Genomic DNA, 61,963 nt, shown 5'->3' with positions numbered 1-61,963 from the left:
ATAAATGGAAGCACACACCCCCCCCCCAACCAAATATATATATATATGTTTCAGTTTTTCTTGGTTTTCATATTTTTTTTGTGGTTTGGTTTTTGGTTGTTTCTATTGGTTCCGAAAACGGAAGCCGAACAGTAACATTCGGTTTGGTTCAGACTGAACTGTCATTTTCATCAGTTCGACTGGTTCAGTCTGGAATTTGATGCCCCCAGGTCCTGGTCTTCCATTTCTCAGGCAGACATTCTTGTACCATTGCCATTAGAAGGATCCATCCAGGGCAATACATGTGCCATGTTTCTATTTTCTGTATGATCCAGAATGAGAAGCACATGCAGCATGCAATCATTGGAGAAATGGGGTTACTAAGACTTAATGATAATGATCTCTCACAAGGACTCTTTATTCACAAAAGCCCTTTGATAACAAGATGCCAACTTTTAGAGGTACCAGACAGGCCCAACATACTCATTACTCAATTACTTTGCCTCGAGGAGAAGATTTTGATGCCTGAGTATCTTATGACTTCCTCCGCTGTGAACTAAATAGTTAAGCACTGGATTTTGGGTGGGAAATTGTAATCACAGACTTACAACTGGATGGGAATAAAGAATGGCAAGCGCACGTGCTTGAGAACGATCATCACCTTCCACTTTGGGCAGAGGAAGAAAATTCTTGTCCTGAATCAAAAGATATTGAAAAGGCTAAGCCAATGAAACCCAGTTACAATAACCACTTGATTAAGCAAAGCATGTCTTGCAGAAAATAACAAACCTTGAGCAAGGCTAACTTCCGCAAAATCCCGTTCACCATGTTACCTGCACCAGGCCTGAGAGCAACCTTTGCAATCCTAACGCACTGAAATGTTATCATATGTACCAAACAAAAATCATAAATAGATGGACAATCAAAGGCACAACCAAAGCAGAACATCTGAAAGAAGATTCTAGCTATAGCTTATGACCAGAAGACCTGAGCGTGTACAAGAAAGTACAACAAATATTGGATTCAAGATGTCTGACCTCACCAAAGGTCAGCTTGTGATGTACAGATGTCCCTTCTGGCCCTGCCGAAGGGATCTCCGGTGCCAAAATGGGCAAGTCTGAATATTCCACTAACCAATTTCTTCTAATTTTCCTGACGGATCTTGCATTTTTGTTTGCTCAGTAGAAAATGACAGAAAGGGATTATTATGATACGCAGATTGGGTTGATTAGTGGTGAAGCAGAAAACGTTTCAGCAAGTGAACATGCAATGATCATCTGTAAAGCCTCAACAACGGAGACAAATGTACAAAGCAGATAAACTTCATTGTTCGTACATGGCAATATGCCATAGAAAGTCATATGTGGCCTTTAAAGCAAGAATTATACACTGTGGTCTATTAGAATAGTAACCATATAATCTCGGGGAAACGAACAACTTTACCTCATCCACAGCAGCATATGGCGGTATACCTAACTTGTCAATCTCATAGCAACCAATTCGTAGGATCTAAACACAGAAAGACAAACATTTAAGTTTAAGAAATTGAATTATATAACAATTAAAGTTTACCTAAGTTATCCTAAAACCAGGAAGAACATTTTTAAATAGTTCAGGTTCTTCCATTTACACTCAACAGGAACTAAATTATCCAACCAATGATAAGGGAAAAGATTTAACCCTCAAAAATAAACAAACTAAATGTTTGATTTGTAAATATAATATTTACATATATCAAGTGGTTTCAGTGCCTTTAAATGTGAATTTTGTCACCTTATAACAACTTTAGTTAATAGAGCAAGTTGACCTGCACGAGAAGAGGTTCCATGCTTCTAAATGCTCTCTCGCCATGGCATAGTGATGTTATCAGATGATCCAGATACCGTTTCCAACGAATAGTACCTCCTACAATCTCTGTCACCTATAATAGAGAGGAGTAAGAATTCAGAGCTATAAAAGAATAATAGGTTTTCATGAATACTAACCTTCAACCTCCCTAAGCAGTGGAAGGAACTCAAAAAAAATCATCCATATAAAAATTTTGACAAGATAAATATTCAGACCGCCAACCTTTAGTAATTTTTCTTTGTCCAACTTAGTGCATATTTGGGTAAGCTTATTGGGCTTCTGTTTTTGAACTACCAGAGACCACCTTCTCGACTTTAAAACGAGCTGCCAATTCTCTGGCTTCTCAGGTTTATGCAGTAAAGATCCCAAACCAAGATGCTATATTTTGGTTGGCCACAAGTTTTTTAGTCCGCACAAGCTCTAGAAGCTGCAGGAGAAGCTTACCCAAACATGCAATTACTGCCTCTGAGGGGGGGGGGGGGGAGAGAGAGAGAGAGAGAGAGAGAGAGAGTAATACCAGCCTGAGATCTCTATCATCCAAGTCCCGGGTGCGAAATCCAAGGGTCCTTTCAATGTATGCCATCTCATTTTTCCCAGATCCCTTTCCTTTCTCATTCAGAAGGTCAGCAAAAGCACCCCCTAACTCTATCCTCATCAATCTCACTGCAGACACTATAGTGCAGATAGGGAAAGAAGAAAAAAATTGGGGGAGGGGGTAGGGAGAAGAAAAAGAATAAAACATCAGGACAATAGGAAATATCAAATCAGTGTTAAAGTCCTATATCTGTTCGTGACGAAATATTGGATCAGCCAGCGACAAGCTTAGCCTGTTAGTTAGAAACAGAAGGCTTATTCAAGCCACCCCCAATTACCCATATGGCTGAATACTAATGCAAATTAATGAACCAATTCATCAAATAAAAGCCCCCCGCATGTAGGAGAAACCAACTAAAAGAAGAAAGAATTGAACTTACCAGCTCTATGTGGTGAAACCTCCAAATTCAACTTCTGGGTCTTATCATCTGCATTCAGAACTACATTAAATTAAAATCTTTATGAGCAGAGAGTTCATGTTCGTAATACTTATCTTTCTGTTTATATGACAATTTTTCTGGACTTTATCACAATCATATTAACATGAAGTCATGAACTAATGCCGACAAGAAAACAAACTGAATCAAAAGAGAATAAGAAGGGCTCTACTGAAAAATGGAATTGCTACTAGTTTCAACAGAACCGAAACTAGTTGGGCCGTATCTGAACTAAAAAATGAGACTGAAGAGAAAGTGATGGAATAGGATTTACGCGCTCGATGACGAGAACTGTCGAAATCGTAGTCCTTGGTCCTTTTAGCTAAACTAAAAGTTTTTAAAGAAACGTTACACCTCTTTCCAGAATCAATCAGTCGATATGAAAGTAAACCATTCGACAGTGGCGATTTCGCAGGTTGCGACTGTGACCTCTCGCATGGAGAGAAATTTGAATAAGAAATGGAAAAGCGGGAGAGAGTACTTCCCTCCATTTTCCGGGGAGGAAGAAAATCCCCAGAGAGATGATAGAATTCGTCGACACCGTGGAAGTTCTATTGTATGTTATCTCTTTCCTTTTTTCTTTACCACAGTTTTCTTTGCTGTCATTTTCTCCTTCCTTTCTCTCCAGCCAAACAGAAGGTGGGGAGGGAGATACGAAAATAAGAGGGTGAAAATCAATTAAGTTAGGGGTAAATGTGTTAATTTAGAATTGTAACTGAAAACCGCGGTTTAAAACTGAACTGAACCAACAAGATTTGCTTCTTTTTGTTTTCTGAGCAATGAACTTGCAATCTGTTCTATTTTGAATCGAACCGAATAAAGTGTAACCCATATAAACCAAATCAAACCTAAACCTTTAATCATGTGTCTTTGCCTAGTTGTGTGAAATTATATATTATGATCAGTTCATTCCTTATTTACAATGGAAAAGTACTCAATTAGCTCCACCTAAATTCGAATTTGAACTGAATTGCGAATACCATATGTAAATCAAATACAAAAATTGAACAACACTAAACTGAATCAATTTTGGTTTCAATTGCTCGAGCTTGGTCAATTTTGGTTTGGCTCGATGGGTCATCAAAGATTTATGCTCCACACGGTTATCGACCGTTTAGGTAATTAAGCCTCATATGCTAGGGCAGACTAGGGTAGGGGTGTAAGTGGCTTTATTGGCCCAAACCCACCTTGACTCGCCCTGCGCCTGAACAAAATTGAGGTTGAGATACCTTGACCCTGAGGGTGATTCAGGGTTGCAATTTTTGTCCTTGAGCCAGAACCATGTTGGGTAGGGTTGAGGTCTCAGGCTGAACTTGGCTCGGACCTATTTTAAGTTATATGTATATATATATATCAATATATATCATAAACTTTAAACATTATACTCAATTTGTTATGTAATATATTATATATATGAATACGATAAATGATAAAATATATTCTATTATATATATGAATATTGTTTTATGTTTTACCAAAAGAAAAAAAGGTATTATTTTATATAAAATTAATGGTTTTCTCATTGGCTTGATCCTTACCATGCATCTCACATCCCCATCCCCATCCCCATGGTTAGGGCCAATTAGAGCCAGCCCAGCCCCCCCCCTAACTTAGGGCCAAGGTTGGATTTTCAGGCCCTAAGTCACGACCATGTTAGACATAGGACCAACTAAGGGTATTGAAGGTTGGGCCGAGGTTTTAAAAGCCAACCTAACCCTATTTCAACACTAGGTTATGATATGAACATGCTTTTATTTGGCCGGTATAAATAATTGGGCTCATACTGTTTGATCTTTAAATGGACTAATTGGTTATTCATGCTCCAAGGGGACAATGATAAGTATGAATTGGCTTAAACGAGATAATCACGCTCTAAACGGTCAATTAGGGGCCATGTGGTAATTTTTCTATTCCAAATTATTATTATTATTATTATCTTTAGTCTGCGACCTTGCATACATATGCTATCTCATTGGCTATCATGCTAGTGCAAGGGCCACGCGATTAGGCAATGATCTCTTTGCCTTATATATAAAGAAAAAAGAATGCTACGTGATCATATTCCCCTACGCATTCTCATAGTGTCTTATGAAATGATGCCCTTACCCGTGGATGTATAACTTATGCATGCGCCCTATTAGAGTCCTACCAAAAAGAAAAAGGTCAATTAGAGGCAACTTGGGTCAATCAAGATTGAATCGGGCAGGTTGGGCATAAGCTGAGTGAAGACCTAAAACAACCTAACTCAGTCTGGTTCACTTACTTTTACTGAAAGAAAGAAAAAAAAGTCTGCTCCACTTACACCCCTAGTTTAGTAATTTTTCACATCGATTACGTTTCTCTCTCTCCAGGTTATAGAAATTGGTCGGATCAAACACTCTGAACCGATTGGGATGAGATCCCCGCTTCATGGGGTTGGAGAATCCGTATGAATTAGAATGGGTGATACCGAATGGAGCGATTCATTCAATCCGATTCCAAGTCCGAAAACTACTTGAATCCGACCCATTTGACAATGTGGATCTGCCACGAACTGCGCATGGAAAGACGTGTTAGCCAAGTAATTGGATGGACCGGTTTGGTTCACAAACTTTTGTTAAAAGAAATCCGTAGAGCGATTTTGGCGGGTTGCAAGGGCATTTCAAGAGCAAATATATTTATTTGATTTAATTAATACTGAGAGAGAGTTAGGTATGCTGCCGGTATATGATAAGCTTGAAAACAACACCAATAGAAGCATTGGATGAAGTACCATACAAGAGGGATGGGGGAAGGAATGAAAGTTTGGCCCTGACAACCCTCCTGAGCCCAAATAGGGCTTGGACTAAGTTTTTTTGACCTTGAGGGCGGGTTAGAGTTGAAAAACCTAAACCCTAGGTCAGGGTTGGGTCGGGCTCGAGTTGAGGCCTCAGTCTAATCCAAAATTTAACCCTTAAGTTTTATATTAGAAATTTAGGACTTCTATTGGTATTTAATTTTTTTGTAATCTTTTAATATATAAGATGTGAATGACAAAAGTAGGTCAATCAATGTTAATCCAACCATTGCAGAAGTTAGGGCCAACCCAACCTGGCCTTGACAGGGTCAATTAAGGCCGAGTTAGGTTGGTATGAATACGATAGGATTGAACCTAAATATAAACCCGAAGGGTTGGGTTAGGCCTGAATTAAATATTGAGGACTAAGGTTGAATTAGGGTTTTAAGAAATTTGCCTTATTTTACCATAGGTTGGGTCATTTCATAGAGGGGAAGAGAGTGGGACGATAGGTGCAAGCTTACCATACCAAACCTTTTTCCTTAATTTATTTAATATGTTTTTTCATGCATATAATTCTATTTTTAAAACCATTTTTCTTTATCGATATATATTTTTCTCTCTCCTCCTTGTTCCGTGCTTTTCTTCATCTCTTCCTCTATAAACAGGTTATTCCTTAGCTTCTTCCTAGTTAGAATTTCTCTTTCTTTCTGATCGGATCAAAAATCGAAAACCCTAGCTTAATTCTCTGTGAGAGAGTTCATACAATTCGTCCTACATATCAGTCTTCTTTGTTACTCCCCTCTACTCGACGATCCGATCTTTCAGAGAGGAAGAAATATAGAAGATAAAAGCCGTCCTTCAAAATTTCGTATTCTTTTGCGCGACTTTCCTGTGTTGTCTACGGTTCAATTGGAGTTTTGATTCTAAACGATTGTTGCAGAGGAATGATCGTTTTTCTACCTTGCCCCTGATTGTAGCAATGCTTTCCTCTGATTAATTCAAGATGAAGTTAAAGAGGAGAAGGGTCTTGGAAGTGGTACGGTTGCATTCCCTAACCTTTTTGTGTTCCCGCTTCATTGATTTCATATGGTGAAATCACTTTTAAATTACAGTGATTCTTAGGGTTTATTTATTTATTTATTTATTTTTTATTAAAGTCCTGTTATTTTGTGTAGCATCAGAGAGCATTTTAGAGGTTTTATTGTTTTGGAATAGGTGGGTTGTCATTTTTAAATCTATCATTTGTAAAAATTCGTCATATAAGTACTTAATTTGTTATTCACAGACAAACATACATGTATCTATCAATTGTTTGCTAATAACATCTGCTTAGTTCAGATAGTGGGTTTGGGAATTGGACTTGAGGCTTTATTTAATTTCCTTAGAATAGTTTTGCAGTATTCAATGTTATTTTTGAAAGCTCTTGGTATTACATGGTCAGATACAGTTTAGTTTAAAGGCTTATTGACGGTTTGGTGGGAGATGCTTGTGTCTTGTTTGAGTTTACTACATCTAAATTTATGCAGTTATGTTACTCAAGGAAATAAATTAATGCACTATGTGTTTATTAACTTGTTCTGTAAACACGAAGTTAATAGGTCATTGGTGTTCTAGAGGAATTTTGTTGATTTATCTATGTTTGATAATAAATTGGCTATTAGAATAGCTCAAGACTGCAGCTTGTGTACAGCTTGTGTATTCTGTTATCGTCTTTTGCCTTGTTGAATCTTCATTTCTGTTTTTCATCTTCTTTAATCACTGGTTGCTGATCCTCATATCCCAAGAAGATGTTAAAAAAAAAAAAAAAAAAAAAAAAAAAAAACTGATTTTGTTGTGGACCTGCTTCATTGCTCATCTTGGATATCAGAGACTTTTTATGTTTTATCTGATTCCCATCGGAACTGGTTTTTGAATTTACATGGCGAAAGGTTTGGAGTTCTCTTCAAATTCAGGTGATGTCCTTCCCCAATTGGGGAAAGACCCTCTTGGAATCTGGAGGGAGGTCCCCCCTCTGAACCCAAAAGTTATGAAGAGTTTGTGCCATTCTTGAAAGAGAGTTAGTAATCTTAGTAAGCTGTGGTCTTAGTGGATGATACACCACAAATTTGTGGTCCCTTGACCTCTCAGAAGTGTATCTGTACTCTGTGAGCGCAGATTGATTATATGTGCTCAGAGAGAATTGCAGCTTTAAATATGAGCTCATTAATTTGGTATAGATTAAGTGTGGGAGCCGTGCCGCAATGTTGCAACATGTTGGTCACAGGTTCGAAACTTGGAAACCGCCTCTCCTATGGAGCCAGGGGGTAAGGCTGCATTGTCCCTCCCAGACCCTACAGTAACAGGAGCCTCGTGCACTAGGTTGCTCTTTAATTTTTTTTTTTTTTCTGTACTCAATTGACCATGTGAACTAGGTGATTTGATTAGAAACTGACCTCTCATCCCCGTTAAAGAGCAAAAAAAAAAATGGAGAAGAAGAAAGGTGTTGTGAAACGGGCTTAGTTGTAGTGAAATGATGTGATGACCCAGGTTGATGGATCCTGAAGTTATGTTTTGTATTACCATTGCTTAGAGATTTATGCACTTCAATGTTTTGTTGTTGGAAATTAGGGAACCTATCATGAACCATAATTTTAAATATAACATAGAAGCACTATAGAGATGAAGATGATTACAGCTAAAAGTTGATATGAAGTTAGTACTCCATAGAAGGTTCAGTGGGCCCTCTCATTATTAATGGATATTACAAGTTTAAGACTTGCAAGCTTGTCCAGTACTTGGGCTTTGGGCATGGCTGCATATTCTTTTTTGTGGTTCCAACTTGTCTAAAGCTATAAAATAAATTACAACATTCAAGTGCCAGTATAAAGCTTTCACTTGAGGCATTTGGATGGTGGTTGCGACATGATGCATCCAACTTCCTTTTTCCAATGCTTGAAACTGGATGTAATGGTGGTTCCAGCAGAATGCCATAACATCTAATACCTTCTAACTATGTTTTTTATTCTTTTAATAATATTCTGTTGCTGCTGTCCTGCCTTTGTAAATTTTTTTGTAATAATATTATAATGCCATTTCTATTGATAATGTTTATATGTTTGCATTTGCAGTGCTATTTTCTCTATCTGGTTAGGTTTATTGTATTCTTTATAATACATACATACAATTAGGGTTTTGGGGGTGTCTAAGTGTCAAGAGGTTCATTTATGTAATACAGCTTCAATTTCAACCAAATAAATCAACATGGCAGACTTGAGTCAGATACTGAATCATAATAATGGATAATTTAATATGAAAGGGGCACTGTCTTCGTAGTGTGTGACATTCATACCTTGTTGCTATTCTGTCGTTTCGCCATGTATGTATGGATGATATTATGGTAACTGTTATATTGACAGGCGGAATCCTAGGAGTCTCTGTTCCTGGTTTGTTTAACTTTAGCTATATGAATCAGGCAAACCCTAGATGGCTGGACTTGTTGGTTATGGGCCAATATGTGTTAAGTCAAAGAACAGTCACTTCAGACGAATACCGGAACCCTACAATGGAACTATATAGCAATATAGAGTGATTCACAGTTTTAGCAAGACTACCTTTTTGAAATTAAAAGAAGCACTAGGCCATTTCAGCCTCTTCTAACAAAAATTTACCATAACATAATAGATACAAATTTACAATTAGCTGTCAAACCATTAAATATGAGATCAAACATCACATGATGTGATCGTCAACTATCCTAATTGACCTGGGTGGATCACAGCTCCAAAATTTAGAATTTTCTATACCCATTGATAACAGGTTTGTAAATTCTTAATTGAATATGTAGACTAGACAATATCTGATATACGAATAGAACTTCCAATCTAGACATTTAATATCTACTGTATAATATGTGATATGAGTGTTATTAGAGAGGGAAGTACTGTTTTTTCTTCCCCAACACTGGTGGTCTTGCTTGCCGTTGAGTGGGCCGGGGGGCTTCGACCTGATTTTCTTTCGTAACGTATATTAGGGGCATTTTCGTATTTTATTTTGTATTCATAGTTGTCAAGGTGTCGCCTTGGCGTCCAGGCGGTTTGCCTGGGACCTAGGTGACTGTCGCTTTATTGCATCGCATGTTACCTTATGTTTTAGTACTTATTTATGCCAAATATCATTTAAGTCATTTACTTAAGTATTCATAAATAAGCAAATACCCCCTATTTGAATCAAATAAAAATAGTTTAAAAATCAATTCCGAAAGGATAAAAAGTCAACCCCCCTAGTCCAAGAACAAAAATTAAATTTTTGGTTGTAGGGGAGATTTTCAACTTTCGAATGCTAGGTTTTTTTTTTCAATTCTGAAAATTTATAAATATTATCATAGTAAATTATTGCTAAAAATCAAAAGTCCGGTAAAATAGTATTTTTCTATTTTTTATGCCTATAGAATTATTTTCATTCAGGCAATTTTAACAGTATTTTTGCATTTGAAAATAAGTTTTTCCGGAACATTACTTTATCATTACAACTTAGATTTAAGCAATCTTAGACATGTTGGAAAGCTGGTTTTGTGTTATACTAATGCAAAAAGTTTCATGTAAATAAAATCATTTGACTAGTCAAACTTATTTTAGAACAAGAGCATTTATCTAAATATTGATTTTTGGGTAAACTTCACTCCCCTCCCCTGAACTAAGGCGAAATATCAACTGGACCCACCACCTTTGCGAAATATCTTCCCTACAAGAAAAAGATGCTATCTAACAGCCCCAACCATTAGTTTTGGTTGTTAAGTCAAGTTAATTTTTTCCATAATCCCCAAAATACCCCCTATTTGTCTAATACCTAAGCTACCCTCATCTTAAGTGAAAACTCCTTTCTTTCCCTCTTTCTCCACAAGTACGAGCTTTGATCCGTCTTTCACTCCCACAATATCGAGATAGGCATTAGATTGTCTCTCCTTGTCTTTGAACATCAGCTTCTGGACTTCATGATGCAACCCTGTCGGCGCCATCAATAACTTCTTTAACTCCCCTGCCAACAACCAAAGCTACTACCATCACTACTATATTTTTGAAGAAAAGATTGGGGAATGAAAATCTGTAATACTAACCAAAAGAGGCTTGAGAACTGATGTAGATTTCATGATAAGAGGAGCCGTATTTTGTTGGTGTATGATGTCTTGTATTCCGTCGCAGTTTAATCCAGGGAGTACTGATGCAACACCTAGACAGCCAGGACGACGGTCCCGCTAGCTGGTTAGCGGGCCATGGGGGTTGCAAGGGGGGCAGGAGGCCCCCTGCATAGCAGGGGGTGTAGGGGGCGCAACCCCCCGCTCGAATTTTTTTATTTGAGGGCAATTGTAGTTTAATCTGGATTAATGTGGCAATTGTAGTTTAATCCGGATTAAGGTGGCAATTGTAGTTTAATCCGGATTAGGGTGGCAATTGTAGTTTAATCCGGATTAGGGTTTTTTTTTTTCGCTATATATTTATAGCGAGGGTTTCTTTCTCTGTAATGCAAGCAATACTGAGAGGTGTGAGGACGAGCGCTGTAACCCTATTCTCCATTGATAGTGAAGCAGGATCTCATCTCACCGGGGACGTAGGCAACCTTGCCGAACCTCGTAAAATCCGTGTGCATTGTTTGTGTTTGTTTTTCCATTATCTTCTGCATCATTTTAGGGTTGCGTTTCTACAAATTGGTATCAGAGCTCTAGGTTTCCGTTTTCTAGGGTTTACTATCATGATGGCAGGGAAGGGATCGAATGTCAAGTATGACATCGAGAGGTTTAATGGGAAGAACAATTTCACCCTCTGGTGTCAAAGGATGAAGGATCTTCTGATACAACAGGGCTTGACAAAAACGTTGTTGGGGAAGTCGAAGAAACCTGCAAAAATTACTGACGAAGATTGGGAAGAGATGGAGGAAAAGGCGGTAAGTGCTATCCAATTAAATATTTCTGATGATGCCCTACAATATGTTGTGGGTATCGAATCTGCACCGCAGTTATGGGCGAAACTTGAAAGCATCTACATGACGAAGTCCTTAACGAACAAGTTGTTCGTGAAGAAGCAATTGTATTCTCTACAGATGGAGGAAGGTACGGATCTATTAGAGCATCTTAACATGTTCAATCAGATCGTAAGTAAACTTGCAAACCTGGAGGTTAAGATTGAGGATGAAGACAAGGCGTTACTGTTGCTGTCGTCGCTCCCAGAATCATATGATCACCTAGTAACGACTTTCTTGTACGGGAAGGAGACCCTTGAGATGGATGAAGTCGCAGCTGCCCTCATGTCCAATGATACAAGGAAGAATGCCAGTAGTACGAAATCTCAAGGAGAAGGTCTTTTCGGAGGTGACAAGGAGAGGAAAGAGGGAGATCAAATCAGAAGGGATCTGGGAAGAGTCGATCGAAATCAAAAGGGGCAAAGACAAAGGTCTCTTGTTACTATTACAAGATGGAAGGTCATCTGAAGAGAGAGTGCTTGAAGAAGAAGGCGGACTTAAAGAAGAAAGGTATAGATAAGGCATCTGAGGAAGCTAGCGTGGCTGACAGTTCAGATGGAGACGATGGAGATGTACTCTCTATATCATCAGGTAAGAATCAACCTTCTGATTCTTGGATTTTAGATTCTGGATGTTCATATCACATGTGTCCACATAAGGATTGGTTTGATACATATCAACCATATAATGGTGGGTCTGTCCGAATGGGGAATGATGCCGTATGCAAGACCATTGGGATAGGCACTATCAAAATCAAGATGTTTGATGGGATAGTAAGAACCTTAGCAGATGTAAGACATGTACCAGAATTAAGGAAAAACTTAATATCTTTGGGGGCACTTGACTCAAATGGCTGCAAGTACATAACAAAAGGTGGAGTTCTCAAAGTTATTAAGGGTGTAATGGTTGTCATGAAGGGACAGCTAGCAAGAAACCTATACAGACTCATAGGGAGCACAGTTATAGGTGGAGCATCTGTGACTACAGATGCAGTATTTGATACAGATGATACCTATCTGTGGCACATGCGGTTGGGGCATATGGGAGAAAGAGGATTGATGGAGCTTTATAAAAGAAAAATGTTGAAGGGAGTAAAAACTTGTAAACTGAACTTCTGCAAGTATTGTGTGTTCGGAAAACAGTACAAGGTTAGTTTCAAAACTGTAAAACATAAGAGTAAAGGGGTGCTTGATTATGTACACAGAGATGTATGGGGTCCTTCAACAACAAAATCTAAAGGTGGGGCAGAGTACTTCGTGATCTTTGTTGATGATTACTCAAGGAAAGTCTGGATCTACTTCATGAAGTATAAAAGTGAGATGTTCACTAAATTTAAGGAATGGAAGGTTGAGGTAGAAAGGAAGACAGGAAAGAAAATTAAATACTTGAGAACAGATAATGGAGGTGAGTACACATACAAGCCATTTCTAGAATTGTGCAAAACTGAAGGGATTACACGTCACTTCACGGTTCCAAAGACACCACAGCAAAATGGTGTAGCTGAAAGGATGAACAGAACACTTCTAGAAAGAGCTCGGAGTATGAGGCTAAATGCAGGGTTAAGCAAGAGATTTTGGGTAGAAGCAGTGAACATGGCATGTTTCTTCATCAATAGGTCTCCATCAAAGGCGATTGATTGTAAAATTCCTGAAGAGGTATAGATAGGAAAACCAGTAGATTATTCTATTCTAAAAATATTTGATTGTCCAGCCTATGCGCATGTTGAGAGTGAGCAGCGTTCCAAGTTAGACTCAAAATCTAAGCAATGTATCTTTCTTGGTTTTAAGAAAGGTGTAAAGGGATTCAAGTTGTGGGATCCAAGTTCACAGAAAGTTGTGGTTAGCAGAGACTTCGTGTTTGATGAGTCTCATATAGTGAATTCAAATTACAATTCACAAGCAGTTGATGAAAATAAAGAAGGTTCTATTGTGCAGGTGGAGTTAGGTGAGTTAAAAACAATAAGAGAGAATGAGTCATCAAGTGACTTACCAGGACAACAGGAAGCAGTAGAAGTTCCCTATACTGTAGCAAAGGGTAAAGGGAAGCGTACTTACAAAGCACCTACGATATACGGGTTTGAGGACATGGTTGCCTATGCCCTCACTGTAGGTACAGGTGATCCATCTTCCTACCATGATGCTTTGAGTGATGCACATCATGATAAATGGATGATAGCTATGATGGAGGAAATGGAATCTCTACAGAAGAACAAGACTTGGGAGATTGTGGAAAAACCCAAGGGAAGAAAGATCATTGGTTGTAAATGGGTCTTTCGTAAGAAAGAGGCAGCATTTGAGAAGGAGCGTGAAAGATATAAGGCCAGACTTGTAGCCAAGGGCTATGCACAGAAGGAGGGGATAGACTACAATGAAATATTTTCTCCGGTGGTGAAACACACTTCGATCAGAGTACTACTTGCTTTGGTGGCCATGTATGATTTAGAGCTTGAACAACTTGATGTGAAAACTGTATTTCTTCATGGTGACTTGGAGGAACAGATTTACATGGAGCAGCCTGAAGGTTTCAAGGTGCAGGGAAAGGAAGACTATGTTTGTTTGCTTAAGAGGTCGCTTTATGACCTTAAGCAATCTCCTAGGCAGTAGTACAAGCGCTTTGATTATCACATGATGAAGATTGACTACACAAGAAGTGAGTATGATAGTTGTGTTTATTATAAAGTGTCAAGTGATAATTCCATTATTTTGTTGATGCTTTATGTTGATGACATGCTCATTGCTGCAAAGAACAAACATGATGTAGTCTCTTTGAAGTCTTTGTTGAGTGCTGAATTTGAAATGAAGGATCTTGTTGTCGCTAAGAAGATCCTTGGCATAGAAATCCTTAGAGATAGAAATGCAAGTAAACTTTGGGTAACTCAGAAGAGGTATATTGAAAAGGTGCTAGAGCGTTTCAATATGGAAAAGGCCAAGCCGGTTAGCACTCCGTTAGCTGGCCACTTCAAGTTATCTGAAAGGGAATGCCCTACAACACATGAGAAAGTGGAGCAGATGTCTCAAGTCCCTTATGCTAGTTCAGTTGGGAGTCTCATGTATGCTATGGTTTGTACTAGGCCGGATTTGTCTCATGCAATCAGTGTTGTTAGCAGATACATGAGTAATCCAGGGAAGGAGCATTGGAATGCAATTAAGTGGATCTTCAGATATTTGAACAAGACTAAAGATATAGGTGTTATGTTCAGTGGCAAGGGAAGTTCTACAGAATTAGCAGGTTATGTTGATTCTGACTATGCTGGTGATTTAGACAAGAGGAGGTCTACTACAGGGTATGTGTTTACATTGGCTGGTGGACTTATATCATGGAGGGCGATGCTTCAGTCTACGATTGCATTATCCACTACAGAGGCAGAGTACATGACAGCAGTTGAAGCTGCCAAGGAAGGAGTCTAGTTGGCTGGACTAGTTCATGAGTTGGGGTTAGAGCAAGGAGGTACAGTGTTACATTGTGACAGTCAGAGTGCCATACATCTTGCAAAGAATTAGGTGTTTCATGCAAGGACAAAGCATATTGATGTGAGATTTCACAAGATCAGGGAGCTTGTGTCAGAAGGCAGTATTCACTTGAAAAAAATTCATACAGATCTCAATCCTGCAGACATGTTTACAAAGCAAGTTACCACAGAGAAGTTCGAGTCCTGTTTGGACTTGATTAATATTACTCATTGTTATCTTTACAGGAGGCTCGACAGAATTCAAGCCAAGGTGAAGATTGTTGGTGTATGATGTCTTGTATTCCGTCGCAGTTTAATCCAGGGAGTACTGGTGCAACACCTAGACAGGCAAGGGGTGTAGGGGGCGCAGCCCCCCGCTCGAATTTTTTATTTGAGGGCAATTGTAGTTTAATCCAGATTAGGGTGGCAATTGTAGTTTAATCCGGATTAGGGTTTTTTCGCTATATATTTGTAGCGAGGGTTTCTTTCTCTGTAATGCAAGCAATACTGAGAGGTGTGAGGACGAGCGCTGTAACCCTATTTTCCATTGATAGTGAAGCAGGATCTCATCTCACCGGAGACGTAGGCAACCTTGCCGAACCTCGTAAAATCCGTGTGCATTGTTTGTTTTGTTTTTCCATTATCTTCTGCATCGTTTTATGGTTGCGTTTCTACAACAACACTATACACAACCTGGTACCCAATAACAAGTACTTCTGGATATTCAATAGCAGCGTTACTCTTTCTATATGTAGCATACCAACTGGTAGCGAATTCCTTTTCAAATTCAACAAGCCATTTGGTCAATTCCCAAATTCTTTCCACCAAAGTCTTTATAGATTCAAGGCCAGACTTCATGGAATCAGTTACTTGCATCAGACAATGAGGTCGCTTAAGTAGACATATTGATCGTGATTGATGATCTTCTTCTGTAGTCGAGGGTGGTTCCACGGTTTGCCAAAACTCGCCAAAGCTGATTGCAAATGCAGCCACCAGCAACACTACTTGAGCTGCCCAAGAGTAATCATGTAGTGAATCAAGCAAGGCTACTGTCACTTCATGTGCATCATCCACACCACATGCACATCCTGATATCATCTGCCAAAACAAGTAATAGTACATAATGCATATAAATATTGGGAGGAGGAATTCTGCTGGTCTAATGTTTTCCCTCTTTTTAGAGGGTGTGCACGTTTTTTCACAGCCCCCCTAAAAAGTCGGGTGTGGGAAATGCTAGACCAGCATGATTCTTTCTCCTATGTATAAATATTATTTGATATTTGAATGCATGTGTATAATTATTTGAGTTTCATCCCAAACGTCTTTAATAGACTCATTCATTATTATTGTTGGTAAACAACTCATTCATTATTAATGTGTTTTTTTTTTTTTTTCTCATAAGCATTCATCATTAATGTGAAGAAAAATGTTCATTTACTTATAAATGAGTCATGTACAATAAGATGATTGGTAACTCAGGTCCTCATTAACTTCCCGTAAATCCAGTAGAATAGTAAATATCCATGCTAAATGCTGCACTAACGTCTTGGTATTTTTTCTAACATTAAAAAGAAAAAAAAAAGTCTTTGTATTTTTGCTTTATTTTGATATATACCTTCCAATAAAGCTCATATATAGTTCGTTGGATGTTACTATCAATTTGAAGTCCTTCAATTGATCTTAGGTCCTGATTAATTTTCTCATTTGACACTCGCAAATTTTCTTGAGAAGCCTGCAAAAGAAAACAATTCATAAATAAATACCAAGAAATATTTAGTCCTTCTGCTTGTGATACCATAGTATAGTAACACGTATATAGTCTTAATGAAAAAATAAATGTATAGATGATCTCAATTAAAACCATGAAAGTAGTAGAACCCATGATTAGAACTTCATTAGTAAAGAAATCATAAGCTCAATCTAATAAGATAATAAAAATTTACCTCAAAGATCAATCAATAAGTCCGTCCATTTATATTGATCATCATCATTGCCTTAGAAGATCCCACCAGTAGAGTAGACCAATTAAGATATATAAAGATGCAAGGCTTCACCAAAATTATAGTGACACATATAGTGACCAACATGATACATCAGATTAATTCAATCCAAACTGAGCATGGAGAAACTCAAGATGACCAAGATGCAACAGACTACGAGAAGAAAGGGAGAGTGAGAGGGGGTGGGAAAAATCAGGTCCTTGTATGAAAACGTTCTCGTACGAGCCTATGATAAAAACATAAGAAGGTATATGACTTGAGGGACAATTACTATCACTTAATGGCAGAAGAAACTGGGTTCCAACCAAAGTCTTAAAACTCAAGATTGGTCTTGCAATCGATACTTATATCTAGGTAGCAGATCAATCACATCGATCCAAATTTTTTGAACTATGGTCCCAACAAAAAATGATGGCTACTATATGACCTCTAAGGATCAACATTAGATCAGTTATAAAAGCTAAGTTGACTCACTCAGTATCAATTTTTTTTTTGGTAAATTATTACATTCTAAGGAACTACCTAAGGGAACTTTACTCAAGTATACTAGAGGGGAAAGAGCAGAGAGATATACGTGACAGGAGTCACATTAGACCATCCACACTCTTTGCACCTGCTCTTCATGTAGATGCTACAAAGAGTGTGCTATACACATTCTAAGGAACTGTCCAAGAAAACTTCACTCACCCATATTCGAGGGGAAGGGGTGGGGCAACACGTGTGAGAGAAGTCTATCGGTAGACCATTCAGTCTTTTTACGTATATTCTTCAAGCCGAGGCTGCAACCAGTGTACTCTGGACTGAATCCACAAGTTCACTCAGTTTCAGTCTGAACCGATTCCACCCCCTTAAGAACTCTGCTGAAATAGAATAGGTCTCTTCAGCTTTGAAGAGATAATTGTCCAGTGCAAAAAGTGATTGTTAGAAGCTCCACGAGGGAAAAGCATCATCTTCCCTATGGACTATCTAGCTTCTAACTTAGCGTGACCATGAGATTGAATTCTTTCCCTCTCACAGCCACAGTTGCTAAGAAATTACATGAAAGAAGTGGGAGGGTTAATAACTAATAAGAGGAGATCAGAGATCAGAGATCAGAGCTCAGAACTCACCGATTTGTCGTTGAAGTGTGCATGGTGGAAGATATTCTCTATGAATCCCAACAAGTCTTCATACTTATACTCTCGAGACAATCGATCTCCTTCAACATCGATTATGCTGGGGATGTCCGAAAAAAACTGCATCAATGAAAATGGTAAATTCTTGTCATCGCCATTATAAAATATCCTCGTCACACCAAAATTTCGTCTTAGGATTTGGAAATCCTCAGGGGAGATGATATGCTTTATGATTCCAAAATCCTCAGATGACAAAGATTTTCCACCATTTTCTGCGATGGAATAAATTACTTTCCCCAAAACGATTTGCTCTTGGGAGAGAGAGAACCAGAACGGGTGTGCTTCGGCCATTCTTACTTCACACCAAAGGAATAGGGATTGAGGGTCGGGGCCTCCAATGTTCGTCTCAAGGCTTTACACCATTCAACAAAGCCCTGATGAGGTTGTTTGAAAAACAAAGGAAAAAGAGAAATTTCTTAGCTGCTTCGATGTCACAGTACCGCACTTTGACCGCTGCTTCAACAACATTTTTATTTTCTATAGCTTTGGAAGCGGAAAATAATCCTCTGTTTTTCTCATCCCTGTTTTTCCTTGTTTTGCTACCTGCAGAACACGACACGTGGACAATTTTAAGACCAACGCATCGGATGTAATAATCCTCACCCAACCTTGACCGTTGGATCCTCTGTTGTCCACGTGTCGTGTTCTGCAGGTAGCAAAACAAGGAAAGACAGGGATGAGAAAAACAGAGGATTATTTTCCCGAAGCTCTATTCCTATCTGCCAAATAGATTATTGTGAAAAGAGACGTGCTGGGTTGGTTCACTGATAAAGTCCAAGTCCCTCCCGAGATGGCTACTCGTCTATGGTTACGCCAAGAGAAACCGGTTAAATCTGTAGGTACTCTGCGTTTATGGCAACTATACTCTGTAGTCCTTGCTGATCTCTCTTTCTCTCTTTCTCTCTTTCTCTCTTTCTCTCTTTCTGATTCGAGAGTAGAGTTTGCGATCCTCTCTGTTGTTGTGAGACTATTCATTTTATTGTTGGTTTTGATTACAAGATATCCAAATTGAAAATGGTGGAGTAAAGGTGCTGCTACTCCTTGGTTTCATTTTCTTTCCTATAATTCAAGGTACTTCACTACTTCTGATGCTGTTGCTCTTTTCTGGTTTGTTGGGTTATTTATACATTCCAAAATGCCACTTTCCTATGTTTTGTGATTAACAATAGCTGCTAATTACATGATAGATTGTTAGAATTCCATTTAGGTGAAAGTTTTCCATCACTGTGGATGAAGAGAATCCCACCATTCATATGCCATAATGAACTTCCCTGTGTAAACTATACTTCAACCCATGAATGAATTACTAAATTGTTTAATTTCCTGATAATTTTATACTTTAAGGGCTTATCCTTGGCAGGGGAGGGGGGGAGGGGAGGGGGAGGGGGGGGGGGGGGGGTGGAGGACAAGAAAAAATCCAATGAGTTGTTATTTCTTACACAAAAATCAGGTGATCCCCTAGGGAAGGCTTCTCGAGTGTTGTTTTGCTTTGTGTGTGTGGGTGGGTGGCAAAAAAATGCAGGGGGTATCTCTCTAATAGTGGGGTGTCGCTGTAAATTTCCCTTATATGTATGGGGATTTTTTATTTGGGCAATTTACAACTACCTCACCTACCCTGTCGTTTTCCGAAATTACATAATCCCCCCTCGAATTTGAAAAATTACATTTAAACCCAAAAAATTCACACCGTTAGAGAAGTGTTTGTTTTGAAATTTTACTGACGAAATTGCCCCTAACCCTTTTATAGACTCTCCACTCTTCTCTTTTATACCCAAAATCCATAAGGTGGAGAGAGTGCGACGGTGAAAGAGGAGAGGAAGAAATTCACTGTTCCCATCCTGAAACAAGTATCCCCATTCTGGTATTTAGCTCGATGAAGTTCAATGGATGAAACCCAGAAAAAGATAAAGAACCAGTTTAAGTTCTAACTATCTCCCAGTTTGACTTTGAACTTCCATCCATGTTTCTTTACAAATGCTTTCCAATAACAATTGTTCACTGACAATGCATGGGCTTGCCAAGCATTTGACTGGTCCAGATTGATGACCATGTCTAAGGATGGTAAGGATCTTGCATCAGGAAATGGGTCATATCATCATATTCCGCCAGGGTGATCCAGGTAGTACACACTATGCGATGCATGCTGATAGCGTGACTGGGAAGACACTTTTTAAGTATGTTTTTCATACGAGTAGGAATATGCAAGAGGTTTTTCAAATAATCTGTATGTTACGTGGAAGTTTAAACAAGATCCATAATCTAAGCATGCTAACACATAATTTATGGCAAATATACAGAGATTCCTCAAAGGTGGAAGTTTAAATTCAAGAAAACATGCAGCAGAGGAAATTTGTTATCATTACCATGTAGTGCATATCAGGGCCATCATCGTCTATTACCATGAGAGCACCACCAGCCGGTGCTACCATAGATACAATCTGAACTTTGCCACCAACATGAGTACGTAATAGTGCACCCTCGATCAGGTTGCTCAGTGCTTGGCGCAAATCAGATTCTTCAACAGCAACTTGTAAGGATTGTGGGAATTCACTTAGTTCCACTGTGCTTTTCTGCTTATGAGCTAAAGGCCTAGCTGCCGCAACCAGATCTTCCAGCATATCAGACACATTGCAAGGTCTGCCTGACAGAAAGAAAAATCATAAGCAATGGGGAACTTTCATGGTAACAAGCAAAGTGAATGCAACAGCTTTCAAAGCAGGAAAACAACAATTGGGGAAGCCAAGTAGCCATCGTTCATTGCCCGTCAGATTGCTCAATACCTAGTCGCCCATCGCCGGTCGCCTGAGAGGATAAGGGCAACTTCCATCTCAGAATAAGGAGAAGCCAAGTAACCGTCAACCGTCATCCTTCTGGCTTTCCAAGTAACCATTGTCGGAGAGGAGGACCTTCGTCGTTGCTCGCGGCTTGCTTGGAGACCCAAAACGAAAAGGATTGAAAAAATAAGATAGGGTTTTTTGGAATAAAAGGTATGAGGCTTTTTGGGGTTTTCAATTTGTTTCAATGAAACTAACGGCTTAAGCCAAATAAGATGCTAATAGTGTGAACTTTTTGGGTTTAAATGTAATTTTTTGATTTTCAAGAGGATTATGTAATTATGGCAAATGATAGGGGAGGTAGATGTAAAAAATCCTTTTTATTTTAATTGTTTCAAAGGACCCTCTCTTGATACAACATGAAGAGAGAATCTCATCCACAAGGCCTAACGGTGACTGACCCTAATATATCATGTATCAAATGACTTTCCGTTCTATTACATGACTTTCCATGAAATTTATAGAACATAGATTTTTTTTTTTTTTTTTTTTTGGGGGTAAAGCTATAGAGCATGGATGAAATGCACCTATTTATGCAACATGAGGGGCTGACCCATAAATTTTACCTAGTTAACATGCAAATTTAGAATTCAAATGATAATCACAAAATCTCTAAACTAAGTTTTTTTTTTTATTTTTTTGGGGGGGGGGGGAGGTGTTTCATTTCCTGCTAGTGGATGGCAGCCGAAGAAAGCGGCAAAAACTAGTGTCGGGTGTCCCAACTCTAGGGAACGGCAACTAGGAGTTGCACATGGAAAAATGGAGAGTTATTATTGAAAATTATCCTTAGAGGATGATATTCCCCCTTTTGTTACCAAACACAACCTAAAGAAGAAAAGAAAAGAAAAAAGGATGCAAAAAATAGAAATAAATAAATGAAATGTTAAGAAAATAAAAAAATTATGTCTATTTAGCTATTAATAGAAGAAAAGAAAAGTTTATATTTTCTTGTGTTTTAGGTAAGATTTTTTTTTTTCTTCTGGCAACAGTTAAAAAACATCACCATTCCCAAGATAAGTTTTGAAATTCAAAAAAAGAATCTTCGCTTGGTTCACGACGTATGGAATACAATGAGAATTTCTTAAACCAACAAGATACTACAACTTTTCTACTTTCTTCGTTTCTTCTCTAGATTGATAAATACAGCCTAAGTATGGCCTAGTGATATTCTATGAGAAAGAAAACCCTAGAAGAAGATGTGACATTGTATTAACGAGATTGGACATGGAAACAAATTGTAAGAGGCGAACCAGATGGCGGTTATTTGTGATACCCTATATATGCAGTATGTCGACCTAGCCACAGCATGGATGCCCAACCTGATTAATAAAAATATAAAGGAAGTTTAACCATAGTCTCAAGGTTGCAACTTTGCCCAACCCTTAAAGCTTATGGGCTGCCACTTTAGACTAAAAAATAAAAAAAGTAGTTATACATGTATTCTAGAAAATTTTGGGTATTGCCCTCGTAGACGTTTGATCATTTGTCATCTTGAATATATGAATAATAATGATAAATGGCTGGCATAGGATAGGTACAAGTCAAATTTGTAGGTTTGGAAGTCTTTTCCAAGAATAGGATCCTTCGTCACGTGACATAGCATGTAGCGCACGCTACAGAGAAACCCGATCAGTCTTTTCCAACCCCTAACTAATGTTTTGAGAATCCCAAGAAGACTAAGGAAAGTGATAAAAAATTATCAAAATATCATTTAGGGTCATTGTTAGGTTCAAAGTTGATCAAACAACTTTGAAATTAGACCAAATTTTTTGTTTAATATCAATGCTGTCCAGCTATGAAGAAAGCCCACAGAGTTTCTTATTTAGAGTGTAGTAGGTTTGATTGAAGGGCTTGGAACATTAGCAAAGTTTGGAGTAATTTTAAGGACTTAAAACTCTTATTTCTTTTTACCAAACAACCACATCATGGCCTTGGAATGTGATTCCTCTCTTCTTGGATGTCTATAACCTTCTCTCTACCTTCTCTTTTTGACTTAGACCCACTAATGACAGGGTTATTCTTTTGGCTAATTCAGCCCACAAGGGTACAAAAAAACAAAAAAAAATGTGTCAATATGTAATGCTGACATTAATGTTCTCAATGCTTTATCTTAATGAAATTTTCTTCCATTTGATAAAAAAATTGAAGAAAATTTAATGATTAGATATGTTCTATCACACAAACCCTTGTATTTGAAAATAGTTTATAAATAAATTGATTTAGTCATTATTTTATGCATGATTCTATTTTGATCTAGTGGGTTCGCCTAAATTGGTAACAATGGTATAAAATTCGAATTGGGTACCCAATTCAAATTTTATTTTAATATTTAATAATTAAATCTTTCACATTTTGATGATGTATACTTTGGAGTTTTCACAGATTTTTTCTCATTTTATTGGTTAATTTAATTTCGGCTTTATTTCTTTATTCTCCACTTGTGTTCTTTAATTTCTTCTTTTTTTAATCTAATTTTCGGTATGTCTAAATCCTTTGTATTTATTTATCTATATTTGCTTCATTTTATAGGGTTTCCCAATTTGAATTTTATTTTAATATTTAATAATTAAATCTCTCACATTTTGATGATGTATACTTTGGAGTTTTCACAGATTTTTTCGCATTTTATTGGTTAATTTAATTTCAGATTTATTTTTTTATTCTCCACTTGTGTTCTTTAATTTCTTCTTTTTTTAATCTAATTTTCGGTATGTCTAAATCATTTGTATTTATTTAGCTATATTTGCTTCATTTTATCGGGTTTCTGGAATAATTTTCTGCCAGGCCCTTGGTGACCTTTCAATCAATACATGGGTACTACTAAAATCTAAAATATTTATGGAAATAAAAAATTTTACTTCTTCAAAAAATAAAAATAAAATAAAAAACCTTTACTATAGCACACGCAACAAATCCAGCCACAACGAAAACATTAAAACTTCTTTCAGCCACAAACTATATCCTTTATGGGGAAGGACAAATCCAAAAAATTGCACAAATATAAGTTTGGATATTAGGGCCATCATAGTGATCTTCTAATTCCTCGGTCTCCATTCGAAATACTCCTATGTCTTTACCAGCTCCTCTTTTAATAGAACTATCTTTCATAAGACTATATGTGTCGTCATCAGTGTAGTAGCTATAATTAGATTCGCACCCTGAATGGTTAGTAGGGAAGATGGCGAAAGACGGATTAGTACCAACAAAGAACGCACGGTTGCCCAAGCTCTTCACCTTTGTCCACTTTTTGTCATCAAAATTGAATTTGTAAACATTAAATCCATCTGTTTCTCTTTTTTTCTTTTAGTGGCTGTACATCACCCAAATATAAAATCCGTGCTAGCAAAAACAACTCTCCTTCTAACTCCACAAGATAAGACATTGCACAAATATCATTATCCTCTGGTGGTTCAGAAATCTCAATAGTCTTTGGATCAGGACATGAAATATCAACAATTACCAATTTTCCTTCGTCAGATAGCATAATACAGATGTCCAAACTTCATCTCCCAATCTCTAGAAGGCTAACTTCCTCCATTGGGAAAATATCCCCATAACCAAGCATTTTCCCTAATCTTCACAATGGGTGGTTCTTTTAGATGGTCTTGAGGATAATATCACTTTACTTATAACACCTGACGGATATATTCTCGTCTCCAGGGTTGTATTGATTGGGGAGGGTTGATTGAGGTGGAAGCCGAATTGAAACCCGAGATCCAGAAAAGGGGGTTTAATAGACAAATCTCCAAATCAAGCCCTAAAGTTATCAACCAACCGTAGGAGGACCAACACTTCCTACCGTGGGTCTCTGGCAAGTTCAAGTGGTAAACCTTTTTGGTGGAGAGACTGTAGAAGCCACGGTTATCATCGTCTTCCTTCTTTGTAAGCATTAGCCAGGGATCAACAATAGAGAAGTGCCATTTGACGATTGAAACTGATCGCCATGACCGGCAAACATTACCAAAATGAGAAATATCTTCGATTGCGAAAAACTGATCCACAATCACTCCTAGAATGTCACTACAAAGTTCAGCCCAATTCCCCATTCCCCATACCATTCCTTGTCTCAAGCAAATGGGGTTGTGACATATTGACGGTTGAAATGATAGAACTGAAAAAAAAAAAATAATAATAATAATAATAATAATACAATAAGAACACAGTTAATATCAGAAGATAAAAGAAATCTTACATTACAGAAAACAAAACAAAATGGAGTAAAACAAACATAAATTTGTCAACCAAATATCACTTTGGAAAAAAATGGTATGAAAAATACAGCAATATCGTTTAGATTTGGAAAAAAACTTGGTATGAAAAGTACAACAATATACACACATAAATTCACCATTGTGTGTAAGCTCTCAAGTGTCAACTACCAACATGGTACAATCAAACCACCATCCAATCCAGTCTCCTAATCATTTTATAAGACCAAAGTTTGTTTAAATCAAAATATCCAGCAACAATCAATTATTTTTTAATTTAAACACTTATAAATCAACAATGAAGAAGCCATGAGAATGTAAAAGACATAAAGAGATAAATGTGACGCAGCATACAGATTGCAGATCTTCTAAAATTCTAGTACTTTTTACAAAGGAATCCCAAAGGATCGATCCTACATGGTTTGATCATTAAATGAAGTTCAAAGCTAACACAATAATATTTGTTGAAACAAAACCCACTCTAGCAATAATGGTTATCACAATTGGAGGTAGCATAAAAACAAAAAAGAAGCCCAATATTGCTAACAGTAGGAAAAGAAAATATAAGAATCACTAAATCAATCCAATCCTGCTTGGATTTTTAATGAAGTTTGAATATATCCATACCTGTCTAACCCACGATTAAAAGCAAGGGAGTAGTGAGAAATTACTGAAGATTGAAGAACTATTGAATGTAAATTTCCTAGTTTTGTTCTGAACTGATAAGACTCAAATTCTATTTGACTTTGCAGGTAGGGTGAAGAAGAACGAAGAAGAAAAGAAGAGAGAGAAGTGTTCAGACTTCAGAGGGAAAAAACAGTTGAGCACTAAAGCTGTCACATAGAATCAAATAAACAACTTTTAGTCCTATCTTGAAACTGAAGTCGAAACTTTACTCATCACTTTAAAACTAAGTGAACTTGCTAATTTAAAAAGAGAGGATTTTGAGATGTAGAAAGAAAAACAGAAAAAAAAAAAGAGGATTTTCCTATCCTCTTTTCCGCAGCGCAGTTGTCTAAGTTGCTGAATCTCCACCGTCGGTGTCGCTCATGCTGAGGGGTTGGAACGGCCTGCTGGCGAAAGGAAACAAGCACATGGGGATGGGTAGGACCGTAGGAGTGTAGGACTGGGGTGTTAATACCAAGCCTGCATTGATAGGCCTGATAACCCGATGCATATGTGGTTTGATTTGAACAAACTCGATTAATATATATGTAGGGCTTGAGTCCAACACATTTACAAATAGGTAGTACACGGTGCAACACCTAGCCCAATAGCCATCTGACCGGCCTCACACATTTATAAGTCTGACCTTAACCATAATCTTTTAAACCCGACCTAACCCAACCCTTTTAATATTGCTTGAAATCCTCATTTCTACACCAATAAAATTGAAGAGTAAAAGAAAAGTCTAACTGGGTTTGCTCCAATTTTCAAGATGAAAGAGAGATTGATCGATGAGCAAGCGTCTTTAGCAATAGAAATTAAATTTAAAAATAAAATTTATGTGATTATGGTGGTAAATTAATGGTGGGTTTGCAAGATATCTTGAGGAAAAATTGTGGTTTTAGTGGAATAAACTTGAGTATTTCGACCACTGCATTGGGGTTGAGAAGGCCCATTTAACGATAAACAAGTTCAATCCCTGCAAAGGCCTGATTAATGCTCGAGATCAACAGGTCCGATTATAAATAGTATCATGTCCGCCATAGCTAAGCCCGTTTAGCTAAACAGATGTTCTTTGTGCAACCCTAAAATTTGGTCTAGCCCAACTAGGCCCAATTAGGACTGGCCCATCCTAATTGATTGACACCCTTGGTAAGACTGGATAGTGGGAGTATATAATATAGGAAAAGGAAAAATTTGAATACACTAGCGGTTACTTAAGGGAAAAGGTATGCTAGAGTTTATCTTTTTCGATCTATGAAATTGATAAGTTATATGAAATAGGTTAGGCATGCCGTCAATTTTTCCAGAACTAATGACTCAACCAATGAGAGTGCTTGAATAAGAAGGGCATAGGGGGTTTTATCTTTCTTCCCCCTCATGTGTATCACATGTAATTGATATGATACAATATAAATTTATACTCCAATTTTTATTTTTTATATTTATGCAAACCCATGGTGTGGGAACAATTTATATTAACCATATAGAATCACAACATATCATTTAAAGAGTTTGATTTTTATATCCCGTAGTTTAGATAGTTTTCAATTCCCGTGATTCCATATTATGTGTTCAAATTTCAAATAGGACAATGTCTGCTTTCTGAGTTCATGTTCCAGTACAGTTAAAAAAGATTAACAAAAAACTTAAGCTAATTAATTATGTTGGCACAAACTTGGTTTACACAAAGAAAGCTTATCGAAAAAATGGATCCACCCCTACCCCCTACCCCCTACCCCCCACCCCCCCCCCCAACACAAAAAAAAAAAACCTAAACTATGCATATCTTTTCCAATTAATTTTTTTATTATTAACATATAATAAGGGCATTGTCAACCATATCACACATTTATGTGTCTCTTGCTTATTAATGCTTGCAAGTGGAAAATTATATTTATATTTCTCCTTATATGGATGGGTTTCTAGATAGATTTTGGATTTTGGGCTCTGATCCATGATCATATGAACTTTGGCCTATAATTAACCCACAAACTAGGGTTCATTCACGAGCTTTTTGGCTTTTGAACTTTGGGCCCGGCCCAGAGTATCAGACTCACATTGAGGCCTCAGTTAAATGTGAGTCTGATTAATCCATAAAGCGACCACATTCCATACAGTGAACCTGTACAGAACCATCACTAGTTGGGACCTTCATGCCACTGCAGCAATGTTCTGTATCATACTTCACCCGTAGTTCTTCATTTAGCTCTTTTAGAAAATTCTTAGGTTCTTCAATTCTTGATCCACGTGTCACAAAGCTGTCCAAACATTCGATCAATTTGGTCCCACTGGATTTGACAACTTCTTGTTTGGAGTCTTGGAAAATTAGAGCCCACCCATCCTCATACTCATCATAACTTAATATGTTAATGATCTCTTTCCACATTGAAAAATAGATCTTCTTGGGGCCTCTTATCTTCTTCCAAGTGTGCCAAAATGATAGGATTCTTTCCTCAGGCCAAACCCTACTCTTGTTCATGTCCTTGATGATGGCCAAGATCCTTGACAATTCTTCTTCCTTCTTGTTTGTGCCAACATATGTAATCTCCATTTTCAAATTTGTTTGCGTAGTAATATTTTCTAGCTTATGGAGAAATTTTCTTATCCATTCTTCGTTATGGCTTCCATAGAAGCATATGATCTTCCCTTCCTCAACCTATAAAAATGAAACTAAAGTGAATTGGAAATGATCCTTGCAGATTTTGGTTTTAAGACACATAAGAAAATAAATTTAATGAAACATATTTCTATATGTGGGCTAGCATCCAGTCATTGTATATGTATGAACTAGTTGGATGGGTGTTGACTGAATGATATGGTTGAGTGGAGTCCTATGTGGGAGATGTTTTACTTAATGGATAGTGGCTTTGGTATACCATTCTATATTGTGTAAAGTCTGTATTGTTATGTGTGGACCTATTAATAACTGAACCCATTATGAGAGAGACATTAAGACTAAAGATAAGGAGTTAAGACGATGCTTGTATATCCTAACATTTAAGAGATGAGATTCATTACCCATTTGTCCATGTTTGGCTCGTTGGTGGAAAACATTAAGTCAATCGCACGGCTAAGTCCTTCTTGGAGCCTTTCTTCATCTTTTATTGAGAAAGGGTAGGCTGAAGGACCCCAAAACTCCATCATGGGAAGAGCATTGGTGTGTTTGATCTGGCCAGCTCCCATGTCAAGGATCACCAATATGGGCTTCCCCTGGAAATGCCATTCTTCTTTCACATGTTGCAGGAATGAAATTTTAATGGTGGAAGGATCTGATACCCAATACCAAGGCATGGAAGTGCCCATGTTAGAAACTGTTCTTTTGTTGTCTTCAGTCCAAGTAGTAGATTGATCCACCATCGGCACCCAAACAACTTCAAAACATGTGTTTGGGTTGTTCGAAGCAGCTTTGTAAGTTTTTATGAGTGATGGAAATTCTTCCTTTTGGACTTTGAAATCTGAGATGAACAAGGCAATGCACTTGCCTGTGAGCTTTTCCAATGTTACCTGTAACTTTTTTATTTTGGTAAAGAATGTTTCCTGTATAACACCACAGCCATAGAACATTAGTTCAAGCAGTAATTTATCTGCAACTTAGATCCTCAGTAAATTCTCATCTACTGAGAATGTGGCAGAGGAATGCTGGCAACATATACATTAAAGTCAGATATGAACTTTGCATCAATCTAACCTTTCCTTTGGTAGCATGACTTAGAACCAATTCTCCTGTTTGAGAGATCAACCCAGACATGAACTTTAGAATGTTTAGATAACTAGGTCCAGTATCGATCACTGTCACAAGAAAGAATATCAGAATATATATAGGAAAAAGCTTAACCTATTTCTAATTGCCCAGAATATCCTCAATCATAAAGACATGATTAGTTAAGAGTAAAAACTATAGAGTAATTTCAACTGTCAATTAGTGGGTACGAACTCACTGTATTGAGCATGGAGACCAATGGCGTACATTCTTCTTCTTGCATAGATATAAGATTGAAGAAAAGCTAGTGTCTCTGAAGACTTTCTCATTTGTTGGAACTCAGTGGCTAAAGTTGTGTACCTGAAAAACAACAATGATAATATTGAGGGGGTCTTTTACTGGGTACCAAAAAATCTCATTCATTTTGGACTGTAAGGGTAGGGGTCATCAGTCCACAACCTCTGAAGCCACTGCAATGTTGCAGTGAGCATTCGAACACACACCCTAAGGGGCTCCCAGCCACCGGATGCTCACTGCACCTTTGTGGTGGCTGCAGAGGATGTGGACGTAGGTAGAGATAGGGGTATGGGTAGGATATGATATTCTTACTCTTTGTTCATTCTCACCAATGCAATGTCATGAAAGAGGCAGGTGACAACACTATACACAACCTGGTACCCAATAACAAGTACTTCTGGATATTCAATAGCAGCGTTACTCTTTTTATATGTAGCATACCAACTGGTAGCGAATTCCTTTTCAAATTCAACAAGCCATTTGGTCAACTCCCAAATTCTTTCCACCAAAGTCCTCATAGATTCAAGGCCAGACTTCACGGAATCAGTTGCTTGGATCAAACAATGAGGTCGCTTAAGTAGACATATTGATCGTGATAGATGATCTTCTTCTGCAGTCAAGGGTGGTTCCACGGTTTGCCAAAACTCGCCAAAGCTGATTGCAAATGCAGCCACTAGCAACACTATTTGAGCCGCCCAAGAGTAATCATGTAGTGAATCAAGCAAGGCTACTGTCACTTCATGTGCATCATCCACACCACATGCACATCTTGATATCATCTGCCAAAAACAAGTTATAGTACATAATGCATATAAATATTGGGAGGAGGAATCTTGCTGATCTAGTGTTTTTCCTGTTTTTAGAGGGTGTGCATGTCTTTTCAAAGCCCCCCTAAAAAGTCGGGCGTGGGAAATGCTAGACCAGCATAATTCTTTCTCCTATGCATAAATATTATTTGATATTTGAATGCATGTGTATAATTATTTGAGTTTCATCCTAAATGTCTTTAATCGACTCATCCATTATTATTATTATTTTTGGTAAACAAATCATTCATTCATTATTATTATTATTATTATTATTATTATTATTTTTTTGATAAGCATTCATTCTTAATGTGAAGAAAAATGTTCATATACTTATAAATGAGTCATGTACAATAAGATGATTGGTAACTCAGGTCCTCATTAACTTCCTGTAAATCCAGTAGAATAATAAATATCCATGCTAAATGCTGCACTAATGTCTTGGTATTTTTTCTAACCNTTTTTGCTAGAAGATTATTTCATTAAAGGGGAAGAGAAAAAAAAATCAAAATTGCATAAAGACAGGCCGAGACCACTAGAACAACTTAAATCCTCCACCTTCGGCATGACCATCAGCAGAGGGAGCAAGCAGCACCCTAACAAAGCCGATATCTATGCCTATCCAAAACATCATTTTCCAAGTCCTCAACAATGTGTCTTGGGAAGGACACCAAAGATTTATAGAGCTCAGATTTTGACGCCTTTTTAGCTAGAAAACCTGCTACCGGGTTAGCTTCACGAAAACAGTGAGAAATCTTCCAGGGGATAGACTTTAAGAAGAGGGAAGCATGGAGCCATCTTTGGAGAATGAACCATAGGAATGAACAGCAGCTACCACCGCAGACGAGTCCTATTCAATCCACGGACCACTAACTCCTAGTGACCTAGCCATCAAGATCCCTTCCATGACCACCTCCTATAGTAAAAAACATCGTTGGGCATTTTAACCTTCCCCTTTGACCACCCTAGGCAAAGAACAAGCTTTTGGTGGCTAAAGTAAAAAATCTGCCCTACACTTCTGGATGAGTTCTCGTGGTTTCTTCTATTCCTCTCCCACCAAATGTTTGCCGCCAAAATAGAAAAACTTATAAGCCACAGACTTTTTAGATTTATTACATGGGCCTTGTCTTTCCTCCATGAAAACAAATCATCCATCACCTGATGCTGCTGCTAGCCTACATAAAAAAATTCAACAAATTTTTTCCATACCGAACAAGAGAAAGCACAACTAAGAAAGATGTGACCAGTGCTCTCTTCAGCCTGCTTGCAGAGCACACACTTGGAGGCAAGGGAGGTCCCCTGCCTTTGATCTGCTCGTCTGTAGGAAGCTTCCTATGGGCCAATCGCCACCTTAGGGCAAAGTACCTACGGGTAAGACTTTTTGGCCACACTAGCAAGCACCATTGAATTTTTGACCCCTTTTTTCTGATGTCTTCCCATGCCGAGGCAGTAGAGAAAGAACCCAAAAGTGCCAATTTCCAAATACACTTATCTTCAATTATATCTACAGGGAGCGTCACCTTCTGGATTTTCTTAAAGATATTTCTCAGCTCTTCCGAATTCACCTGAGGGAGGGCCCATTCCCCATTTCTAATGAACTCCCCCACCTTGGCGTTAAAGCTGAGAGGAGGAACAACCAATGTCTAAATTTCATCTATCACAGAAATTGGGCCCCACCACTCCATAACGTCTCTTGTCCAAATAAAGTACTGCATCCACCTCTCCATCACTGCGAGAAGCGAGGAAGGCCACCAATATATAGCGAAGCTATGATTCGAAATGCTAGAAATAACTAAACGAACTAGCTTCGTTCTCCCTGCCATCAATAGAAGGATGCCTTTCCAACCAGCCAGCTGCCCTTTCACCTTATCCATCACAGGTAAGAGTGCCTCCTTCTTCACTTTGCCATTAAAAATCTTGATCCCCTGATATTGAGTAGGGAAGGAGCATATCTGAATTCCCAGAGTGTCTGCTATGATCTGCTTTGGAGCATGAGAAATCTTGCTAAGGAAGAGCTTTTTTTTTTTTTCTAAACTGATGCACTGCCTCGAGAAGTCCTAATACTGAATCAAGTTTTTTCTAAATTTCTAACATACCTTAGAGAGGCGTTGGTGAAGATGAATATGTCATCAGCGAAGAGGATATGACTAGGCGTAGGAGCTCCTCTAGGCCCATTAATCGCCTTCAACCCTTTGCTTTGAACCAACTGCGACAATCCCCTAGAAAGCACTTCCTCCGCTATAATAAGTATCATTGGGGATATGGGGTCACCTTGACGAAGACCACGTTCCGCCCCAAAAAATCCCTGAGGACCTCCATTCACCAGGATTGATATTTTAGTTGAAATTAGAAGCTAGTGAAGCCAACGAATCCACTACTCAGAGAATCCAAACCTCCGCAAAACCTAGAAGATGAAGTTCCAAGCAATTGTGTCATAAGCTTTTCTGATATCTATTTTCAAACCAAGGCCGCCCCCTCTAGTCACTTAGAACACTAAATTGGCCAACTCAAAGGCCACACTGATATTATCGTGGATCAATTTTCCTTTTTGGAAAGCTCCTTGCTTTTCTGATATCAGTCTAGGGAGGAGAGACTCCAAGTGTAAAGCCATCAATTTATAAATTATTTTGCAGAAAAAATTTCCCATACAGAGGGGGTGATATTTATCCAAAGTATCTGCACTGTCCAATGTGGGAATTAAGACCAGAAAATTATTGTTCACCCTGTTAGACATAGAATTCATGCTAAAGAACCATCTAACAGCATTACACACCTCGTTTTTAACCTAATCCCAACATTTTTTGAAAAAATGCTCCGGAGAACCCATCGGGGCTGGGAGAACTGTCTGGGTCAAGCTCCCACGCCTCCTTGCTAATTTCCACATTCCCTAGGAGCAAGTCCAAGCTATAGTAGTTAGCCTGGTTTAGGATCCTTGGAATACAGTCCAATAATTGCTGGGAGCGAGTCCAAGCTAATTGCACATATTCCACCATAGGGGCAGCCCTGTGGAATCTCTCATAAAAGTCAACAATAAATTCTCCCAGCTGATTTTACCCTTCCACAATTTCCTCGTCTAGCTTTTTGAGATATCTAATCATATTTTTATTTCTTCGCATCTTAGTAGAAAGATGGAAAAAATTGGAATTTCTGTCCCCAAATTTTAGCCATCTATTTTTTGCTTTTTCAGCCATATACACTCATGATTCTCCAGGGTCTTGATCAAGGTCATCTTTGCATCAGCTTCCAGAGAAAAAAGATGCTCATTCATACCATCTCTCTCAATCTAGCCCTGAATCAGAGAAAAGGAATTCTTCGCATCATCCAACACCCTGTCAAGATGGGGAAAGGAAGACCTCGCCTAGGTCTTCAGGACCTCTTTCAAATACTTAAGTATGGATGTTAGGACAAAAATGGGAGACCCCAAAATCCATTCAGACCAAGAAGTCATCACCACCCTATTGAAATCTTCGTGCTCCATCCAAAACTGATGGAAACGGAGAGGGTAGTTGTAAGGGTGTAGGCTTACCTCAGAAGATAATACCAGAGGGGTATGGTCAGAACCAATTCTAGGCAGAACCTTCTGCTAGTAGTTTTAAAATTTAGCCAGCCATTCCTCATTGCAAAAGCTCCTGTCAAGCACAGCGCTAACATTTCCTGCTCTCCTGCTGTTGCTCCATGTATATTTCCTTCCAATTGAGGGAACTTGAGCCATGAAGCAAGCATCCACCATAGCACTAAATTCTGTGGTAAATCTCAGAATGAATACGCCAGGCCCACTTTTTTCATGGGAGTACAAAGTAGGGTTAAAATCACCGATCAAAACCCACAACGTAGGGGAGTGAGGGGAGTCCATGACCAAGTTCATCCATAGAGATCTTCTCTCTGCTCTGATGCAGCTAGCATGGACAAATGTAACTTGCATAGGGCTGAGATCCCATTTCAGAGATATCAAAATATCTAGAATTAGAAACCACCACAGGAACATCTATATTTCTTTTCCAAATAATCCAAAGATTAGAGACTCTATCGGGTCTAATATTGTAAATGAAATCATTAAAGAAGCCCAACCTATTGAAAGATAAATTCGAGAAGTTACTCACAGGCACCATCGGTTCTGCAATGCACTAAAGATCAAGATTCTTCTTCTTGATTAAATCGCTCAAGGCGCGCCTACCAACCGCTTTCTTAATTCCTCTGATATTCCAGAAGAGAATCTGCATAAGATCACTTTTTTAGGCAGCCTGGTGGTCAGACTGGTAGTCAGACTTACCAGTCTGACCATTCTCTGCTACATCCTTTCCCTTGAGAACTTTTTCATCGGTGGTTGGAAGTGCTATTCTTAATGTAGATTTGCTTCCAGAACCAATCACTACTGGGTCGAGAACAAAGATTGTCATTCCTCAGGAGGCATATGAGGAGAGGTTGGTTAGGTTTAAATTTGCCTTGATAGGTAGGACCAATTTTAGATTTCTATCAATGGATGATATTCAAAAGGTTGCTACTAAAGGATGGCATCTGAAGGGAAGATTAGCCTTATCTCCAATGAGGAAAGGATTTATCCTCTTTCAATTTGAGTTGGAAGGTGACATGGCTAACATCTGGAGAAGGAATCTGATAAAAGTTCGTGGTCACTTCATTCGTTTTCAATGATGGAAACCAGATTTTGATGTCATTTCAGTGCACAAACCTACCAAGCTTATTTGGATCAGATTTCCGGACCTCCCTTTGGAATATTGGCATGAGAAGATACTTCTTTCAATGGCCAAGGGGGTGGAGAGGCCAGTGGCTTTGGATAAACGTACAAGGTTGGTTGCAATGGGAAACTTTGCGCGAGTCCAAGTGGAGGTGGTGATAGGGGCTAGAAGGGTGGAGGAACTTCATGTAGAAAGTAAACAACTTGGTTCAGATGAGATATTCTGGTTCAAACAGATAATAATACATGAATATGATCTGTACAAATGCAGCTTCTACAAAAGGTTGGTCATGCCTTTGCTGAGTGTAGGGAGAGGAAAATTCCCTCTGATCATACTAGAGAGAAGGAAGACTTAGTGGCGGCGGCCATGGAGGAGAGTGGTGGTGCTAAGCGGACAAAGGCTGATCATGGTGGTGAATTTTTAGAAAATTTAGTTTCCAATTTGGGAAAATCTCCTTCCCACATTAGGGGAGATTCTTCCTTATCTCACTCTCATTCAAGGGAGAATATTCCATCCCAAATGGAAGGAGTCCAAACATAGGGAGAGTTTGAAATTGTCATTCCTTTTGAGAAGAGTCCTAATTTGGAAACTAATAAGGAGAATATTGAGGTGAATAAAGTCTCAAATGACCCTGATTCGGCTCAAGATAGTGGATCCACAGCTGGAGCAGATGATGAAGCGATTCTTGGACCAGGGTTCGACCCTAATGAACTCTACAATGAGGACGTTTAGGAGTCTTCTCATAATTGGGAAGATGCTCAGCCTTAGACTGAAGCCGCTAGAGAGGGTCTAACACATATGCTTTTAGAGGTAGGGGTGGCGGTAGATGGGGTGGAAGGAGTTTCATTCATAGGGTGACTCGCTCAGATGTTGTTACGTAGTAGGAATACTCATATGGAGCCATGGTTGTTCATCATTCTGATGTGGGGGCAGTGGGCCATCAAGCTCTGGAGATGGAGGGCAGCATGGAGGAAAGAAGGAAATAGAAAGGTAAGAACATGGCTTCCCAAGAGTAGACTTTTCATAAGTCTGATTGGCTGGCACTCCAAAAAAAGTGATTATGATAGTGTTGTTTTGGAATATCAGTGGCATCAAGAAGAAGGCTGGTGGCTTGGCCTTAGGGAATTTGGTTAGGATGGAGGCTCCTAATATTATATGTTTAGCAGAACCTATGGTGGAGATTCAAAAATTTCTTCAATAGTATTGGATTTGATACGGATTTTATTTATAATGAGAGGACCGATAAGGTCTCGAACCTGTGGGTTTTATGGAGAAGAGGCTTGAGAAAGCCAGATGTAATCCCCTTTTCTGATCAGCATGTATCGTTAAGGTGTTGGTGGTAGCAGAGGCCTTTTGCCTAGTCAGTGGCGCATGCAAACTATTTCAGGGCTGCGAGAAGGGATCTATGGACTAACTTAGCTATGTCTGCTCCAGGCGAAGGCACTCCTTGGTTGGTCCTTGGTGACTTCAACGCGACTCTTCAGGTTCATGAAAAATGAGGTCTAGGATCATTTAACTTGGGGTCTGCAGCTGACTTTGGAGCAATGGTTGATGGGTGCTCCCTTATCCAAATTCCTTCTCAGGGGCGTAAGTTTACCTGGACTAATAACCGGCGTGGGGGGAATGTAGTTGCAGTGCTGGACAGGAGCTTTTGCTTAGATTATTGGTTCATGGTTTTTAAGGATTGCCATCAGAGAGTGCTGCACTGTGGTGCGTCTGATCACTCCCCACTATTGGTGGTGTCTGAGGCTTTTGTAAAACCTCTTAATTGCCCGTTTCGATTTCAAAGATTTTGGGCAGAGCACAAGAATTTTTTGGCTATTGTGAAAGGATCCTGGGACGTCTGGATTAGTGGATCTGCCATATATGTCTTTAGTCAAAAAATTAAATGGCTCAAGGGAGATATAAGAGAGTGGGCAAGAGGTGCTTTTCCTAATGTTAATTTGGAAGTGCAGGAACCGTTCAAGGGGCTAGAAGAGATCCAGATGGAGATTGAGGAGAAACGCATGGATGATCAATTGTTTGCTCAGGAAGCTAATGCAAAATCGAGACATTTGAAGGCAATGGAGGGGTACGAGAAGCTTTGGGCTGAGAAGGCTCGATCTAGATGGAGATTACAGGGTGATAGAAGTTCCAAATTTTTTCATATATCAGCAAAAATTAGGAGAATGAAAAATACAATCACAAGCTTAAAGGTTGGTGCTGGTCAGGTAATTTCTGAGAAGCCTCAGTTGGAGACTTATATAAGAAATTATTATGAGAATTTTTTTAAAGAGTTCCCCCACTATGGATTATCTGGGCATGCTGGATTGCATCCCCCAAGTCTTGGAAGATGTGGATAGATGGAGGTTGGATAGGATGCCTTCCAATGATGAAATCAACGGGGTGATCTAGGAGCTTGATCTTGAGAGTTCTCCAGGTCCGGACGGCTTCCCAGGTATGTTTTACAGAGTATGCTAGGAAATTATTTATGTTGATGTCTGTAACACTATTAGAGGTTTTTTTAGTAGGGGAATTATACCATATGGGATTAATAGTAATTTTTTGGTGTTAATTCCTAAGACTGCGGGGGCTTGCTCTCTATATAAATTTAGACCATTATGTTTGGGAATTTTTTTTTATGTAAAATTATCTCAAAAATTATGGCGATAAGACTTTCAGGGATGCTGCCTCGTATGATATCTAAAGAGCAAGGGGATTTTCAAAAAGGCAAAATCATTCACTCTAATATTTCCTTGGCATCAGAGCTATCAAACATGTTGTTTTCTACTTCCAGAGGGGGTGGAATGGGGTTGAAGATTGACATCCACAAAGCTTACAACACAATCTCTTGGGATTTTATGTTCCAAGTGCTGAGGAAGTTTGGGTTTTCTAAAAACTGGATATCTTGGGTTCATCAGTTGTTGGCCTTTGCAAAAGTGTCGGTTCTCCTTAATGGTGGTCCGATTGGGTACTTTGGAGTGGAGAGAGGTCTAAGACAAGGGGATCCCCTATCGCTAATGTTGTTCATCCTTGCAGAGGATGTGTTATGTAGAGGTCTTCATTGCTTGTGGGTGAGAAGATGATTCAACCACTCAAAGGCCCTCGTGGGGTGATCACTCCTACTCATAGTCTTTTTGCGGATGATATATTCATCTTCGCAAATGCTTCGATCAAGTATGTTAAAAATTTAAAGAGCTTCCTTAGTAAGTATCAGGAGTTTGGGTAGAAAATCAATCTAGAGAAGAGTAAAATTTTTTGCGGGGATATATCTTCTTAGAGGTAGCATTCTATTGCGGAGGAGTTAGGGATTCCCCTTTGTATGTTCCCTACAAGGTACTTGGGGGTGGAAATTTTCAAAGGAAGAGTTAAAAAGGAGTCAATGATGCCAATCATGGACAGAGTGAAAGATTGGTTATCAAGATGGAAAGGTAAACTATTGTCCCTGGCTAGTAGGGTGGAGCTGGTTAGATCAATGATCATAGGCATGTCGTCGCATAGTTTCGTTGTCTATTGGTAGCCTGCGCCTATAATTGAGACTCTAGAAAAGTGGATGCGTAAATTTGTTTGGTCGAGGGAGATAGACTCGACGAAAAGAATTGTGGTCAACTGGGATTAGTGTTGCAAACCTAAGGAGGAAGGGGGCCTTGGGTTGAGGAGATTAAGAGATGTCAACAAAGCCATGCTATGTAAAATTGCATGGCGAATAAAGCATGAAGACCTAATGGCTAGTAGGTTCCTGAGGGCCAGATTTCTTGATAAAAAAGGGAGACCTAAGAAAGGGTATGGTAGATTGTCCATATGGCCTGGTGGAAGGACATTTGGGTGGGTGAGGCGGGTCTACAAGATGGTGTGGATGGTGAGGATCAGTTGGACCTGGAAGGGAAGGTGCATCATTTCATTCAGGATTTCAAATGGTGTTTACCTGAGGTGAATTCCAATTTCATGAGAGGTATTTTTGATTCTATATCAACTATAAATATTCTAGATTTTCAATGTGTTGATAGGTGTATGTGGAGCTTGACTATTGATGGGAAATTCAGCTCCAAATCTGCTTGGGAGTATATCTGAAAGAAGAATCAAATAGTGCCTTGGGCTTCCTTAATTTGGTGTAAAAAGCAACTGCCTCGGGTTTCATCCCTGGTGTGGATAGTTTTTCTTGGAAAGGTCCCAACGGATGATATGGTTAAAAAGAGAGCAGTTCCTTTGGTGTCCAAATGTAAGCTGTGTAAAGTGGAGGAGGAATCCTTGGATCACCTATTAATCTCATGCTCTTTCTCTAGAGAAATCTAGTGCTACGTTTGTGATTGCTTTAACTTCATAGGGGCAATCAGTCATCTCTCCTAGAGCTTGCTCAATGGTGGAAAAGAAAGCTTAAAATAGTTTGTTGTAAGGAGGCTTGGTCAATGAGTTTTGGAATAGTTCTAGACCACTTATGGAGGGAAAGAAACGGTAGGAAATATGATAGCAAAGAAAGATTGGCAAAATATGTTTCTATTATGGTTGTGAAAGACATTAGAAGAAATGAGCTTTCGACAAAGGGAGAAGTGAAAACATCAAATGATGTTTTATGTTGCAGACGCCTTGGTGTTCCTATTCAGGATGGATCTTACAGGGAAACGTTGGAGGTTTTTTGGTGTAAGGCTTTCGTCAACTGGATTAAACTTAACTTTGATGGAAACTCTTTGGGGAATCCAGGGCAGGCTAGTGCAGGAGGAATATTTGGAGATTAGCGGGGAAGGGTGCTAAGCTCATATAAAACATTTCTAGGTGTGGTTGGTGCCTTTGAAGCAGAAATGGAGGGTTTGATGGAAGGGTTGATAAGAGCGAGAGATATGAGATTTAAAATGCTGTGGGTGGAATCAGACTCGAGTGCGGTGGTGACTTTGCTTCAACAAAAAAAAGTGTCGTGGTTTGCTTTGCAAAGATGGATGTCTCTTCAGACTTATCTGAATAGTATTAGATGGAAAATTTCTCATAATTATAGAGAAGGGAATTCGATTGCTGACTACTTGGCCAGAGATGCAGCAAAGTATGGGATTACAGCTAAAAATGTGGTGTTTCCGTCTCATATAGTGGACATTCTTGCTAGGGATGCCGATAGAAGACCGCACTTCAGATTTATTTAGTTTGAGTCTTTCCCTCTCCTGTTGATGGCAATGCCGAAGGTGGGAGTTGGGATGACTAGTGGAGTTTGTTTTGAGTTTTGTTCTTTTGAAGTCTTTTTCTTCTTTTAATGAAATAATCCTCAAGCAAAAAAAAAAAAAAAAAATAATATCACCCTCTGCCCTGACAATTGCATTGTCAAGTTCGGCAACTTCTTTGTGCTTAGTTATCACTCTTCCACCCTCAATGTGGGAAGATTGCATTCCCGAGATCACATGGTCTTCACTACCCCATTCCTAACCACGGCCATTGATACCACCTCTAGCATGATGTTGACCCCTGCGAGTACCAGCATACATCACTCTATACTTTCAAGGGCGCAGGGTGCGGGATATCTAGGCCAATTCTTCGGTCTCATTCACCCCTAGGTTCATCACCTTACTACACTTCAGCATTTCTTCCCTCTCCTACACAGAGAACTGTGATTCTCTCTCTAAGGAGAAATATTCAGAATCACCTGGATCGGATCTAGACCTATACCCGCTGCCAACTGGGTTATCCACCATAAGAGAGTCAAGATGGTTACCATCTTGACTGAGGGGCATAAGAATAATAATTTCCAAATGTTTGAAAGGGAATTTTAATTAATTCAACTGTTACACATCGAATCTTCCCCTACCCATTTCTGTATTAAATTGAAGAAATCACATCTAGTTCCTTTATGCCCCGACGAGTGAGGCAATAGAATTTGTAATTCTTCTCATTCAATCCTTTAATACAAAAGTCTTCCTTTCCATATTTGTCCCAAAATCTTTGTCAATTCTCAAGCAGCAGAAGCTTGAGATCAGAAGGGTATTTATATGAACAAAAATAAGAACAGTAGAATATTCAGTTTCTGCGAAGTTGTTGTCCCTTGATACATTTATATTCATTTCTAATCCTTAGATTTAAACTTAATTACTGATGATTTGATACTATTAGTACCATTTTATATATGTAAGCTGAAAACATGATTGTTTTTTTTGTAAAAGGGTAATTTTATTAAGAAGGAAAAATACATCCAAAGAGGAGAAAAAAAAAATATGGCTGAAGCCACTAGGCCAACTTGTTGTCTCCACCTTCGGCAAAGCCATCAGCAGAGAAAGCAAGTGAGCGACCTAGCAGAATCTAAATCTATGCCTATTCGCACCATCATTCTCAAGCTCTGCTACAATGCGATTAGGAAATACCACCGAAATCTCAGACAATCCAGCCTTAGAGGCCTTTTTAGCTAAAAAATCTACAATGGGGTTAGCTTCCCTAAAGCAGTGAGTTATTTTCCAAGAAATGGATTCCAAATAATGAAGAGAAGAAATCCATTTTTGGAGAGAAAACCAGGGGATCTGCTTTCATTGAATCGCAGACACCACAGACGCCGAGTCTGATTCTATCCACACTCGTGTAGCATTATGAGCGTGTGCCATTGAAATCCCTTCCAAGACTGCTTCAAACTCAGCCTCGTATATCTTCTTAATACCCAGGAAAATGCTAAAGGAGTCACAAACCTGGCCTTCACTAGTTCGCAACACACCACCTGCTCCAGCTTTACCAGGGTTACCCAAGGAACTGCCATCCACATTGATCTTTATCCAGCCAGGGGGGGTCTACACCAGTGCACCTCAAGAGGTGGAGAAGAATTTGAGGGACTAATTGATAAACCCAATTTCCTGCAGCACATAACATTCGAAACTGCCTTAACCTCTTTGCATGAACCGCCATGACAGAGAATCAGCTCCTGTCTGATGGATTCAAAAATAAATTTAGCCTGTCTTGCCTTAGCCTCACGCCTTCTTTTATTTCTCTCCCACCATAGATGATAAGTAATTATCAGAACTCCCATCTTCCATGGCTTTTTAACGTTGAGGCCAGTAGCTCTTCTCTTCCACCATAGCAGGAAGCTAGCAATGGACACCTGGTTTTTCCACTGAATCCCAAAACAATTAAAAAAAATTTTCCCATATAGAAATAAAGAAGGGGCACTAAAGAAAAATATGATCGATATTTTCTTCAGCCATCCCACAGAGATGACAGCAAGACGTCAAGTATACACCTTTGCTTTTAATGATCTCGTCTGTAGGAAGCTTACAGTGAACCAGACGCCATCCAAAAATAGAGTATCTAGGGGGTAAGTCCTTTTGCCAAATTAACGAGGCCCAGGGCACCTTAGGCGACTCCTTTCTGATGTCCTCCCAAGCTGACGCCGTGGAGAAATTCCCCATAGGCATTAAAGACCAAACACTTACATCTTCCATCTGCACATAGGGAATTTTAATCTCTTTTATCTGATTAAAAATCTGCTTAAGCAAAGGAGCGTTTACCTCTGGAAGATGCCATTGTCCCTCTCTAATAAAATCTCCCACTATAGCAGAAGTGATTAGAGAACTGGAATTATCTAAGTTGATCTCCTCCATTATAGATCTTTGTCCCCACCATTTATCCTTCCAAAAATTAGCAAGTTGACCATTACCAATAATCCATCTTTCCTTGTCATCCACAAAGCTCCACATTTTTTTGATTCCTGAGGCAGTTGAGGAGGGGCGACAGCCTCTAAGAGTTCTTCCATCTTTCTTGACAAACCTACCTCTGAGAAAAGAAGCAGCATCAATTTCTCCTTTCTCATTCTCTAGACAAGTTTGCAGAGTATGGCCTTGTTAGAATCTCTTAGCCTCCTTATTCCCAGACCCCCTTCCACCTTTGGCTTGCACAAGGTGTCCCACTTGACAGTGATCGACCTCACCGTGTCAATCTTCCCTGTCCATATAAAATTTCTCATCCATCTCTCCATCAGAGAAATGAGGGATGTGGGCCACCAGTATACTGAGAAACTATGGGTAGGCATTCCAGAGATAACCGTTTTTACTAATTCCACCCTCCCCGCCATTGACAAGAGTTTACCTTTCCAACCTGTCAGTCTACTCTTAACCTTGTCCATGATCGAAAACAAGGCCTCCTTCTTTATTCTTCCCTTAAAAATTTCCACTCCAAGATATTTTGTAGGGAAATTACACACCGGTATACCCAGAATGTCAGAGATGCACTGCTTTCTGGGAAGAGGGATTTTCCCCAAGAAGAGTTTGCTTTTTTCTAAACTCATACATTGGCCTGAAAATTCCTGATATTTAAGCAAAAATTCTTTTAAATTTTTAACATACCTCATGGTGGCATTGGTGAAGATAAATATGTCATCTACGAAGAGGATATGACTAGGGGTAGGGACGCCTCTTGGACCCTGAAGCGGCTTCAATTTATTCATGTGAATCAAGGACTTAAGCCCTCTGCACAAAACTTCTTCCACAATAATAAAGAGTAAAGGAGAGATAGGGTCCCCTTGTCTTAAGCCTCTCTCCACATCAAAGTACCCCTGTGGGCCCCCATTGACTATAATTGATATCTTAGTTGATATCAATATCTGATGCAGCCACGTAACCCATTTCTCAGAGAAGCCAAACTTATAAAGCACTAGAAACAGGAAATGCCACGAAATAGTGTCATAAGATTTTTTAATGTCAATTTTAAAGCCAAGACCACCCCCTCTTGTAGAAGCAAACATCATATTAGCAAGCTCTGATGCCAGACTGATGTTCGAGTGAATTAACTTCCCTTTTTGAAAAGCCCACTGTTCTTCTGAAATCAGACGAGGAAGGAATTTTTCAAGTCTCATAGCCATCACTTTTGATATGATCTTGCAAAAAAAATTCCCCATGCATAAAGGGCAGAATTTGTCCAGAGAGGAAGCACCTTCCACTTTAGGTATCAGCACCAAGAAATTGTTGTTTATCTCTCTAGGCATATGACTAGAGCTAAAGAAATGGCGAGTTATAGAACATACCTCCCTTTCAACAATATTCTAGCATCTCCTAAAAAAAACTCCTGTAAAGCCATATGGTCCTAGAGAGCTGTCCAGGTCGAGCTCCCATATTGCCTTCTTTATCTCTTCATCACCCAGGATAGAATCCAGGAAAAAAATGTCGTTTTGTTGAAGAACCGTGGGAATGGAGTCAAGAAGGTCCACATGATCTACAGTTGGGGTGGCTTTGTGGAAATCCTCATAAAATTGCACAATGTAGTCTCCCAGCTGGTCGCGGCCTTCCAAAATGGTCCCATCTTGTTTCTTGAGGGATCTAATGGTATTTAAATTCTTCTCATTTTTGCAGCCAAATGGAAGAATCTAGAATTCCTATCCCCCTGCTTCATCCATCTGATTTTAGCCTTTTTAGCCCATAGCTTTTTATGCAAATCCAAGGCTTTAATCAATGAAGTTTTTGCATCAACTCCCATAGCAAAAGAGTGGTCATCTAACCCATTGGCTTCAATGTCTAGCTGCACCTGCTTTAAGTTTTTTTTTGCATCTTCAAGAGCTCTATCAATGTTTGGAAAGGAGGTCCTAGCCTAATTTTTCAAAACTTCTTTTAATTTTTTCAGCTTGAGCATGAGGACAAAGATAGGGTTCCCTGAAATCCATTCACTCCAAGATGAGTTAACCACATTCTCAAAATCTGTATGATCTATCCAAAATTAGTGAAACTGAAAAGGGTTATTTGTCGGTCTCTGAGACATGGCTAAAGTGGCCATAATAGGGGCATGATCTGAGGCAATTCTATCAAGGACCGTTTGAGCACAATCCTGAAATTGAGATATCCATTCATCATTGTAGAAGCTTCTATCCAATACTGTGAAAATATTACCTCTGCGACGGTTGTTGGACCAAGTAAACTTCATTCCAGAAGAAGGCACTTGAGCCATTGCACAAGCATCAACCATGGCTCCAAATTCAGCTGTCGACCCCATACTAAAGTTGCCCGGCCCTCTCTTCTCATGAAATTGCAAGGTTGCATTAAAGTCACCAACTATTGCCCATAGAGTAGGAGATTGAGGTGAATCAGCTATCAAATTCATCCACAACGATCTTCTTTCAGCTCAAAAGCTACTCGTATAAATGAAAGAGATCTGAGAAGTTATTGAGTCCCATGTAATAGTAACCAAAATATGCTGCTCTGACTCAGCAATAATTGTAGGAATTACAATAGAATCCCAATCTATCCATAAAATTGGGACCTTTCCAACCCCGATTATTATGAATAAAATTACAACAGAATCCCAATCTATTAAAGAATAAATTAGGGAAATTAGTTACCTCGATCATTGGCTCCGCAATGCAAAGAATATCAGGATCCTTCTCTTTCACAAGGACACGTAAGGCATTCTTTCTAGAAGCCTTCTTTATACCTCTGATATTCCAGAAGAGCAGCTTTATAATGTCACTTTTTGATATGGGTCTGATGAGCTGACTTAGTTGTCTGCTCCTTTTCCATGATAGCTTTTCCCTTCCTAGCTGCCGTCTCCTCTGCGCGGTTTAATGCATTATCAATAGCAGCAACCTCTGGATGGTGAACAATAGCACGGCCTCCCACTAGCTGGGTGGGTGAAAGGCCCATTACAATATGCTCCGACACCACCCCTTCCTCACCTCTACCACCTCTAGTTGTTCCATGACCAGCACGACCTACATGGTAGTTAACTTTACACCGAGGACTTAAGTTCCAAGATGCAAGAGATTCCTTTAAGTGGGATTCAAAACTTGGAGTAGCAGCGTCCTCTCCCTACTCGCTTCCTTCCAAAGATTCTATAGATTCCCCTTTGGATACCGTATTGATGTGGCCCGACCCATATTCACCTTCGCCCAATGGATTATCCACCATATTCGGCTCCATATCCACCCTGCGTTGATTAGTATTTGAATTCGGCCCTCCCAAATCCTTTGAAAGAATCTTCCCATAATTGGAAATATTCTCTAGGTCTAAATCAACCACAAGATCTCCCTCCACAAAGTAATTCGTATCCCGATTCAAAGTTCCCATAACCATAGGAGAGAGATATTCTCCTACCAATCTGGGACTCCTCACATGACTAGGGCTGGCAGCTTTTGCAGTCAACCCTTCTCTCCCAACTTCGGCAAGGTTACCATGCACTTGGTCATCTCCGACAAAGCTACCATTATTCTAGGCATCAAACCTTCTTTCGTCCCTCTTATCTCGGCATTGATTGGCCAAATGGCCCAGTTTCTTACATAAGGTGCATCTTGAGAGATCGTCCTCATACATCACCCACTGTTTAAACTAGAAAATGATGTCTGTACCAGGTTTCCTTCATTCCACTTGGATCTCCTCCACCCTGGATCCGACCAACTCGACCTCGACGAGGACTCTGGCATAGTTGCCCATGGTGCCATTCAATGTTCTGCGATCCAAGGCTACAGGCCTCCCTGCAGCTTTGGCCATTGTCAGAAGGATTTTTTCATGCCAGTACTCCATCGGGAGCTCAGAGAAATGAACCCAGACTAGTTTAGTTTGGGTGTGATTATCATGGATACTAAATTCTGGCCTCCACCTCTGAAATCTGGTCACTTGTTTCCCAATTTTTATGGGTCCTCGCCTCCATACCGATGACATATCCCCCTCCCTCTCAAAGTAGAAGAAAATGAAACCCTTCCCTAGAGGAGCAAGGTTAACCTTCCCCTTCAAGTTCCATAACTTTGCCGAGTCACGACGGATATCATCCATGGAGATGAACCTAAAATTTGCCCTTCTGATCAGGGAAAAAAGAGAACGTTTGAAGCTTCTCTTTATAGGCCTCTTGTGGTACCACCACCTTGGTCAGAGGCCCAGTGCGGATAGGCTCTGGAAGGTCATCCACATTTGGCAGCACCTTCTTTGACATAGCAGTATAGGATCTACAACCTTCAACCTCTCCTCCAGGTCATTGTCCCCCCATTGCTGCACCCTTCAGAGGCCTAAACTCCTCAGGCACTCTTTCTCTAGGTTTCGCAACCCTATCGGTCTTCTCAACAGGCGCATAGCCATGGTTGGGAGTAGGGCTCCAAAAATTAGTGATCAACCGTTGTTTACTTCTATCAGGCGGTCGACCTCCGACAAGGTCAAAAAATTCTGGCCCGGTTTCCAATCTCTCCTCTTCCTCTCTCATCAAAGTCACCTCAGGCTGAACACTCTTGACATTGGTAACTTTTTGTGTGATGCTTAACTGTGGTAATAAAACACTAAGGGTACGAGAATTCAAGTTTTGTTTATTGTCTCCTCAAAGAGTGTAAATTAAAACACTAAGGGTACGATAATTCAATATATGGGAAAATTGTTTTCTCGATCTTTACTATGAATGCTCTGATCTCTGAGTCTGGTCATGACCCTGGTGGAGGCCGGCCACTGGAGAGGGGCAACCAGCTTTGGCTCACAGACTTCTGGAGTGCTATATGTAACCCACCTCAGACGCTGAATGTATCCAAGGAGGCTGATCCTTCGGACAACATTATGGAAACTGGTGCTCAGGTGGAAGAAGGCGATCAAGGGAAGGAACCACTCGTTGCCGCATTCTCCCTCGTGGTGGATGGTGGTAATGAACAACCTGCTGCCCAGATTCCTAAGAAAACATATGCTAAGGCTGTAGGGAGCATCCTGCCTGAAGTTGACGATCTCCCTGACCCTGTTCATGCAGGAACTTCAACAAAGGTAATTATACCTCAGGATGCATATGAGGATCGACTAGGGAGGTATCGATATGCCCTTATCGGTAGACTTAATTTTTGATTCCTCTCTATGGATGATGTTCGCAAAGAAGCTCGCGAATCCTGGAATCTTAAAGGTCACATCAAGATGGTGCCCATGGGTAAAGGGTTTAGCATTTTTTAGTTTGAGAAAGAAGCGGACATGGCATCCATTTGGAAGAGAAGTCCTATGAAGGTGGGAGGACAGCTCGTGCGTTTTCAACGCTGGTGCCCGGATTTCAGTATACATGAAAAACCAGTAAAAAAAAATCTTGTTTGGGTGAGGTTTCCAGACTTGCCATTAGAATACTGGCACGAGAAGGTGTTACTAACAATGGCTAAGGCTGCGGGCAATCCGGTGGCTCTTGATCATCGCACGAAGAATGTAATGTATGGGAACTATGCTCATGTCCTAGTGGAGATGAACGCGGGATTTGCAAGACCTGAGGAAATTTAGGTAGAGCGACGGCAACCGGGAACTGTAAACTTGTTCTGGTTTGAGCAGAAATTGCTCTACGAAGATTTAATGGGGCAATGTGGATTTTGTAAAAAAGTGGGACATGTCCTATCTGATTGCAAAGAGAAGAAGATAGCAGATTCGCGAGCTCGTCGGATGGAGCCTAATCAAGGAGTCCCAAGAGCAGTATATGTCAATGACTCTCCTAGGGGAACAATGGTGCCTTCCACATTTTCTTCCTCATGTGGACTTCAGCATCGTGATGCTCATCATGCCGGTGAAGCTGAGGCCACCTTACACGGTGGTAAGGAGGAGGCTTTGGGGGTTGCTGAACCGACCATGGTGGAGAGAGGAAGTGACAGGGAGGACTCTCCTATTTTGGAAAGTTCCTTAAACTTGGCAAGTGGGGGCGTTGAGACTCCTAGGGAGGATATGATGCCTCCATCAAGGAGACCTTCTCCTTTGGGCTCCAATGTGGATTCTCTTTCCACAAGTAATAGGATTTCAAATCAACATGAGATTTTAAATTTTGAAAATGCAAACAATTTGCATGGAGATCCTCAGTTGGAGGTTGTGCTCGGTTTGAGTACTGAAGCGGGTCAGGCAGAAGTGGGTATGGATCTTGGACATACCCAAGATCCTATCAATTAGACCTCTAGATCCTGGATTGGCAGCAGCCCTGATGCCAGTGATCACCACCTTGAGACTGTACGCAGGAGTACGCGAGTTGCCACCCATGATGGTGCCAATCGCGACGATGCTCACGAGGCGGCTGCAATGGTAGATTCAGCGGTTGTGGCAAGGGAAGAGGGGTAGCAAGGCTGGGTTAGAATGCAAAGAAAGAAGGGAAAACAGATGCAGAAAGTGGGTCGACTAGCTAGAGTCGACCAAATCCCATCATCTAGGCGTCCATGAAAGTCCTCTTCTGGAACGTCCGCGGAATTAAGAAGGCATCAGCTAGGATTGCCTTATTGAAGATAGTCCGTGAGAACTCTCCTGATATCATTTGTTTGGACGAACCAATGGTGTCTATGAATAAATTTCCAAAAAGCTTTTTTAGTAAAATCGGTTTCGCGACTGATTTTATTCAAAATGAAAGGGTCGACGCGCATCCAAACCTTTGGATCATGTGGAAGCAAGGACTAAGGAAACCATTAATATCCTCCATGTCAGAGCAGAAGTTGTCAATCCAAGTGGAGTGGAATGATAGAATGCTTAATGTTTCTATGGTGCACGCAAAATGCCTCAGAGCAGAAAGGAGATCTCTGTGGATGGATATAGTTTTCGATGATTCGGGAGCACCGAGAATGATTATTGGGGATTTTAATGCAACCCTTTACGATCACGAGAGACGAGGGCCAGGAAGTTTCTCTCTTGGCGCAGCCTATGAGTTTGCTGCCATGGTTGATGCTTTAGCTTTGATCCAAATCCCTTCCTCGGGAAGAAAATTTACTTGGACTAATAACCGAAGAAGGGGTAATGTTGCTGCGGTTCTTGATAGAACTTTTGTGAATGAAGAGTGGATGAAGATCTTTGACGATTGCATTCAAAAGGTGCTGATTTGTGTTGCATCAGATCATGCTCCCCTGATGGCCTGCTCGGTTTCTTCTATTAAGCCTAAAAACTGCCCTTTTAGGCTAAATTCTTTTTGGATGGATCACCATCAATTTTTAGATTTGATAAAAGAAGTTTGGCATAATAACTTCTCAGGATCTTCCCCTTTCATCCTTGCGCAGAAGCTGAAGGCTCTGAAGCTTGTTATTAAATCTTGGTCTAGGGAAGCCTTCCCTAATCTGGATCAGGAGGTGATTACTTCCAAGGCTAAGCTAGAGAACATTCAGAGAAGCATTGAGGAGGATGGCCTCACTGAGCAGCTCTTTGATCAGGAAGTCGATGCCAAGACCAAATATTGGAAAGCAATGGAAAACCAGGAGAAATTGTGGCTTCAAAAATCTAGGGTAAGATGGCTTAAGGAAGGGGACAGGTGTTCCAGATTTTTTCACGTCATGACCAGAATTAAGAGATCCAAAAACACTATTAGATGCATCACTACTGAGGATGGAGTTGATATTAGTGCTCGAGATCAGATGGGATCCTATTTGGCAGAATATTATGAGACATTTCATAAGAAAGTAGACCTGGAGGATCACCCTCAGATTTTTAACTGCATTCCCAGAATTCTTCAGAATTCAGACCAAGTGATGTTAGATGCCATTCCCTCTGAAGAGGAGATCAAGAGAGCGGTGTGGGACCTCGATCCGGACATCTCTCTAGGACCTGATGGCTTCACTGGAGCGTTCTTCAGAAAATGCTGGGATATAATCCATGACGATGTCTACAGAGCTGTCAAGGGTTTTTTTTTCATCAGGTATTCTTCCTCATGGTATTAATAATAATTTCTTGTTATTAATTCCTAAGGTGGAGGGAGCCAAATCTCTTGACAAATTCCGTCCATTATGTATGGGGAATTTTTTTTGCAAAATCCTATCTAAAATAATGGCCTCTCGTATCTCTAGTGTTTTGCCAAAAATTATTTCGCAAGAGCAGGGAGCCTTTCAGAAAGGGAAGCTTATTCAGACTAATATCTGTTTAGCTTCAGAATTGGCAAACTTAATAGGGCAGACCTCTAGAGGCGGAAATCTTGGTCTTAAGGTAGAGATAAAAAAGGCGTTTGACACTATCTCTTGGGATTTTCTATTCCAAGTGCTCAGAAGGTTTGGTTTCTCTGAAAAAATGATTGGCTGGATTCATACCTTGCTTCAGTCGGCCAGGATCTCTGTGCTCCTGAATGGCGGTCCTGTGGGTTTTTTTGAAGTCAGCAGAGGGCTACGTCAAGGAGATCCCATCTCCCCCATCCTATTTATTATTGCCGAAGAGGTTCTCTGTCGTGGCATGAGTGACTTAGCTGCTAAATCTCATATAAAGCCTCTATCGGGTCCTCATGGTGTTGATGTCCCTACGCATCTCTTATTCGCCGATGACGTCTTCATTTTCATGAACACTTCCAAGAGGTATGTTAGAAATTTGAAGTCCTTCCTTGCTATCTATCAAAAATGCTCTGGGCAGTTTTTTAATTTAGAGAAAAGCAAGTTGTTCTTGGGGAAAATTCCTTCAGTAAGGAAGCAGTGGATTGCAGAAGAGTTGGAAATTCCTTGCTGCAACTTCCCAACAAAATACCTGGGCGTTGAGATCTTCTAAGGCCGAGTGAAAAGAGACCCTCTTCTCCCTGTTATGGACAAAATTAAAGCCAAGCTGGCTGGCTGGAAGGGGAAACTTTTGTCCATGGCAGGGAGAGTTGAACTTGTAAAGTCTGTCATCTCTGGAATGACTTTGCACAACTTTTCAGTTTACTGGTGGCCTTCTCCCTTAATCAGGAATCTTGAAATGTGGATGAGGAATTTTATATGGACTGGTGAGATAGACTCTTCTAAGGCTACCACTGTCAAATGGGATACAATTTGTAAACCCAAGGACGAGGGGGGTATTGGCATCAGAAGGCTGCGTGAGGTTAATATGGCTTTAATTGCCAAACTAGCATGGTCAATCAAGGCAGAAGATTCCCAGCTGAGCAGCCTGCTTCGAGTAAGGTTTTTATTTCATTCAGACCTTCCTAAACGCTCTTATAGGCGCTCTTCCATTTGGCCGGGTATAAGAAGAATGTGGAAATTTATTTCGGACAATGAGAGATGGATCAATGGCAGTGGAAGAAAAATAAATTTATGGAATGATAATTGGCTTGGGCCTAAACCCATAGGGGTTCTCTCTGAGTTGAATGAAGAGCTTTTCTCAAACCTTAATCAAACTGTGGCTGACTTTATTGTTGATGGGTCTTGGGCGCTGCCTCCAGTGCAATCTGATTTTCTTGCAGAAATTTTTCAAAGGATAGAGGCCGTCAAGATACCCTCTGTCCCTATGGAGGACAGATGTGTGTGGAGCATAGACCCTATGGGGACCTTCTCAGTCAATTCGGCATGGAACGGCTTGAGGTCCTCTAAATCCAAGGTCCCTTGGTCATCTTTTGTTTGGAGCAAACATATTCCACCAAGACTATCAATATTGGGTTGGTGCCTGACCCATGGGAAAATCCCAACTGATGACCAAATTCAAGCAAAGGGTATCCATTTCCCATCTCGCTGCGACCTATGTGGCTCCAATTCTGAATCCATTTGCCACTTGTTTCTTGCTTGCAAATTTTCTTCTGACTTATGGAGAATGATTGTTGGTCTTTTTAACTTGACATGGTCTTCTAAAGCTTCAATAATTGATTTGGTGTCTTGGTGCAAAAAAAAAGCTAAAAATTGGCCCCTCAAAGAGGCTTAGGTGATTGCCTTGTTCTCTTCTCTGGCTGCAATCTGGCAAGAAAGAAACCAAAGGCGTTTTGAAGGGACGAAAAGAAGTTTAGACGTGATTTTTAGCAATATTAAAGGGGACATCCACCTTATATCTAGCAGCCAAAAATTTTATCCCAGATCGGTTGAGGACATCACCCTATGCAGAAGACTGCATCTCTCTACGTCCTCTTATTGCTCAAATCCTATCCTAGAAGTTCATTGGTGCAAGCCCATACGTGATTGGGTGAAACTTAACACAGATGGCTGCTCTTTGGGTAACCCAGGGCGTGCAGGAGGGGGAGGTGTATTCAGAGATCATGATGGTAGAATGTTGTTCTGCTATCACATTTTTCTAGATGTCACTGACAGTTTTTCGGTTGAGATTTGGAGTATAATTAAGGGGATTTCTCTTGCTCGTGAAATAAATTTTAATCACCTTTGGATAGAGTCTGATTCCTTTGCAGCGGTTGGCCTATTCCACCATAGGCTTATTCCTTGGTTTGTTCATCAGGAATGGAACCACCTTCTTAGTTATTTAAATAACATTTCTTGGAAGATCTCGTATTGTTTCAGGGAAGCTAATCCGATTATAGATTATTTGGCTAAAGAAGCAGCTAAGACTGGGATTTCTTTTGATGACGTAATCCTACCTCATCGCATCATGAGCGAGCTGTTTTTAGATGAGGCAGGAAGAACGAGATTTAGATTTATGAGATAGCGGAAGTGAGTCTCCGCTGATGGCAATGCCGTAGGTGGAGGCTCATATTCTTGCTCTTAGGTTGTATTATATTTTTCCCCTTTTTTCTCTCTTTTTTAATACATATTTCTGACTTTCTAGCGAAAAAAAAAACTGTGGTAATAAAAAACATGATTGTTAAACACAGAAAAAGAGAATTTATTGAGATTCACGTGGTTGAGTGAAGAGTCATTCAGTTTCAGTGAATTTGATTGGAGAATCAACTCAACTCGTTCACACTAATGTTCCAATAGTTGATTCTTTTTTTTTTTTAATCGTAGGTGGTTATCATATGGCCATGCAAACAACAAAGAAACCAATACCCACATGCTAACTTTAAACATCAAAGATTATTAGATGATAGATTAGATGAAGCCTAAACTTTAGCTTGTTTTATGAAACATCAAGTTTAATCCTATTGGATGCCAATGAACTGGATCCTTCTTCGTCTCAAGTTCAAGTCGAGCGCTAAGTAACTTCAATATTGCCAAGTACCATCCAGGGAGGGGGAATCATCCTTCATCATGAGGAGATTGCTCGTGCGGATGACCTATCTGTTTGAGTTTCGCAGAGAGAAATTGCTGGGGCAGGCACCCGCAGGAAAGATAAAGCAATTTCAAATTTTGAGCAGACCAAAAGGTCTGATTGGTTGGCAAACTCGTCGATGTGATTATGAAGGTTTTCTTCTGGAATGTGAGGGGGTTTAAGAAGGTTGTATCTCGCATAGCCTTGAGAAAATTTGTAGTAGATCATAATCCTGACATTATATGTTTACCAGAGCCAATGGTTGACTCTTCTGTGTTCCCTACATTATTTTTTAATAAAGTCGGATATGAGTCTGATCTGATTCACAATAATAGGGAGAACAAGGTTCCTAACCTTTGGCTGATGTGGAAGAGAGGGGCTCCTAGGCCTTCTATTGTTTCTGAGTCAGAGCAACAAATATCTGTCAAGGTCGTCTGGCACAGCAATGACGTTTTCTTAGCTGTCATTCATGCCAGTAATTTTAGAGTGAAAAGAAGGGAATTATGGCTCAAATTGGCCTCCATCCCAGTAGCGGCTGCTCTTTGGGTCATGGTTGGGGACTTCAATGCCACGCTTGCTTCTCATGAAAAGTGTGGTCCAGGGTCCTTCAGTCTGGGTTCGGGGGCTGAATTTGAAGCTATGATAGACTCTTTCTCACTGATTAATATTCCCTCCCATGGTCCAAAATTCACTTGGTCAAACAACAGGAGAAGAGGGAATGTGGCTGCAGTTCTGGACAGGGGTTTCTACAATGAAGCATGGCTCAACCACTTCCAAGACTGTGCTCAATCAGTGCTCTAACGGGATTTCTCTAACCACTGCCCTATCTTAGTGGTCTCTGAGGCTTGCTCAAAGCCAGGTTAATCATTTATTTGGGAAGGAAGCGGACGCTAAAACAACCTATTTAAATGCTTTAAAGAATCATGAAAAGCTCTAAGCGGAGAAATCTCGCATCACTTGGTTGAAGCATGGTGATAGGAATTCTAAATTCTTTCACCTTTATGCCAAGATTAGAAGGGCAAGAAACACTATCAGACTGCTTCAAAAATCTGATGGGTCAAAGATTTTTGACAGAGATGGGATTACGATCTATATGGTAGATTATTTCTAATCTTTTCATAAAAGTTTGCCTGTCTCTGATCATTTAGATCTGCTTAACACCATTCCTGCTTTAGTTGAAGAGGTCAACTTGCTTTCTTTGGATGTTATTCTGAGTGCAGCTAAAATCAAGAGGGCTATTTGGGACCTTGATCCGGATAGCTCTCTGGGTGCTGACGGCTACCCTGGGTATTTTTTTCGGCATTGTTGGGAGGTGGTGGAAGGTGATTTCACTAAAGCGGTCAGAGAATTCTTTCTCTCAGGCGTCATGCCCCCTGGTCTAAATAATAATTTTTTAGTTTTGATCCCAAAAGTTGTTGGAATCATCTCGCTGGACAAGTTTCGGCCCTTGTGTATGGGGAACTTTGTCTGCAAATTTATATAAAAAATTTTAGCTACAAGAATGTCTTTCTTGCTGCCGATGTTGATTTCAGAAGAACAGGGGGCATTCCAAAAAGGCAAATTGATTCACTCGAATGATGGTTTGGCTTCTGAGCTAGCAAATATTATGTTTTCTGCCACCAGAGGAGGAGGATTAGGAATCAAACTTGACGTTCAGAAGGCCTTTGATTCTAGCTCCTGGGATTTTTTTATTGCAAGTGTTGAAACATTTTGGCTTCTCTGATAAATGGGTGAACTAGATTCAGCAGGTCCTTTGTTCTTCAAAAATCTATATTCTTTTGAATGGCGGTCCTGTGGGATATTTCAATGTGGAGCAAGGCTTAAGGCAAGGGGACTCCATGTCTCCAATTCTCTTCATTCTAGAGGAGGAGGTTCTGTGCAGAGGTATGCAAGCTCTCATTCGTGATGGGAAAATCAAACCCCTTCAGGGGCCTAGAGGTGAGATACTGCCGGTCCACCTTTTATTTACAGATGACATATTTATTTTCATGAATGCATCTATTAAGTATATTCGTAACCTAAATAATTTTTTGAGGAAGTATCAAGATTTCTCTGGCCAGCAAATAAATCTAGATAAAAGCAAGCTTTTCAAGGGAAAAATTAGGCATGCTCGTATTAGGGACATTGCTGAGGTCTTGGGCATCTCTTTTTTTCGCTAAAGATCATTGAATTAATAGAAAGAAAGAATATACAAGAGGAATGATAAACTCAACAAGACTTAGACTAAGGAAGGGAAATCAACCCCACCTTCGGCATTGCCATTAGCAGGAGAGGACCTCAGACCTTAGACTAACAACCCAAAAAAAAAAAAAAACCTTTAAAAAATAACTAAGTGAATCAGAATCTTGGCCGTTGGGCCACATCCAATTCCAGCTTCCTGGAGGTGAGAAGGGGCCAGGCCTCGACAGGGGAATTTGATTCAAATCTTGCTGCTATTTTCGCTAAGAAATCAGCTACCATATTTGCTTCGCGGTAGCAATGAGTGACTTTCCAAGAAATTGAACCCAAATAAGAGAGAACGCCCCTCCATATTTGCTGATTAAACCATGGAACCAGCCCTTTGGAGAATAAGAACACCACAACTTGATCCAAAGGTTTTGGATACAAAATTTTTTTGCATGTTTAAGGCCGGTAATGAGAGCTAAGAATTCAGCTTCAAAGTTAGATTTTACACCAACAAAATTTCTAAATTCAGCAAAGGTTCGCCCTTGTAATTTCTAAACACACTGCCAGCTCCAGCCTTTCCAGGATTCCCTAGCGAGCACCCATCAGTATTTAGCTTAATCCAGTTCTGAGGGGGGAGACACCATCGAACTTCAAAAATTTCTCTTTGCTTGCCAATTACACGGGGAGTTCCCACTCTCCTGGCACACATCAAATCAACTACGGACAAGTTCTTCCCAAGGTGCACTATTGAAATCATGCCTATCTCTCCTTTAATCATAGCAAAACGCTACCTGTGATGCCAATAGGTACCCTGGTGGATTCTCATATTCCTCTCCATCCAAACTACATAACGAATTAACACCGCGCCACTAAGCCATACTCTTGAGAATGTGATGGATTTTGCTTTACGTTTCCACCAGCTAAATAAATCTTCCATTCTTGTGAAGTGTTGCCATCTGACACCAAATAGATCACAGAACATATTCCACAGGGCCTGGATATACTCACAGTGAATAAAAAGGTGGAAACTAGATTCTTCCACCTTTTCACATAACACACATCTCGAAGGCATTGCAATCCCCTTTTTGCACACTTGGTCATCCGTAGGGAGTCTACTATGGGCTAACCTCCATCCAAATACTGCCTGCCATGACTGTAGAAGAGCTTTCCAGAGAACGGAAAACCAAGAAACAGGCACCTTTTTGCTTCTTATCTCTTCCCACGCCGAGGCCAAAGAGAAGGCTCCAGATGAAGATAATTTCCAGTGGCAAACATCCTCTAAATTCGTTAGGGATATTCTCTTCGTCTTCTCAAACGATTCAGACAAGAATGATGAAGAAACATTTGGAAAGCACCACTCACCATTTCTAATGAAATCCGTCACCCACAGCTGCCTCGAAGTAAGCGCTTCTAAGTCCAGATTAGAGGATTCCACCAATGAGGAATTTTCTAACCAACGATCCTTTCAGAAGCTAATCTTGATGCCATTTCCTACTATCCAGCTCTCCATATTGGTTACAAAGTCCCACACCCTTTTTAGACCCTGCCAAATAGATGAAGACTTGTAGCTCTTGAGATCGCCGTCGCTAGTAGTAAACCTTGCTCTGAAAAATTGACTCATTCTAGAATCCTCATGCTTGATCTTCCATACTAATTTACATAGACAAGCTCTGTTAACATCTCGCAACTTCCGAATACCCAGACCTCCCTCCTTCTTTGGCTTGCAATAATCCTCCCATTTGACAGTGATTTTTTTCTGACCTTCCATTTGGCCAGACCAAATGAAGTTCCTCATCCATGTTTCTACAGTTTTAATTGATGCCTGAGGCCACTAATAAACTGCAAAATTATGCATAGGAATGCTCGATATAACTGAACGAACTAGTTTGATATGACCTGCCATTGAGAGCAATTTCCCTTTCCAGGCTGCAAGTCTACATTTGATCTTATCTAGCAGAGGCAACAAGTGGGATTTGGTGACTCTTCCCTTGAAGATTTCCACCCCGAGATATTTTGTAGGGAATTTGGATATCTGAATACCCAAAAACTCACTAATAAACTATTTTCTATGAGGGGCCACCTTCGCAAAGAAAATCTTACTTTTATCCAGATTAAAAAACTGACCAGATAAGGCCTGATATTTATCTAAAAAAGAGTGAATATTTCTTACATATTTTTTCGACACGTTCATGAAAATGAAAATGTCGTCCGCAAAGAGAAGGTGGGATGGAGTGAGCACACCTCTTGGCTCGGGCAAGGATTTAAAAGCACCTTCCGCAACCATGCTTCTTAACCCTCTATAGAGAACTTCTTCTGCCAAAATAAAGAAAAAGGGAGATAAAGGATCACCCTGGTGAAGACGATGACCCATAGGGAAGAAGCCCACCGGTCCCCCATATACTAAGACCGAAATCCTAGTAGAGACAAGGATTTCATGAACCCAAGATATCCACTTCTAAGGGAAACCAAACTTTTTTAGGACTTCAAAGAGGAAATCCTAAGAAAGCGAGTCGTATGCTTTCTGACCATCAATTTTGATCCCCATACCTCCTCCCCTGACTGTAGTATACATCAGATTTGCCAACTCTGAGGCAAGGCTGATATTCTCAAATATTATTTTCCCCTTCTGGAATGCACCTTGTTTCTCTGAGATCAGCCTGGGAAGCAGCGTCGAAACTCTATTTACCATAATTTTTGATAGCACCTTACAAAAGAAATTCCCCATACAGATCAGCCTAAACTTGTCCAGTGTCATAGCTACCGGCACCTTCGGAATTAGAGTGAGAAAACAGTTGTTCACACCCTTAGGAAGAAACCCCGTTCTGAAGAAGTGCCTCACAACCCTGCAAAAGTCCGCTTCCACTATATTCCAAACTCTTCTAAAGAATTTCCCATGGAATCCATCAGGCCCAGGAGAGCTGTCTGGATCCACCTCCCAAACAGAGTTTTTTATTTCTTCCAAAGAGGGCATAGTCTCTAAACCCAGTGCATCTACCTCACAAATCTCCTTGGGGATACAATTCAATAAATCATGATGTGGAGTAGTCTGAGCGGCACTATGGAAAGCTTCATAATATTCAGAAATATAAGATGACAACCTCTGCTGGTCACTAATCCATTCACCATTCATATTCTTTAAGGTACGAATTTGATTTCGCGACCGTCTCATTTGTACAGAGAGGTGGAAGAATTTTGAGTTCCTGTCCCCCTCTTTCATCCACCTCTGTTTGGTCTTTTGAGACCAAAAACTGTCTTGCAATTGAGTTGCTTTCAAGAGATATGTCTTAGCGTCTGCCTCTCTGTCAAACAGATCATCCGTCATCCCTGATGCTTCAATTTCTTCCTAAATCGAATCCAGATTTTTTGAAGCTTTCTTTACTTCTTCATCAACATTAGGGAAATTATTCCTGGCCCAGCTCTTAATAAAAAAATTTACCTACTTTAGCTTCTGAGAAAGCACCAAAATGGGGTTTCCTGACACCTCCTTATTCCACACCTCCCTGATAGTATCCTCAAAATTCACATTATTCATCAAGAAATTATTGAATCTAAAAGGAATATTACTTGGTTTAGGGATGGCATCTGAGACCACCAGAACAGGGGCATGGTCCGAGGCTGTTCTTTGCAATACATTTTGACTAGGTCTTAGGCATCTCTTTTTGCAACTTCCCTACTAAATATCTTGGGATTCAGATCTTCAAAGGAAGAGTGAAGAAAAGCTTTTTGCTGCTTGTCCTAGACAAAGTAAAGGAGTGCATGGCGGGATGGAAAGGAAAACTCCTTTCAATGGCTGGAAGGGTTCAATTGGTGCGCTCGGTGATTATAGGTATACCAGTCCATAACATGGCTGTCTATTGGTGGCCAAATTCTTTAATTAGCTTGATGGAAAGGTGGATGCGTAATTTTATATGGACTGGTGATGTGGACAGCTCCAAAGCAGTGACAGTTAAATGGGAGCAGGTTTGTAAACCCAGGGATGAAGGAGGCCTAGGAATCCGTCGGCTTCAAGACCTGAACAAATCTTTATTGTGCAAGCAAGTTTGGAAGATCAAGCATGGGAACTCAGGCATGAGTAGGCTATTCAAGGCTAGATTTTTTAAGAATGGAAATATTAATCCATCTTTTAAGTCATCATCAGTTTGGCCTGGATTGCGCATAGTTTGGAATTTTGTTTCTTCCAGAGAGCGATGGATTATTGGAAATGGGCAGGAAATTAGGCTTTGATCTGACATTTGGATAGGTGATAAATCGATTGCAGAGTCTTGTGGTTTAGACTATGGATTTCTGAAGAATTCATCTTTGAAGGTTTTAGACGTCATCCAGAACTCTAAATGGATTTTACCACCTGTTCGCTCCCCTCTCCTCCATCAATGTTTTGAAGCTGCTCGGGCTATTAGGCTGCCCCTACCAAACTTGAAGAATCAATTTGTTTGGTCCTGTACCTCCTCGGGTTCTTTCTCCTCTTCTTCTGCGTGGGAGGAGATAAGAAAACGCAACCCCAAGGTTCCTTGGAGCTCCTTGGTTTGGGGGAAACTCATGTAGCCAAGACTATCTACTTTTGGATGGAGACTAATGCACAAAAAACTCCCTACAGATGATGTGGTTTCAGCGAAAGGAATCCCTTTGGCCTCCAAATGCTGCTTATGTGATGAGCAAGCTGAGTCCTTTAATCACCTGTTCATGGGTTTTTGGGATGTCTTGGCCTGACATTGAAGACTTGCCTCTGCTTGTTCGGTGGTGGATTAGAAAGTGCAAGATCCTGATGCTTAAAGAACCTTGGTCTATGGGGTTAGTCACTGTGGCTGACAACATTTGGACAGAAAGGTATGCTAGGAGATATGGGAGTAGATTCCTTTCTCCCTTCTCTATATTTGATAAGATTAAAAGAGTCTATCAAGACTCCAAAATCTCAATCTCTGACAGACTGCCTCACATTTCTGATATCATGTGCTGTCGGCGTATGGGTTTGATCATTAATCCTAAGTGCCCTCCTGAGCCTTTGGAAATTTTCTGGTGCAAACCTCCTTCTGGTTGGACAAAATAAAATGTGAATGGTAGCTCCATGGAAAACCTTGGTAGGGCTGGCGCAGGTGGAGTTATTCGTAATGACCTTGGGGCTATAATTGGTTCCTTTAAAAATTTTATTGGGATTCAATCAAACTATGTAGCAGAATTTCAAGCTTTGATCGTAGGTCTCCTTATGGCTAAGGAGCAGAGAGTTTCATCTCTTTGGATCGAGTCAGACTCTGCGGCAGTGGTGGTGGCAGTTCAAGCCAGATCCATTCCATGGTTTGTCGTTCAACAATGGATATCCCTAGAGCCTTTCTTGCTTTCTATTTCCTGGAAGATTTCCCACTGTTTTAGAGAGACTAATAGTATAGCTGATTTTTTGGCTCAGGATGCGGCAAAATCAGGATCATCCGAACACAATGCTCAGCTCCCGAAGCACATTGGGGATGAGATAGCTCATGACGCCGACTCTAGGCCTAGATTTCGGTTCTAATTTTTTTTCTGCATTTTCTCCCTGCTAATGGCAATGCCGAAGGTGGGGAAAAATGTGGTCTCTGAGTTGTATTTGTTTGTCATTTTTTCTTTTCTCTTTAATATATTTGAATCTTTAGCAAAAAAAAA

The 61,963-nt window shown here is 39.9% G+C and overlaps 4 protein-coding genes across 10 annotated transcripts in view; 1 reads left to right on the top strand and 3 right to left on the bottom strand.

Moving 5' to 3' along the window:
• The window catches only part of LOC122059653 (probable ribosomal RNA small subunit methyltransferase B), a 21,965-nt gene extending 18,545 nt beyond the window's left edge, over nt 1-3,420 (bottom strand). For 3 of the 5 annotated variants that reach the window (XM_042622584.1, XM_042622586.1, XM_042622585.1), the window contains exons 1-7: nt 3,133-3,419; nt 2,802-2,849; nt 2,345-2,499; nt 1,787-1,900; nt 1,423-1,488; nt 769-852; nt 588-674 (exon numbers count right to left, since the gene is read on the bottom strand). In XM_042622584.1, coding sequence (XP_042478518.1) covers nt 588-674; nt 769-852; nt 1,423-1,488; nt 1,787-1,900; nt 2,345-2,499; nt 2,802-2,849; nt 3,133-3,349 — 771 coding nt within the window. In that variant the 5' untranslated portion in view covers nt 3,350-3,419. Of the gene's footprint in view, nt 1-587; nt 675-768; nt 853-1,422; nt 1,489-1,786; nt 1,901-2,344; nt 2,500-2,801; nt 2,850-3,132 lie in introns of all 5 variants that reach the window. The other 2 variants (XR_006134101.1, XM_042622587.1) reach the window with 1 other exon arrangement.
• Nucleotides 3,421-15,712: 12,292 nt separating this feature from the next.
• Nucleotides 15,713-18,678, bottom strand: LOC122059151 (protein SIEVE ELEMENT OCCLUSION B-like). Its single transcript, XM_042621837.1, has 3 exons — nt 18,165-18,678; nt 16,671-16,787; nt 15,713-16,153 (listed from the first exon to the last, which is right to left on the bottom strand). The coding sequence occupies exons 1-3, from the start codon at nt 18,519-18,521 to the stop codon at nt 15,713-15,715; spliced, it is 915 nt and encodes a 304-aa protein (XP_042477771.1). The 5' UTR covers nt 18,522-18,678.
• A 1,848-nt stretch (nt 18,679-20,526) lies between these two features.
• On the bottom strand, nt 20,527-30,949 carry LOC122059390 (protein SIEVE ELEMENT OCCLUSION A-like). 3 transcript variants are annotated; one of them, XM_042622157.1, is made up of 5 exons: nt 30,251-30,948; nt 29,880-30,001; nt 29,630-29,730; nt 28,960-29,478; nt 20,527-20,867 (listed from the first exon to the last, which is right to left on the bottom strand). In XM_042622157.1, the coding sequence occupies exons 1-5, from the start codon at nt 30,715-30,717 to the stop codon at nt 20,850-20,852; spliced, it is 1,227 nt and encodes a 408-aa protein (XP_042478091.1). In that variant the 5' UTR covers nt 30,718-30,948; the 3' UTR covers nt 20,527-20,849. The 3 variants fall into 3 exon arrangements, with proteins under 3 accessions (XP_042478091.1, XP_042478090.1, XP_042478089.1); XM_042622156.1 differs by lacking the exon at nt 20,527-20,867 and adding an exon at nt 24,374-25,175 and having other exon boundaries at nt 30,251-30,949; XM_042622155.1 differs by lacking the exon at nt 20,527-20,867 and adding an exon at nt 27,729-28,597 and having other exon boundaries at nt 30,251-30,947.
• Nucleotides 30,950-49,485: 18,536 nt separating this feature from the next.
• Nucleotides 49,486-50,964, top strand: LOC122059150. The gene has a single exon (XM_042621836.1). The coding sequence runs from the start codon at nt 49,486-49,488 to the stop codon at nt 50,962-50,964; it is 1,479 nt and encodes a 492-aa protein (XP_042477770.1).
• The last annotated feature ends 10,999 nt before the right edge of the window (nt 50,965-61,963 follow it).

This window comes from Macadamia integrifolia, chromosome 13, assembly GCF_013358625.1.
Source record: "Macadamia integrifolia cultivar HAES 741 chromosome 13, SCU_Mint_v3, whole genome shotgun sequence".
In the NCBI taxonomy this organism is placed as follows: Eukaryota; Viridiplantae; Streptophyta; class Magnoliopsida; order Proteales; family Proteaceae; genus Macadamia; species Macadamia integrifolia.
This window is presented reverse-complemented; position numbering and strand designations above follow the sequence as displayed.

Coding starts and splice junctions, on each gene's coding strand:
- LOC122059151 (XM_042621837.1), bottom strand. CDS start 18,521: ATGGCCGAAGCACACCCGTTCTGGTTCTCTCTCTCCCAAGAGCAAATC. Junction 16,788..18,164: donor CACACTTCAACGACAAATCG/GTGAGTTCTGAG, acceptor TTTCTTTTGCAG/GCTTCTCAAGAAAATTTGCG. Junction 16,154..16,670: donor TATATGAGCTTTATTGGAAG/GTATATATCAAA, acceptor TTGTTTTGGCAG/ATGATATCAGGATGTGCATG.
- LOC122059390 (XM_042622155.1), bottom strand. CDS start 30,717: ATGATATCAAGATGTGCATGTGGTGTGGATGATGCACATGAAGTGACA. Junction 30,002..30,250: donor TTGGTGAGAATGAACAAAGA/GTAAGAATATCA, acceptor GTTGTTTTTCAG/GTACACAACTTTAGCCACTG. Junction 29,731..29,879: donor TGGTCTCCATGCTCAATACA/GTGAGTTCGTAC, acceptor TTCTTGTGACAG/TGATCGATACTGGACCTAGT.
- LOC122059150 (XM_042621836.1), top strand. CDS start 49,486: ATGAAAGTCCTCTTCTGGAACGTCCGCGGAATTAAGAAGGCATCAGCT.